The 72,089-nt window shown below is 36.3% G+C and overlaps 1 protein-coding gene, 1 non-coding gene and 2 pseudogenes across 2 annotated transcripts; 2 read left to right on the forward strand and 2 right to left on the reverse strand.

Moving 5' to 3' along the window:
• The first annotated feature begins 14,022 nt into the window (after positions 1-14,022).
• On the forward strand, positions 14,023-14,910 carry LOC113918740 (ferritin light chain-like). The gene has a single exon (XM_035724689.1). The coding sequence runs from the start codon at positions 14,222-14,224 to the stop codon at positions 14,720-14,722; it is 501 nt and encodes a 166-aa protein (XP_035580582.1). The 5' UTR covers positions 14,023-14,221; the 3' UTR covers positions 14,723-14,910.
• Positions 14,911-23,413: 8,503 nt separating this feature from the next.
• Positions 23,414-23,924, reverse strand: LOC113918741 (annotated as a pseudogene).
• Positions 23,925-33,972: 10,048 nt separating this feature from the next.
• Positions 33,973-34,075, forward strand: LOC113919105. Its single transcript, XR_003518835.1, has one exon. It is a non-coding gene; the product is annotated as a small nucleolar RNA SNORA1 (small nucleolar RNA).
• Positions 34,076-46,803: 12,728 nt separating this feature from the next.
• LOC113918742 lies at positions 46,804-49,534 on the reverse strand (annotated as a pseudogene).
• Positions 49,535-72,089: the final 22,555 nt, after the last annotated feature.

Consider the following 72,089-nt stretch of genomic DNA (forward strand, 5'->3'; position numbering starts at 1 on the left):
TTTTAAGATGGTTGGAAAAAACCTTACTATTGTGTCAAGTGACTAATGCTAATCTTTGTGAGAACTTAAACTGAAGTTTTGATGAAAGGGATATTTAAATACTTTTGGGGTGAGTCCTTTATCAGTTTATTGGTAAAAGAACAAAAAGGATTGAGGTATTGTTTAGCTTGCCTAGCTTGCTTATTTTTTTACTCTTCTACCCTCTCTCGCTCTCCCTCCATAATATCCCCACTCTGTTCTTCTCTGGGGCCTTTCAGTGATGTCTTCAGTTCTCATTCATCTTAGGACATCTTGGTCTTCTTTTGGGACTGGGCTAAGGAAAAGTTAGATGTGTACATGGCATTTTGATAGCGCCCTTTCAACCTATGCAACTTCTTTGACAAAAGCAATTTGATGCTAGAAGCTTTCTGACATGCTCTTTGAGGTGAAATTTTGATGCAAGGTGTTTCTGACATGCCTTAAAAAAGGCACTATTAAGCTTTCAGCCTTTATTATTATCAGCCTCACCTTATCCCCGAACTAACCTCATCCCACACTAAGGGTGTGGGATGGGGTGGGCTCTGCACCAAGAGCAGGAGTTGGGGGCTGGACAGAGCTTACACAGAGGGTTAGAGACTCTGGGGTCCAGGCCAAGTCTGGCACAAACTTCCTGCATCTGGGAGTCAATGCTGGTAACCACCTTGTGCACATGACAACATCCATCGATTGTTATGATAAGCACATGCTCATTCTCTCAGGACTCAGCCATATCCATGATTTCTTTATATTAAATTCTCTGATTTTTTTCCCATAAATTTGAAGACCCATGGAAGAATGGTATTTAAAACAGTGGGATCACTTATCATCTCCGAATGGCCTAAGATACCCAGTTTTTCATAACATTTCTAATAACTCTCTCTCAGTATACTTATTATATATAATATTATTAACATTCTGGAAACTCAAAATTGGGGAAACAGAACTGATGAGCGCTGTGAATTGTGTAAGACTGTTGAATAACAGATCTGTACGTCTGAAACAAATAATACATTATATGTTGGAAAAAAAAAAGAAGAAGAAGATAGCAGGAGGGGAAGAATGAAGGGGGAAATCGGAGGGGGAGATGAACCATGAGAGACGATGGACTCTGAGAAACAAACTGAGGGTTCTAGAGGGGAGGGGGTGGGGGGATGGGTTAGCCTGGTGATGGGTATTAAAGAGGGCATATTCTGCGTGGAGCCCTGGGTGTTATACGCAAACAATGGATCATGGAACACTACATCAAAAACTAATGATGTAATGTATGGTGATTAACATAACATAATAATAATAAAAAAGCCAAAACTATATTGCCTACTACAGTATGTTGCGGTAATGCCACATGAGCCCTAATGTTAAAAAAAAAAGAATGAGATCGCAAAAAAAACAAAACAAAACGGATGCTCCCTTAGAAATGAACATATATTGCAATTTGAACATAGATCTGTATTTTGTCTTATTATAAAGGTAACATCTAATCATAGACATCTGTTAATAAGGTATAAAGGAACAGCTCTTGGCAATTCATGAATAAGAAACAAGTTCTTAAATTTAACGCTTTCACAAGGCCATTCTTTCCTACTATATTAAATTGACTGTTATCAGAAGGGTTGTGTCAACATGTGTTGGTTGTTTCAAAATAATCAAGCAAAAAATGATTGCTTTTAAAGAGTCGAGCATTAGAAGAGGTAAATACTACTGAATTTCTTCACCTATCCCATTTTTCTACATCGGCCTTATTAAATCTTGTGCCTATGTCTTCACTGCAGTGTGGGGGCTGGCTGGCTGCGGCTCGTCTTCACGCATCAGCAGCATCGTGGGTCAGGAGAGGGACTGCAAATGCTATGTGCTCAGCACGGCGGTTCTCTGCATAGCAAAGCACTACCACCTTACCTGAGGAGATCCTTGAGAACAAATATCTCTCAACTGGAGGGAGATGGCTATCTTTCTCAATAATTTCCAGCCCCCATCACTTGTATCTGGCTGTGGGAAAGAGGTGAAATAAGAAGTAGTTGAAAAGATTCTGTGGAAAGACATTCAGGCTACATAAAATTTAATGAATTTCTATTTCCCTAAGATGGGCTTGAGGCATTGCCTCCTCCAAGGATCCTGGGGTGCACCATGCTGTCAGTAAAGGCTACGTAGGATATAAAACCCAGAATATTCTCTTCCTCCCTGGCTCCTTGTTTACCCCAGGGTGGCTGTAAGTATAAAAAAACAGTGTATGTCTGTGTGTTGGGGAGAGGGCTGTGGTGGAAAGTCTTGGACAGTAAGAGTTACCTTTTATTTTTAAAATGAGTTGCTGAATAGGTTAGTGACTGTGCGTGATACTTCGGGGATTCTTGATTACAAGTAGTGGCACCTGAACTTATCATTTCTTCTTTGGGGATAGCTAACCTCTTCATGACTTTCCTTTCCTTATTATTTTACTTGATTTTACTTTTCCCTTGTTAGCCAGAGGTTAAAATTTGTGAAAGAAATAGAAAACTATTTTTAACATATTTGCCTTCTGGTATACCTTAATCTGGCAGTATTGTCCCTGAACACATGAAAACACATCCACACATACAAGCCACACACACTCAGACCCACTCCTGCTTCACCCTATGAACTTGACTCATTCTATATTGAAACACAAACTATAAAGATAAAATAGCTAATTTGTGACCGGTTTATTTGTTTGAAAGTAGTTGTATATGGGTCGGATATAATTATGATTTTATAAGTAAATAAAGAAAAAGTCCTAAAACAGAATGAAAGTCTCTAATATGATAAGGTGCCCTTTATATGGCCTGAAACACCAATTTAGCCATCAAAATTGTGTTCAGCTCTGAGGTAAAAATGATATGGAAAAAAAGAGGTAAAGTTAATCTAGGCTGGTGAGTGTCTCGGTGAAAACAATCTAGATACAATAAACATGGTTGTGTTACTGAATAATTAAGTTGTCTTTTTGTCTAGAAATCTGATTTTCAAGTCCTTAGCATTTATATTTATATAAAAGTATAACACCTGTATACAAAGGTCTATTTTGTTTCCTTCCATAGACATAAGGAAGTCAACCTAAAAGGAGGGGTAAGTGGAAAATGCAGGACAGGGGGAGGCCCCTGGCTGAGGTCAGCTATTGTGTTGGCACATACTAAATGAGGGCGAGGGTAGAAGATGCTCTTCTGGGTAAACTGAGTCCTGTGGAGCATAGGAAATCGTCTGGTTAGGAGAGAGACAGCACCTCCTTCCTTCGGTTGAAAAAGTATTAGCACACAATGAATCGTGGATCACTACATCAAAAAACTAATGATGTACTGTATGGTGACTAACGTAACATAATAAAATTAAATTAAATTAAAAAAAAAAAGAAAAGGTATGAGCACAGCCAGAAACAGATTTTGCTAAAAACTACCCCAAAGATGAAGTATAATCTTTTCCTTTATTTATAAATCTAACTGAGGCTAACCGCGGTTCTTAAAATTCATAGTGTGTATGCAAGTATTTCATACTCTTTATCCCTACCTAATCTAAGGCAGATATTCAAGATTTGGTCCAACACTTCCGTCTTTATTACCCAACCATTTACAATTCTAGGGCTAATAATTCCACAAATTTATTTACGACTTTGGTGGCTAAGGGGGATTTTATCATGTCGTTTACAGGAGGTAATACCACCTGAAAGGAAATTTTTGAGAATTTTCACTGACAACATTCTTGTGATGGAGAGTTCCTTTTATTTGTAGATTATTTTATAGTTGCCAAATGTTTCCTTATATGCTTTTTAATTTTCACAACCACCTTGTGAGGGAGGCAAACTGTAGCAGCTCTGAAAACAACTTGGTCAGATAGTGGTTTTCACATACCTTGCTTGGAACAGAGATGATGCAATGCCCCTCTCCTCCCTCAACTCTGGATAAAATCCATACGATTGCAAAGAATCACACCTGATTTCCTTTTAGGTGTAGGTAGTGCTTGTCACAAGTAGAATGAGAGACCTGAAAATGGGCATGAGCCTTCCTCCCTGTTCTCATCTCACTGCCATGATCATGTTCCAAGAGGCAGAGCTGGGAGATATTTGGAGGAGTTTGGGAATCAGAGTAATAGCTGGAAAAGAAGCCTTAGGGATGGTGACCTTGGACTCAAAAGCCCAACACAGTTTTGTTATTGTTCTTAATATTGCTTTTTCTCTCTCCATTTCTCTCTGCACTGCTCCCAGCTTAACTACCCAAGACGGAGGCTGTTGTCCCTCTCTCTTTATGAGGATGACAAGAGAATTGAGCTGCCATTGAATACGTGCCTCAACATTTTTATGTACTTTAATTTGAACACTCACTGTAAAGCCACTCAAAATAGCTTCAGATGCCACAGGTTACTCATCTCGGCAATGCAATTTCGAAAAGCTTACAGTTCAGTTTCTAAAATATTTATGTCACATAGATATGGTTTACAATGCATGCTCCTTTTATGTGCTTTTAGCCTTGTTTATTAGTAACTGTTTAAATTCTTTAAGGAAAATGATTATGTATTTTTATACTTACTGGTTTCATACTTACTGGTTTTCATAAAGGAAACTGGAGTAAAACACTTGAGATTAATGATTACAAACTACTATTTTTTCGGTAAATATATTTTGTATACTTCAAAGTTTTACCACTTTTAAAATATAATGTCATTGTGTAGAACTCGTACGTTTCATAAATGCTAGCTTGTGTCTTAATTCCTTTTAGATCTCTGTGACCATGTTAATATATCTGACTGTGCCATGATACAGTGGTTATTTCTACAGCTGATTGAAAGCTGTAAAATGCTTAGAACCAGAAGCTGTTTTCAGAAAACCCTATTGGGGCGCCTGGGTGGCTCAGTTGGTTAAGCGACTGCCTTCGGCTCAGGTCATGATTCTGGAGTCCCGGGATCGAGTCCTGCATGAGGCTTCCTGCTCGGCAGGGAGTCTGCTTCTCCCTCTGACCCTCTTCCCTCTCGTGCTCTCTATCTCTCATTCTCTCTCTTTCAAATAAATAAATAAAATCTTAAAAAAAAAAAACAGAAAACCCTATTGATCAAACAGGCAAATACAAACTTTTTTCCAAATTTGGTGACCTTATTGTCCCAGATCATTTAAAAAGTCCCTGTTAGGAGGAATAAGTACCTTTAAAAAGTTATAGAAGTAAAATAATAGAAATGTGTTACTAAAAAGAATATATTTATTTCTCATATATTAAACTTCTGTATCCTATTTTTTTCATGATTGGAAAGGGAAGGATATTTGTACCAGTTATGTACATGACCCAAATTGACTATATATTCTTGTAATTTCTAGACTTTCAAAATCAGAACATAATACCTAGAGCTAATTCACTGATTTTCAGTTATCACTTTTACATGCTTCCTCATACCAAAAAAAATATGTGTAAGAGAACATAATAGCTATGCTTTTTGGAGTACCATTATCATTCTCATTTTATACATGGAAGAATCAAGGCTAGGAGAGATTAAGATGGATCTCTAAGTTTCTTTTTAAGCATATATACGTAGAATCACTCAGGATAAAGACTTCATGTGGCAAGGTACTTTCCCCTATATACCTTCTTTCTGTCCTTTAAGCAAACTTATCAATATTATAAATTCTAAAGTAGCTCACTATGATTTTAAGGGAAATTAAAAGTAGTATTTCACCCAAGGTTATTATACAGATTTGTGATATTGTCCCAAAGCATTTTATTTCTATGTATACTTTAAAATATAGCACCATTTTTCTTGTGTGAATGAAAAAAATCTAAAATATTGATCAATCAATTTAAGACAATATAAAATGGAAAATTTTTTTAAATTATAAACCAAAAGTATATAAACTTTTGCTTGCTTTGTACCTTAATAAATTTAATGACATATTTAATAGCCTCCCAAAGGGTTTATAATAGAAATATTAACATAAACCAGACTCTAGTCAAGGTAAATATCATTTCCTCTTTAACTTCCTAGGCTGTAGAAAAACCAAAAAAATAACATGTTTAGGTAGGAGATAGTCAATCTTCAGTGCTTCTCATCACCTCAGTATACTGCCTGGTGATCACATGGCTCCAAATGAATGGCAAAGTCATCCTTACAGGTAAAAAATACAGTAAAGGAAATCATGAAGCCTCAAGGAATAATTGTGGAGATAGTTAGGCTATTCTTCAGGTAGTGGAAGACCGGGGGACAATTGCTTACCCATGAACCTATGGCCTTTTCTACATCCAGCTGGTGAAGCCCTTTCCATCCTTCCCTTTAGGCTCCCTTTTCAGGTCACTGCTGAATTCTGAGGTCTGGCACTGTATGGAGGCATATAATGGAGGCAGTCAGTTAAGGCAGTCAGTTAAGAAGGACAGGGAACACAGATGAGGACTTTGATTCATCTAAGGTGATACATTTCCAGTTAAGCCAGATCATGCATAAAATGTTTATCTTGTTATAGGGGGTTGTGAGAACTAACTGGAAAGAGTAATCAAGACCTATATTCCTTCTCACTGTACCCAGTGTTACAAACTTGTAACCAGCCCAGTAACACAGTAAGAGCAATATGGTGACACTCAGAAACTCATCTGCTCTTGGAGACCCAACATAGTTTTACCACCAAAACACGTGCTCTTGAAGTTTTGTTTTGAATACCCAGACCAAGACTTTCAATTTTAACATCCTCAATCACAGTTACTTCTTCCATGATATCTTCTATATTTGTATTGCTGGTATTTTCCATATTGTTTCATTCTTCTCCTCTGTGTACCTGTGTGACAGTTAATGATCTTCCTTGTAGTCCTTCCATCAAGTGCTGCCAGAAAAATATGCTGACCACATCTATCTGCTCATATTTCTGTCCTCTTCAAAATCCTCAGTTAAATGTACATAGTAATACCTAATATCTGTTCAACAAATGATAGTATCCCCAAGGCTGTAGCAAAGATTCTTAACTCTGGGAGATGGAGAGAAGTGTCTCATCCCCAGGAAATCAGCGGAAGGAGTTGGCAGTACATAACATAAAGAAGCATGTTCAGTACATCTATTATTTTCTTCATACAAACTACTGAAAAAACATAATTTTTTTTTGCCTGGTAGGGAAATGTAGAAGATGGGCAAGCAAAACAAAACAAAACAAAGGAAACTTTTTTTTTCTTTTCTTAATTTTAATTTAATTTTATTGTGATAAAAATATTTAGTGGCATTTACCTTCTTAATAAAATTTTAAGTGTGGGGTGCCTGGGTGGCTCAGTCAGTTAAGCATCTGCCTTCAGCTCAGGTCATGATCTCAGGGTCCTGGGATCGAGCCCCATGTTGGGCTCTCTGCTCAGTGGGGAACCTGCTTTTCCCCCTCCCTCTGCTGCTCCCCCTACTTGTGCTCTCTCTCTCTGTCAAATAAATAAATTAAATCTTTAAAAAAACAAATAAAATAAAATTTTAAGTGTACCATATAGTATTGGTGACTATCTATACAGTATTGTACAGCAGATCTCTAGAATTTAATCATCTTGCTTAACTAAAACTTATGCTGATGGATTAGTAATTCTCTTTCTCTCCCTTCCCTCCCAACCCTTGGCAACCACCATTCTACTTGCTAATTCTATGACTGACTACTTTAGATACCTCATGTAAATGGAATCATGTAGTATATATCTTTGTGTGACTGGCTTATTTCACTTAGCATAATGTCTTCAAGATTCATCCATGATGTTACATATTGCAGAATTTCCTTGGGAGGGCTATGTTAAAAACCAACAAACAGAAGACAACAAGTGTTGGTGAAGATGTGGGAAAATTGGAACACTAAATGTGTACTGTGGGTAGGAATGTAAAATAGTACTACCACTCTTAAAAAGAGTATGGAGGTTCTTCAAAAAATTAAAACATAGGACTACCATATAATCCAGCATCCCCATTTCTGGGTATTTATTCAAAATAATTGAAATCAAGATTTTGAAAAGATACCAGCACTCCCATGTTCATTGCAGCACAATTCACAATAGCTAACATGTGAAAACCATCTAAATATCCTTCTACAGATGAATAGATAAAAGTTTATACAATGAAATATTATTCAGCCTTAAAAAATAGAAAGCAGGGCGCCTGGGTGGCTCAGATGGTTGAGCGTCTGCCTTCGGCTCGGGTCGTGATCCCAGAGTCCTGGGATCGAGTCCCGCATCGGGCTCCCTGCTCCTTGGGAGCCTGCTTCTCCCTCTGCCTCTCTCTCGCTCTCTCTCTCTGTTGTCTCTCATGAATAAATAAATAAAATCTTAAAAAAAAAAAATAGAAAGCATGGTTTTTAAAATGTTAAGATATATCGGCCTTATAGGTAAAAAATCAAAACTTTTTTTTTGCTTTGCATTCAGAGCCTTCAATGTGGCCCCTGTGAATAATACAGGCTCACTCCACCACCCCACCTACATATACTGCTCCTTTTATCCTCTCATAACTGGAAGCACTATGGAGAGAGTCAAGTTTCTTGGAACATACAATGCCTCTAACAATTTCATCATGAAGCTTTTCCTAGCAATTTTAAAAGCACTGTCTTCTGGGGGCACATGGGTGGCTCAGTTGGTTAAGCGTCAGACTCTTGATTTTGGCTCAGGTCATGATCTCAGGGTCATGAGCGCAGGCGGAGCCTGCTTAAAATTTTCTCTCTCCCTCTCCCTCTGCCCGTCCCCTCTGCAGCTCATGGGTGCACCCATGCACTCTCTCTCTAAAACAAAAAACAAAACAAAACAAAAGAGAGCACTGTCTTTTCGTCTCTCCACTTAGCATGGACAAGAATAATCAATGAAGTTATATCCAGAGTATGGTGGGCTCAATATTAATTAAATTTGGACTACATATCATAATCTTAGTTGTGATAATAATTTAAGCATTTTAACACCCCTTTACTCTACACATCAAAATAAGATGTTAGCATTTTTAAAGAAGTAATGAAAGTGACTTTAAATGGTTTGATTAGCTAGACTTTCCATGCCAAATGTTTCAAGTTGTGCTTACTTTGAATACTATTTATAGGAAATACATAATGAAAATAGATATGTGATTAATAGAATATCCTGAAATATTCATAAGTCATTCCCAGCCAGGTGTTTCAGACATTGACAATTTTTTTAGTGAAATTTAATTTAATACTGTTAGGTATTTTGAAAATGTACTGTACTGAAACTGTATTCAGTTTTAAATTAGAATATTACATTAAAATTTTGTCATTCACAGACCTGTACCTCTGAAACAAATAATATGTTAAAAAAAAAAAGAGAGAGAGAGAGAAGATAGTAGGAAGGGAAAAATGAAGGGGGGGAAATCAGAGGGGAAGACGAACCATGAGAGACGATGGACTCTGAGAAACAAACTGAGGGTTCTAGAGGGGAAGGGGGTGGGGGGATGGGTTAGCCTGGTGATGGGTATTAAAGAGGGCACATTCTGCGTGGAGCACTGGGTGTTATATGCAAACAATGAATCATGGACTACAACATAAAAAACTAATGATGTAATGTATGGTGATTAACATAACATAATAAAATTAAATTTAAAAAACTGAATATATTTTTGAGAACATATTTGAGATAAAATGTTAATAAATTTCACATCTTAAATTTACTATTGAAAAATTTTAAATGTATATATGCTCATCTATCACCTCTGCTTTGAATATTAGTTGACTCTTCTCACTTATTAATTTGTCAAACAATATCTTCCTTGGAAGATTGTTCTAACAGCAGTAATTCCTACAAAGAGCTTTGTAGGAATTCTTGAAAATACATGAATGATCAGCTTTGTTCTAGTTAAAATTATGATTTTTTTCAGATTATATAATATGCTCTAAGAGTGAAGTCATCATTTATTTTGTAAATATTGATTTAATCACAAAATATATTGCTGTAATTTATTGCTAAAAATCCCATTTAAATATACAAGCAGAATAAATAGAATATAAAAATTATAGGAAAATAGCACTGTGTGTATGTGTAAATTTTTGTATGACCAGATCTAGTCAAATTTATGAACTGCATGTATTGATCACTTAAAGATTATAAGTATTTTTGAAAACAGAAATGTTTAATATTTATATAAGCATGGTTTTTATCATAGGACTTTTGTGTTTTTTTCTTAGATTAACCTTCTACTCTGTGATTATAAGCACATTTACCAATGTTCTTCCAGTACACTTGTGATTCTTTTTTTTTTTTTTGGATGCATCTGGACTTTATTTGTGGAGATGCCATGTAGTTATGGAATGAACTTTTCCTACTTGTTTATTTGCTTGCTTATAAAATGAATGTCAGTTATGCCCAAACTTCTTATGAAAAAAATTGATCTTTTGTTCCCACTGAATTGATATGATACCTTTATTATATACTAATCTTAGAATTTTTATTCTGTCGAAGAAAAAAAATGATTTTTAAAAAGCAGTTAAAACATCTATAACAACAAAGAGCTTAATTTTGTAAAATCAAAATGCTCTTATTAATTAAGAAAGTGTGCATCCCAGTACAAAGCTAAGTGAATGACATGAACAAGAAATTTTTACAAGTATAAACATCTGTTACCAATACGCATGAAACAAAATCTCTCTTCACTCTTAAGCCAATGAAAATAAATGAAAACAATAGCAAAACAACTTTATTTTTTCCTTTAGAACAGAAAAGCTCAATAAGTTTAATATAACACAGTTTTGGCAAGGGTGTGCAAAAACAAACATTTTTGGTCAGTTGTTGGAGAAGTGAGTTGATAGAGACTCTTGGAAAACAACTTTGATACTATCAGCTCCTTAATTGCCAATTTGATAAAATATGCCATGGTAAATTATATTTTGTAAATTTATCTTAAAATATACCTTACTCCAGAAAATGTACACTAATCTGTAGTACCAGAAAGCAGATCATTAGTTGCCTAGAGAAGGGACTGAGGACCAGGAGGGCAGCATTAAAAGGGGACAGTTTGGAGGGCTGTTGTATATATATTCACTGTCTTGATTGTGGTGGTGGTACAAAAAGTGTATACATATGTTAAAACTTACCAAATTGTACACTTTAGGTGCAACTTACTGCATGTCAATTATGCCTCAATACATCTGTTAGTAAAGAGAGGCACAAATATGAAAAAGTATTTGCTAAAAAATTTTTCCTCTCATGACTACTTGAAATGGGAACAACTTGTATGCAATACTCTACAGGCATTATATCTAAAATAAAAATAACATCAACCAGAAAATACTTATAAATGATCTTTGCTGTAAAAGTAATTTTTAGAAATAATAAAATAAGCGAAACTTTTGTACAGAAAAAATAAGACTGGAAGCAAATGGGTGAGAAATCTTTAGATAATTTTTCCTTTTTTTGAAGTATATATACATTTTCTAATATTGCTTAATAAGTATGCATTTTTATTTAAAAATAAATGAGGAAAAGTGAACATTTTAACAGATAAAAGGTGAACACTATGAACTACTATAGTCACAGAGTAAATCTTACCAAATAATAGCAGCTTCATTGTCACTGAGTAACTATGATGTTAGCCTTTGCTATTCACCATTAAGAAAGTATTTTTTATTTTTGCAAAGTATACAGCAAAATATGATCCCATCTTTGTAGAAAACAAATGCTAGCTCAGTTGGCATTTAGTATGACTGTGGTTTCAATGTCAGTTCAGTTAAACCTGTGCAGTACTATTCCCTCAGTGCAGAGCTATTCACTCAGTGACCCTTATGGGCCAGGGAGGTTTTCTATTACTTCAGTTCTCAAAGACTTAGTTTGCTGACTAGGATCAGAATCATGCATGTACAGCTCTGGAAAAGGAGCCCAGGAATTTTATAAGTAACTTTATGGGTTTGCTTTCTTGAGCCCTCTGATATTTCCCCAGTTCTTTCTGGCTCCCTAGGGCTTCCCTTTTCAGACCTTTTGCCAGAAAGGTTGCCCCACCCTGGTACATACTTCTCTGGCTTTGCCAACATCTGAGGCTAAGAAAAAATTGCAAGGAAAAATTTCGAAGATAATTCAGCCCAGGCTTTTGGGACCACGGTTGTACTGATTGGACGGGGAGAATCTACTCTGATAATTTTGGTTCCTACAGGGTCCCAGTGCAGATGGTACTGCTGCACCTACAGGATTGTTTGGAATCAGGACTAGAGAACCTCTGCTAGAGCTCTCTGTCTGCATCCAGTACCCACTTCCAGGTTTAGAGCTACATGACTTTAGGCTGGGCACACTGGAGAAAAAGAAAAGTGATAGCCTTAACACTGATTCCTTGATATTTCACATTGCCATCTTCTTTACCAATCTACCTGCTACTACTGAATTTTCAGAATCCTCAAATAGCAATTTCATACCTTCTGCGCAGATTTTATAGCTTCATTGAGGGGAAGACATGATGGAGTGTGCTTACTCTGGTACCTGGAACTGAAACTCAAACAAATGCTTTCAATTAATAAACTTGCTCAAGTCCTTGGTATTCATCAGTACAAGAGGGTCTCTTAACTGTTCCTTTAAGTAAAGTACACAACTGAAGTCAATGAAAAATTTATACATTATTAGATTTTCACTTTATGTAAAAATGCATATTAATATTGCACTTTAAAATTAGCCTTATAAATATTAATTTTTCTTAAGCTTTTTCTTGCTTAAGCCCAGAAGTGGTACAGAATTAGTTGCCTCTTTAAGTATGTGTGCTTGCTGTTCATTAATCACAATGTGCAGTTCATATCAGTGACATCAACAAACTTCATTTTTTTATTGACATATAATCAACATATAACATATTAGTTTGAGGAGTTTGATTAGTTTGATTTGCATTTCCTTGATGATTAGTGATGTTGGACATCTTTTCATGGGCCTGTTGGCCATCTTTTATGTCTTCGGAAAAATGTCTATTCAAATCTGCCCGTTTTAAAATCAGATTGCTTGCTTTTTTGTTTGTTTTTTTGGCTATTGAGTTTTAGGAGTTTTATATATATATATATTTATATATATATATTTTATATATATATATATTTAAAAGAGGAATATATATATATATTTAAAAGAGGAAGAGGGAAGGGGCAGAGAGAGAATCTTAGGCAGGCTCCACACCCAGCATGGAACTCATTGCAGGGCTCGATCTCACAAGCCTGAGATCATGACCTGAACCAAAACCAAGAGTCAGAGTCTTAACCGACTGAGCCACCCAGGCACCCCTACATATTTTTGATATTAACCTCTTGGCAAGATTTATTTTAAACTTAAAAATTGGTTTTGCATTTTAGAAACTTTTAGAACAGACACTATTCCTCTAGATGTCAGTCTGTCATTTTCTTTACATATTTGAGTTAGATGCATCTGTACTAAATGTGAAACACAGGCAAAAGAGAGTTCTAAGCATAAAGGATGAACCAGCTGGAAAAGCTTTGAATATGCACATGAATGTTGGAGTATCCCTGGATAAGGGAGATGTCTTACTGATTGATATGCAGATATCAATTTGGCCAGGGTTAATCTATGTTTAGGTACAAGCTTAACAAATTTAGAGACTGTGGAGCACTGACTAGGACCCAACAATCTGTCTTTTTTTTTTTTAAGATTTTATTTATTTATTTATTTGAGAGAGAGAATGAGATAGAGAGAGAGAGCATGAGAGAGGGGAGGGTCAGAGGGAGAAGCAGACTCCCTGCTGAGCAGGGAGCCCGATGCGGGACTCGATCCTGGGACTCCAGGATCATGACCTGAGCCGAAAGCAGTCGCTTAACCAACTGAGCCACCCAGGCGCCCCTCAACAATGTCTTAAAATGAATTTTTAAATTAAAATTCATTTTAAGGCCGAAATATTCCTCTTTATACCTTTATACCTATATCCTTTATTCTCTACACATAATAGACAAATCTACTGGGGCATGATAATTGAACAAAAAGAATTGTTGACAAAAGAAATAACTGTAAGCAGTCCTCAAATGTTTTCTTAAAATCACTGAAGCTTTCTCTAAATAATATACTCCCTGAATATTGAAAATAAATCTCTATTTAAAAATTAAAAAAAAAGAAAGCAGTGCGCCTGGCGGTCCTGCGAATCTGTTTCTTGCTTCAACAGTGTTTGGACGGAACAGACCCAGGGACGCCCCTCCAACCAGCCAACGACCACTCTCCAACCTCTTTTCCAGTCGCAACCTTGGGAGCCATCTTCTTGGCCACCCGCTGCCTCCGGGACCAGCCAACAGCCAATTTCAAGCTTACCTTACCACCAATCAACCATGAGCTCCCAGATTCGTCACAATTATTCCACCGAGGTGGAGGCCGCTGTCAACCACCTGGTCAACATGCATCTGCGGGCCTCCTACACCTACCTCTCTCTGGGCTTCTATTTCGACCGTGACGATGTGGCTCTGGAAGGTGTGGGCCACTTCTTCCGCGACTTGGCTGAGGAGAAGCGCGAGGGCGCCGAGCGTCTCTTGAAGATGCAAAACCAGCGTGGCGGCCGCGCCCTCTTCCAGAACGTCCAGAAGCCGTCCCAAGATGAGTGGGGGAAAACCCTGGACGCCATGGAAGCTGCCCTGGTTCTGGAGAAAAGCCTGAACCAGGCCCTTTTGGATCTGCATGCCCTGGGTTCTGCCCACGCAGACCCCCATCTCTGTGACTTCCTGGAGAACCACTTCCTAGATGAGGAGGTGAAACTCATCAAGATGGGCGACCACCTGACTAACCTCTGCAGGCTGGCCGGCCCCCAGGCTGGACTGAGCGAGTATCTCTTCTAGAGGCTCACTCTCAAGCACGACTAGGAGCCTCTGGAGACCAGCAGCCTTTGAGGGGGCCCCTCTGACAGCCCCCTGGTGCCAGAGCTTGTGCCTCAGCCTCTCCCTGCAGCCACGAGGCAGCTTTTTAACCACCCTGGAGCCCTCTCCCAAGACGTGGACCAAGTGGAAACAATAAAGCTTTTTGCAGCAAAAAAAAAAAGAGCTAAAAGAACATTGCTAAAAGAACATTTAGCTAGAGCTAAAAGAACATTGCTCACGAATAACCGGGGCTAAGGAGATTTTGCTTTTTTTTTCTTTTCTATTATCCAACAGAGATATAGAACTGGACCATTTCTCATCACCTCCACCACTATTTTCCTGGTTTAAGTCAATGGCATCCCTTTATTACCCTATCTTTGCAATAGCCTCCCAGCTAATCTCCCTGCTTTCCACCCCACTCCCCAAAATCCAGTATCTGCAGCAGACAGAATCATCCTTTTAGAACTTAAGTCACATCCAGTTCCTCCTCTGCCCAAAACCCTCTAATGGAATCTCTTCTCCACCAGAATAAAAGCTGAACCCCAAGCTTTACAGTGACCTATAATGTCCTACATGATTTGGAACTAAGATATCTCTAACCCCACCTCCTACTAATATTTTTTCCTACCCTCCTTTTTTCAGCCATATTGTCGTCTCTGTACTTGTTTGAATGTGGTAGGTCCACTTCTGTCCAGGGGCTTTGTACTGGCTGGTCCCTTTATTGGAACTCCTTTGTCCCCTGCACCCACATAGTTCACTTCCTCCTCTCTTAAAGGTCATCTTTCATTGATTGAGGCCTTCCCTGGCCTGTTTGAAATAGCAACTCTCCACCTCCCTGACCTACACTATCACCTTTTCCTGCTTTATTTTTTCCATAGTTCTTATCACTATTGGATAGTGATCACTAGTTCTTATCAACATCTAGTATACTATTTTATTTTTATTTGATATATATATATACACATATATATAAATATATATAAATGTATTATCTGTTTTGCTCTCCTAGAAAGTACACTGAATGATGGCACAAAATAATTGTTTTGTTCACTGCTGCTATATCCCCAGGGTCTATAAAAGTATATTAGCATGTAATAAATAGTTGACAAATATTTATTGAATTAATAGATATATTATTTAAAAGGTGCTTATATGTATAAAGGTGTGATACTTGCTAAACTTGGAAATCAGAGAGCATACCACTGATTTGACAGCTTTCCAATAGTGATAGATTTCTTTTTTTTTAAAGATTTTATTTATTTATTTTAGAGAGAGAGAATGAGAGATAGAGAGCACGAGAGGGAAGAGGGTCAGAGGGAGAAGCAGACTCCCTGCTGAGCAGGGAGCCCAATGTGGGACTCGATCCCGGGACTCTGGGATCATGACCTGAGCCGAAGGTAGTCGCTTAACCAACTGAGCCACCCAGGCACCCAGTGATAGATTTCTAATCAAGAATATTCAACGAAGGTCTTTGGATAAGAAAGTGGAGACCCACCTCTTCCGGAACTTCTTTTGCAACATGAGGGAGTTTGATTGTAACTGCATGGAGTTGTTGCAAGACCACTAGGGTCCATCTTTGGAATATTTCTCATACATATCTTTGTTTTTCTAGTCTTCTAGTAACTGTCCTAGTTTCTCTTAACTGCTTTATTATAGTAACTTCACAATTGGTTTTCCTCTGTGTCTTATCCCCCAGTCTATCATACATGTTACTTTTTAAATAATCTTCGTAAAGAATGGCTGCAGTTTTGTCAGTCCCCTACTGACGTGCTATTTCATAGCATTCATGGCCCTTCCTAATCTATCATTTTTACCTTAGCAAATAGAAATTAGTCCCCATTAAATATCTTTTTCTTTTGTGCAGTTAGAATCTTTTTACTCTCCAAATCTACCTGGGATTTTCTGTCTTCCAAGCTTTTGTTCTATGTTCTTCTTGTATTCCTCAGTTTGCAATCCCACCCAAATAGTTCTTGATCAGAAATGTGTGTATGAAATTGAAATCTGGGTTGATGTCATTCTAGTGAAGTAGCACATCTAGAGCTGCCCTTAAGTTACCTGGGATTGTCTAGCAGGAGTGACCTCAAAAATATGCTCATTCCATTTAAACTGTCCACTCTGGATTGCCTTTCATCTTCAGACCGCAAGGCATTTTTAAGTATCTCCATCCCCAATCCATAAGGAGATGTGAGATGAGAGATGGGGTTCTCCCTCTTCACCAGTTTTCGGAATTAGTATATAGCTGGTGCTAGTCAGAACCAGTTCAAGATTTCCTAACAGCCAAGATCCTAGAAAAATCTACCCAAACAGATTTACAAACTCAAAAGTTTGTAAACTTTGTGACTTCCCTGGCTTGGGGTTGGAGGCTATGAGTATTCCTTTAACAAACTTATGGGTAACTCAAGAGAAAAGAGATTATAAAATAAAAAGTCTGTTGCAAAGATATTTTAGAAATGTGTTTAGTCCACAGGATGGAGTGATTGACTTCATCTGAGAGACTGAGAGAAGGTTTTGTCAAGAGTTTTCTTTCTTTCTTTTTTTCTTCCTTCTTATTTCTCTCTCTTTCTCTCATCCTTTCTTGTGTGTGTTTATCTTACTGAAAAATTGGGAGCAGGGTAGATAAGCAGAGAGTGTGGTCTTAAAAAGTGATAAATCAGCTTGCAAGAAATAATGCATGTGATAAATCAATAGCAAGAAATTCTAGGTCTATGTGTAGAGGACAAAATGTGAAATGAAGAGAGATGAGTTAAAACAGAGGTTGTGATTTAATTAGAAAGCAAATAGTGAGAATTACATTTATCATTGTTATGAAAATGGGAATTTGGAAACAACTTGCAAAGCATTACAGGATAAAATAACCTATATAAGGCACATATAGTCGAATATATATCGTTTGATTATAGGTCATGCTGTGAGTGGCAGGGATAGCCTCTAAAGGCCCACATGGTTAGACTAAGAATGACACAGTTATTTAAAATGATGATGGAAGTAAGGGAAAAAAAGGAAGTGAGGCAAAGTGTGCTATGATGGAAAAATCTCCCGATTTCGGTTTCTGCTGGGTCTCTGTTTTCTCCCTGTGAAAAATAAAAAATAGGGTTCCAAGGTTGTTTCCTGGTTCACAAGGCTGCTGTCAAGATGAAATGAGAAAATACCTGTGAAAAGCATTTTGAAAAACTCATACATTTTCTACAGATTAAGGTATCAGTAGCAACTTTTTAAAAGGCAGGGCACTTGACACATCACAAGGCATTAGAAAGATAAAGTATTCATTCTCAAAATTAAATTTAAGGGCATGTAAAGTTACCCAGTTTTTAGTTTGTTAAAACGATTTCTAAACTTGGAAGAATTTGGGGAAAATCCCTGAAAGGCAAAAATGTAGGGATACTCCTTAACCTCAGGTCTCCTAAAGGTTGCAAATATCCTCTGTGCCTAGATCAGTCTCCAGTAGTGAAGTCAATGGAGAGAGGTTAGCATGATCATGGAACTTTATAATCCAGCCCTGGGCATGTTATTATTAAGGGATGATGTGAGTGGATTGATTATGTATTGTTGCCAGAGCTCCTTTCCATTTCTGATTTTGGATGCTTTGCCCTCTAGGTTTGTTTCCCTATTTATTTGATATATACTTTATTGAGATAATAATGATATAGACTCAGATATATAAAATAAATCAAATCAAATAAAAACTAAATATATAAAATAAAAAGGTAATAAAATAGAACCAAAGTAGCAGCTTTTTTTTTTTTTGGCCTTTCTTTTGTTTTTGTATTTCTTTAATTTTAACTTATTTATCATTTCTTCTTTCCTACTTTCTTTTATTTCTTTTTGTGTATACTTTAAAAAGCATCTTAAGTTTGAGTAGTTCTTTTCTTTAATATGTCTTTAATGTTGTAGACATTTTTTTGAAGGTGTAGTTTGCTATATAATCAATATTTTGATTATTTTATCCTCATTGTTTTCTAGATAATGTGTAATTTCAGTTTTTTACTTTATTCTTTGAACCAATATATTTAAGATTATGTTTCTTAATTTTCAAAGAAGGTGTTTGAGGTTAACATTTACTTTTTATTTCTAAATTTTGGAGTATGCTTGTGAACTGTGGCTTTACATTTTAAATTTTTTGGTAGTTATTTGTGCTAAGTACGTAGTCTTCTTTAAAAATTTGGCATATTTTCATGACGGGGCGCCTGGGTGGCTCAGTCGGCTAAGCGGCTGCCTTCGGCTCAGGTCATGATCCTGGGGTCCTGGGATCAAGCCCCGCGTCAGGCTCCCTGCTCAGCAGAGAGCCTGCTTCTCCCTCTCTGTCTGCCTCTCTACTTACTTGTGCTCTCTATCTCTCTGTCAAATAAATAAAATAAAATCTTAAAAAAAAAATAAAAAATAAAAATTTGGCATATTTTCATGGCAAACCAAAATATATATTCTTTGTTTTATTGATTTACTAAGTAGAGTTTGGTGATTTTATTTATTCAATTCCTCTATATCTGTGCTTGTTTTTAGCTGCTAGTTCTGTCAGATTTTGGAACAGTTATTAAAATGTTCCCACTATTTCATGTTTATCCTGTTCTAACTGCATTTATAATAGTATCTGGATTAATATGTTAATAAGCTGTTGTTTATTTGTTACAGTGTTTATATTCTTCATAAATTAAGCATTTTGCCATCATAGAATATCCCCCTTTGCCATCTTAAATGTTTTTATCTATTCTTGGGCTTTTTTGTTTAAGTCTTATCTCTCTGCCATCACTTGCTTTTTATTTTCGTGAATTTATTTCTCAATTCTGCCTGCAAAATCTTTCCCTTCATGATCTCCACCTCAGATCCTCAGTCTCTCAATTCTATAAATCAGGGCTCAAACATGACCATCTTTTCCTTCAATCCATCTCTAGAATATTTTTTTATCTCTAGAATAAATTCTAAAACAACGTTTTCAATGTTCAGAAAGTTTTTTTTTTTTTTAATACCAATTGAGCCAATGACCTTGTGATTCTTTTTTTTCAGGGCATTAACTGTCTCATCATACAGTTACATTCTAATTGGAGCAGCCCTTATGATTTGTCTGCTAGCTCGCTTTCCTATTTTGGCTTCCTCCCTAGGGTTCATGCTTCACTGCTGAGATACTTCATGCAGGAGGGCATCTTTTAAGTAAAGGCAGCACCAGCATCTCGCCCTGGGGGCAGGCTGCCTACAGACATGCAAATTGCCATTTCTCTGTCATAGATTCAGCTGCAAAAGCTGTCACCCTCAAGCCCTCACAATTCAGGTTGAAGCTGTTGACCTTTTCAGCTCTCTGCGGCTCTCTGATAGCCAGATCACCCCCAAAGATACTCTTGGATATTTAGCTTATTTTCCACTAAGCGCAAGATGGCAACTTATAATCAGTTTTGCAAAGAAAAAAAAAATCCAGGCCAAAGTCCAACTCATGTTCTGCTCCCCGACTGCACATGATAAACAGGCTATGTCCACCTGGAAGAAGGGGTATATAGTTTTCTACACAATCGGCACCATCTGGCTACCAAGCTGTCTGCCCAGAGGACATATTTTATTTCTAATCATCCATCTAAAGTAGGCCTTTTCCTAGTTTCCCAAAGGCAGAGTGTAGGTGAATGGAGGCTTTCCCTCTGGGGCCCACAGATTCTCATGTAAAATTCACTCTCATTCATTGATATTTTCTCTCTCTCTCTCTCTTTCTAAATCTCACACTAATCCTTACGTCAGAATTCTCAATGGCAAGTCTCTTCCCTCATTTCAAGGTCTGGGAATAGGAGGAATGAAAATCCCTTACTAGCTCTTGCCATCCTGGATTCTGGCAGAGCAAAAATTCTCACTTGAACCCTCTACACCCCCCTTTAGACCCAGAGATGGCTTATCTCCATAGAAGTAACTAATTATTAAACTAGAGTTGGAGGGGTATGAGCAGCGTGGACTCATTGTGGTGCAATTTTCCCAGAATCCCATGGAATCCCTCTGGATATTAAATTCTCAGAGGCTATCTGTTTAAGTATCAGATATGGCAGTGTAAACTGAATAGCAAGAATTGCCTAAGGGCCACCCTCCCCCCCCCTCACTTCTCCAGCTCCATCTGGCAGATTTTTTCCACTTGCTTTCTGCCAGGCTGGTCACTTTGACCTTCTTGCAATGCCTCAAATATTCTGTGCTGCTCAGGTTCCGTGGCTCTTGACACATGTGCCCTTGTTCATGTAAATTCCTACTCATGCTGCACATCTTGGACCAGAGACTCCTTCCAGGCAGACTTTCCTAAAGATGTCAGCCAGGTGAGGTCTGATGGAGTAGGCTGTCATCCTCATTGCTGTCATCATAGCACCTGTATGAACATTTATGCCCTGCACTAGATTGTAAGTTCTATGCAGTTGGGCCGGCTCTAGTTCCCCTCGTGTCTGCAGCACCTAGAACACTGCTTAAACAAGTAGGAGCCAATGGTATTTGTTTTATAAATAACACCAGGAGAGAACCCAGACACTGCCTAAGAGTTTTCTTAAGAAATCACAAATCTCAATCATCTGAAGGTAAAATTTGATGATAAATTTTTAAGTAGAGAAATCTCATAATAAATTTTCTCACATTAAAGAGTGGGATTCCCCAAATTTTTCTCAGAAAAATATATAGAAAAGTTATAGGCATTTGATGATGATCATCCACATATTCATCACCTAGATACCATTAACATTTTGCTATGCTTGTTTTGTCACAGATTTGTCTATCCCTTCCTCAATTCATCCATCAATTCACGATATTTTATATACAAAGTAAGTAGCAGACTTAAGTACATTTCCCCTTAAATACTCTCATGTGTATATCAGTATTTAAAGCTTAGTACTTATATGTAGGTAGTTTTCAGTCTTATGAAGTTAAGTTTTACAGACAAATGCATAAATTTTAACTGTATATTTACAAAATTTTTCAAGAATGCATACTCATGTATAACCCAAATCTGTATCAACACATACACATTATCATCATCTCAGAGAGTCCCTTCACACAGCACAGATAGGTCATTTGTAAATATGGTATAATATTACATCGTGTTTTTTCTACAAGCTTTTGTGAAATTTAAATGAGATGATGTAAAATACGAAGGCACTAATACGACTAAGCAACACTATCACTGAACAAAATAATTTCAGTAAACACAAATCTTAAATAAATGGGAAAATAGGCACTTCATAACCTGTATTATGCTTGTTTTTAAAGTTATCTCCTGCTCTATAAGCATCAAAGTTGCCATTATTTTAAAGATTTCACTTTAACAAAAAGAAAGGTATCTGTACTCATTTCCTACATGAATCGGGCTGGTAGTCCCGACTCCATTTCAGAAGGCTTCTGGGTATAAAGAAGAAACAGGTTTGGGTACCTAATCTATTTTATCTGGCAAAATATCTAACTCTTTGATATTTAATTTTACAATTTGTAAAATGCAGAAGGTAAAAATACCCACTTATAGAATTTGGAGAATGAGGAGAGCAGTAACTGTTGATAGTTAAATGAAATAATATGAAGTCTTGGAATCTAGTTCCCTTTTCCCCTCGCTGTCTTTGAGCTTCTTAGATTTGAGTGATGTATATATTAAAAGGTGATAAAAAATTAATTTATAGTAGAGCTATGGCAGAAGGAGACGAAGGAAGATATTTTTAAACTTTTTTCTTTTGTATAAGCACCAAAACCTGTGTTTTTTTCTGCTGTATTCTGAAGCCTTCTGAGGAGGTAAGACTAAAAATCTGATTTATATAGTTTGAGTCTTTCGAGAGCCCCTTAAGTTATACTGCATAAATAGCTCTACCTACAGCTGTATCAAATGTTCCTGAAAATAAGCATTTGAATCTCAGAAAAGTTTAAATTTTTAATTATTTCACAATACCGTGGGAGTAAAAACATGAGTGACTAGAGAGCAAGATGGCCCAGAGATGATTCTTTAGCCAGACTGCCTATGTTCATACGTTGGCTCTGGCCCTTCTAAATGTATAAAGGTGGGCATGTCACTGCCTTCCTGTGCCTCTGTTTCCTCATCTGTGAAATAGAAGCAATAACATTTCCTATCTCATTGGATCGTTGTATAGATTTAATGTGTTTAGGTATGTAAAATTCTTAGAAACCCACCTAGCATATAGTAAATTCTCAATAAAATGAGCTCTCATTATTGGAGTTAGGCAGGTGTAGATTCAAATACTACTATACTGCGTGACCTTGGACAACTTACTTATCCTCTCTGATTTTAGGTTCTATATCAGTAATGTGTGATTAATAAAACATTAAATAATAATATTTAGGGACACCTGGGTGGCTTAGTTGGTTAAGCATCCAGCTCTTGGTTTCAGCTCAGGTCATGATCTCAGGGTCCTGGGATCAAGCCCCATGTTGGGCTCCACGCTCAGCACAGAGTCTGCTTGTCTCTCGTCCTCCCCTCTGCTCCTACCCCCACTCATGCTCTCTCTCTCTCAAATAAATAAATAAATAAAATCTTTAAGAAAATAGTAATATTCATAGGGTAGTGCCTCACATACAGTAAGTGCCTAATAGTTGTTCTTATTGTATTTTTCTTCCTAGAGTCCAGCTATAGAAAGGTATGGCAGATTACATGCATTTTTTAATCAAGGAGGAAAATGCAAAATATATTTCTATTTCAAAGAAAAGGAAATTATTATTTTTTTTTTTTGGTGAAAAAAATTTAATTTAGATTTAGCCAGCTGGACTCAGTTTAGATGATTCCAATTTTGTTGGCAACATCCAAAGCATCATAGTCAGGAGCCAGGCGAACATACGCCTTTTTCTCTCCATCAGGCCTGATCAAAGTGTTGACCTTGGCCACGTCAATGTCGTAGAGCTTCTTCACAGCCTGTTTGATCTGGTGCTTATTGGCCTTGACATCCACAATGAACACAAGTGTGTTGTTGTCTTCTATTTTCTTCATGGCTGACTCAGTGGTCGGGGGAACTTGATGATGGCATAGTGATCAAGCTTGTTTCTCCTGGGGGCGCTCTTTCGAGGATATTTGGGCTGCCTTCGCAGACGCAGTGTCTTGGGTCGTCGGAACGTAGATGACGTGCGGATTTTCTTTTTTTTTTGTGTGACTGTGGACGCCTTTCAGCACCGCTTTCTTGGCCTTCAAAGCCTTTCCTTTGGCTTCGGCTTTGGGAGGGGCAGGGGCTTCCTTCTTAGCCTTCGGCGCCATCTTCGTAAAAGGGCAGAAAAGGAAATTATTTATTAAAAAAAATAGATTCTCCAACATATTGATGCCCACTGTGATTGACTCACCGGCTGCGAGAGACTAGAATTTTGGGAACCTCTGTCCCAGAGAAGCCATAAACACTGGCAAGAGATAATTGAATCAATGGATCTTTGGATCACATTCCATTCTGCTGCATTATCACTAATTTCACTATATCTTTGCGGAAAAAAGTTGGGGATTGAAACTTTGGTATTCAATTATTATTATTGTTTGCCGAGGTCTTAGGAGTGCTTTTTATTTCCCTGCTTATTTTTCACATAATGAATTGCTTTTGAATTCACCTTACATAGCTGGTATGTTTTTTAAAAAATTCTATATCTCTGCATAGTTCTGCTTAAGTTACTATCTTTTCTAAATCATATAAATTCTCCTCAATATCCTGTATGTATTTAATCTCAGTTTTGGTAAAACTTCATAAAATTATTGTATTATATCTTTGTCACTAGGGTCTATTAAGCATAGGTTTTAAAACCAAGATTTTCAAAAAAGGAAGAAGAAAATTGAAAGCATTTTCAATGTTTTGTGTGCACATTTGCACTGTGAAATCACTTGTAACAGACTCACACAACTAATTAGCAGATCTTTATTTTGCTACGTTTCTGGCCAAGTCAATGTGACAGGATATGGGAAGCCATACCAATTAACAGGCCTGAGCAAGCTCCTCATTTGACAAACATTTAATAAGCAATAAAATAGGAACTTGGAAGTTCTGAAACTTACTGATGGAAAAAAGAGAGAGAGGAGCTCTGTTGCTTATCTGGAATAAAGGAAGAACTCAATTAAGCTAACAAGATGCAAGCTGTAAAATAATTTTTTTTTTCAGGGTTGAGCTGAATTTTAGTTTAGCAAGCAACTTTGGGAGGTCACCTCATCCTTCTTTTCTTTCCCAGTCTGTATTAAAGCACAGCTGTGCAGCCCACGGTCTGCTTTCTTTCTGAGTCATCCTCCTGAATGGTGATGGCAATGGTAGAATATTAGAATTCTGTTTAAAATGTTAATCAAGATCTGGTATTTCAAAATCTAGTTGCAAACTTTTGGGAATTTCTAGTGATCATCTTTTAATAATTGCAGGGGCTGATTTATGGCTGTGCCTCTCCCTGCCTCGTGCTGGTAGATCTGTGTGTGTTTGATTCTAATGCTGTTCCAGGCAGCTCACTAAACCTGAAATGCATTCATGCCATCGATGTATTCTCTAGGCACTTCTTCAGGAATGAACCCTTCCCACTGTGCATTATCATCCAATTAAAAGCTTCTATGTTTCTGAAAGTCAATAATGAAAAAACTAATCAGGACCTTATGTCTTGAACATTAATATCTGTATTTATAAGAAAATTTAATGTACATGTTGTCTATATCTCATTTATAGCTCATATGCTTTCAAAAAATTTATCACAGAAAATATGAACTGACAAGATAAATGAAGTAGAAGTTCATTATTCAAATTAAAAATTATTTTCTGTCAACTGAAGGCACATAGCATTTTTATTATGATTTTAGTGCATAATAAATATAATTAAATGTATTTGGAAATAAAATAATCATTAATATTGATATAACTTAATTCAATTGTCTTCATTTTTTAAGTTAACTGAAGTGATATTAATGGTACCGATGAAGCTAAAATTAATCAAAGTGTGACTTTTTAACTGATTCAAAATTCATTTATTCATTCAAACATTTGTTATTATGTATGACCAATTTCATGTGATTTAATTGAAAAAAATAAATTTATTGAACACAGACTCTAAGTTAGGCTTTTTATTAAGCCCTGGAAGCAGAGGTTAGCAGAAGGATATGACCACTGTACTCTTACTGCAAAGAAAGGTGTATAAGAAAATCATTCAGCAGTGGGAAATTTGAGCCCTAAAGTTTAGCCCTAAGTAATGACCTTTGATTTTCTACTGAGTTGGTTTGTGTTCGTCTGCTCTCTGAAAGTCCACTTATAATAAGTAAAGTATGTATTGTATACACATTCTATAGTGTTCAAAGAAAGATCATAATATTGTAATTGGCAACATTATTAACAACAATAACAAAAGACTATGAATGCTTACTTTATACAGTACAACAGATTAACAGTTGACATGTTTTGGTCTTGAGACAGTGGCTCTAGGTACCTTTTATAAGCTACAGAGTATTCTTGTAGTCTTCTTAGTGAAATGCATTTATGCTTTTTATTGATTTTCCAGGTACAAAACTGATCTCAAATTCATTAATATTAATATTAGAGAAACTAGCTTGCTGAACATCAAAACGGTATTACATTTTAAAAGTAGGAAATTGCCTTTACAGTGAATTGGGAATATTCCCAAAGCAAAAGACTCACTCCCGATTAAACATTATTCTTTAGTAGAAAATGTCATTCACTTAGATAAGCTTATGGTAATCTTTAAAACTTCAAGAAAATATCTATTCAGGACAGCACTAGGAGTTTGCAATTAGAAAGTTTAGAAAAGTGAATACATCTTTCACTACTGGAGAAAGCAACACCTGTACTGTGGGTATATAAACTGAGATTCTTTTCACTTATGTTTCTGTGACTGTTTCTACTTGTGATTCTGTTATATGCTAACCTCTAATATGTTTATTCATATGTTCACTAGTGTTAAATATCAAAAAAGTTCCTTGTACATAGGAAGCATTAATAATGTCAGAAAGGAAAAAACAAATACAGGAAGCAAAAAAAAAAAAGAGAAAGAAAGGAGTTCTAAGATCTTTCTGTTTTTCTGTGATGCCGTATTAGGTAAAATGAAAACAAAGGCATGAACATCCCACAATAATCTAAAGTGTTATGCAGATGTGGTGATGAGTTTGCCAGTCTACTGTGGCCAGAATCACTAATGCTGGAGGGGCAGCACGGAGAAAGGCCCCAAGCTATCGAGAACTTTTTCTTTTCTTTTTTATTTTCTTTTGTTATGTTAGTCACCATACAATACATCATTAGTTTTTGATGTGGTGTTCCATGATTCATTGTTTGCGTATAACACCCAGTGCTCCATTCAATATGTGCCCTCTTTAATACCCATCACCAGGCTAGCCCATCCCCCACCCCCTCCCCTCTGAGAACCCTCAGTTCTCAGAGTCCATAGTCTTGAGAGTTTTTTCTTATGGAAGTTCTCACTGTAAATCAAATTTGGGTAGTCAGCCGCCATTTTAACAGTAACAATGCTACAAGATGGCCCCCAGCAGCTGCTTTATCACTGGAATAACTATCTGTAGAGGCAGTCAAGCTTTCACTGGCATCAGTGACTAAGTGCGAACTTCTGCAGAACATGTGATTTATAAACTTTTGGTTGTGGAGAAAAATTACTTTTCACCTGTGTAGAGGACTATATCTGGGCATTCTAGTGTTTTCCATTTTCATCAGTACATTCACTTATTGCAGGAGGTCATAAAAGACATGCTCTGACTGAGATTCAACCTTGGAGAACTGGCTTTTCATTCTAATTGAGATTAAAGAAAATACAAATTCTCATTACGAGAGATGGTTTATGTTATATAAGACACTCCCCAAAATATTATATTCTTACTGTTTATGTGAAGTTTTGCATTTAAGTATTAAATAATACCACTTAAAAGGCATATATGAGCAATAGCTTCAAATTTTTGAACAACAAAAATAAATATTTAGGTAATAGTTTGACCAGTGCATACTTATTATTAACTATGACAGGTCACCTGCATGGGATTCCCAAATATTTTTCAAAGTTATTAATGACAAACACATACTTTAATTCTTCAAATTTGTAAGTGGATAGTCATTTATTTTAAACATATTCTAACTCAAGGTTAAGTTACATGCCCTGGATTTGACATTTAAGTTATGAGTAATCACAGTTACAGATGTGTAGGCAAATTTTACTTAGCATGGATAAGATATTTAACACACACACACACACACACACACACAGAATGAGTAGTTAAAAAAGAGACAACGTAAAAGGTTAAATAACACTATTGAAGTACTGTGTAGCAGAGACAGAAAGGAAGGCAGGAAGTTGAATTTGTGTTCTAAAAAGATTTGCTGAGCTTGTGAGACCTTTGAACAAAGTAAGCAAACATTTTCCAATTGTAGTTAACTTGAAGAGTTTAAAATTTAAACAAAGCTAGAGTTGGAAGACACATATCTCTGCCAAGTCTCATTAAAATACTTTAGGGAGGGGTTTGATTTGAAGTCCTAGGGTGATTTATTTTCGTATATACTTACATGCGATAGCAATATATAATAATAATCACAAAAACAGGAGATTGTGTTATGTTTTCCCTTCCTTCAAAACTCGGTCCTGTACACCAGTCTAATATCTAGTTCCTCCAGGTATCGGTCAATTTGACATGCGGTCAAATTTGCAAAAATAATGCCTAAGATATTGCCCCATAGAGTTTTGAAGATTAAAGGACTTATTTTTTAATCATAAAATTCTTTATAAATATAAGATATAGTTATTTTATATTTATTTTAGTTTATTTTATGCTTAAAATATTTTTTGCCAGTTTACAAAAGATTCTTATTGTGTATTTGCCTAACAATTCCGTGGTGATTAAAAAAATTAAACTCATGAGCAAGTTAAACTTCCAAAACTAACCAGAGATTTTAAAAAGAGTCCTTGAAATATGTCTTCTCTTTCACGTGTAAATTTGATATATAAGCTATATTCGTTGAAAGCTGCAAAATATTATTATTATTCATGGTAGTTCTTGAAAAATTAACTGAAAAACTTCTTAGGGTTTGAAAAACATCTCTTTTAAATATGGAAGAAAAGCTAATTTGTAAGTTTTTGGTTTTTTTGGTAAGGACAACAGTGCTTTTAAGTAAAATATATTTTATTACACAACATAATAAATATATTTAATAAGTAAATATAATATATAAGCAAACATATAACATATAAAATATATAAGTAAAATATATTTTCTTATTAAACAACATAATATTCATGGCATGCTGTGAATAATTATTGTACTTCGGGCACCTGAGGCCTCAGTCGGTTAAGCGTCGGTCTTCGGCTCAGGTCATGATCCCAGGGTCCTGGGATGAAGCCCCTCAATGGGCTCCCTGCTCATCGAAGAGCCTGCTTCTCCCTTTCCCTCTGCTCCTCCCCTGCTCCTTCTTGCTCTCTCACTCACTCACTGTCTCAAATAAATAAATAAAATCTTTAAAAAAAATGTTTTAAAAAATAATAATTATTGTATTTCCTGAGAAACAACCACCAGACAAACCTATGCACATTACTGGTTTGCTAATATTAGTATTAGTTTTTGAGGGCTGCTGTAACAAAGTACCACAAACTGGGTGGCTTAAACAACAGAAATGTATTGTCTTGGTTCCTGAGGCTACAAGTACACAGTCAAGATGTCAGAGGGTTGGTTCCTTCTAAGGCCTCTGAGGGCGAGTTTGTTCCATGCCTCTCCCCCAGCATCTGGTGGTTTACTGGTAATCCTTGATGTCTCTTGGCTATAAAAACGTCACCCTGATCTCTGCTTTCATTTTCCATGGTGTTCTTTCTATGTGTGTATCTGTCCATTTTAAAAGGACACCAGCCATATTAGATTAAAACGCACCCTAATGACATTTTAAATTGATTGCTTCTGTGAAGACCCTGTCTCCAAATAAGGTCACATTCTGAGGTGCAGAGGGTTAAGACTTCAACATGTGAATTCGACGGGGATGTGATTCAACCCACAATAGCAAATTGCCAATTTAAAGATCGGTGTGATACTTTGAAATATAACCAACAATAAAATCACTTAAAAGAAATTGCCAAAATTTATTTTATAAATTTGCAAAAAATAAAAGGTAGGCAAGCACAGAAATTTTAAAAATGCTTTTGTCATTGTTACTTCTGAAAATAATTACCATTTTATTTATTTAAAGGTATTTTTTGAGCACTTGTTTTCTATCTATGAACTGTTTTGGGTACTCATCTTTATCAGTAGCAAATACAAAAAAAAAAAATGTTTATATCCTCATGGTCCTTACAGTAAGGCAGAAAATGTTGTTTTAATTTTGAGATTTTGAAGTTTTGCATGAAATTGAAAAATACATAATAATTTTAATAGCTTTAAGATATTGATGCAGGAGACCAATTACCCATGCTGTTTTACTGCTATCACATAGGGCTTTAGTACACATGCTGTTCACAAAAATTGTATTTAGTAGGATATCAAATAATGAAGAACTTACTCTAATAATTTAGTTTTAGATTTAGCTATATCCTTTTGCTGCTATATTTGTATGTCCCATGTTTTTTGCTTAACAAATTATAATTAGAAAAATAATATGACTTGCCACATTATATCTAAAGCCATTGCCTGATAATGTTTTGTTGAAACTTAGCATCAGAACAGACTTTCAGTCACTTACTCTTAAACCTAAAAAGCAAATATGGAATGTGTTTTTAACTCTCTGGTGACATTTTTATAATATTTCTATTCCTAGCCTCTATGAAGCCTTCAAAGATGTATTTCACTTTTCAGGCAATGATGGAACTCTTAATATTTCCCTCTAATGTTAACGCTGGGGCAAGATGAGGTGCAGTAAGCTGGGCTGCCTGGGGAAATAGCATCACAAAACATGGAGGCTTGACTCATGTTCTAGTCCGTTGTATTTTGAAAGACTCTTATTATAGCACAACAGAGGTGTACTTAACAAATATTGAAATTCATAGACGCAAAGGCAAGAATGTAGGAACCAGGCAACTGGGGTATAAGGATGCTTTTCACTTTCTATCTCAGCTTTACCCATATTTAAGTATCATCTTTTTTTTCTTTCTTAATCCTCACACAAATGTTTTGAATGACAGAACAATTAGAAAGAAACCAGATTGCAGTATCTATATCTGTCACTATCACTGCGCCCTGGCAGACATAAATTCCCGGCTGATTTGGCTGCAGTGTATTATCTGAGAGGTAAGCTAAATCTTCACCTAATTTTTGTCAGTGTAGCAGTGCATTGGAAGAAATGCTTTCTTCATCCTACTCTGAAAGTTGCATTTTTCCCTGTGGTATGATAGCTATTTTTTTGGATAAAATCTACTTTGTCACAGAAAGTTGCTATTAAAAACAACAACAACAACCAAAAAAAAAAAAAAAAAAAAAACCAAGGTGGGATGGCTGACACAGGCATCTACATGCTGCACAGTGGACTGTGTGAAATTGACTGGGAGTATCCAGATAATTTCAGATAAAATGAAGACCAGTTCTATAGGACCATGAAAATACCAGTGCTCTCCCTGGATCACTAGCCTTGTTCCAATTTCCAAAGGCAGTTGCTCCTTCGGCTGTTGTTGCTTCAGTGATGCCAGAGTATATTTTTATCAGCTTACATAATATCCTGACAGCATTGTATCCTGAGTTAAATAAAATATTTTTGTGCAAATATACATAACTCCAAATTCATTGGAACCAAAATTAGGCATTTTTGTATGAACTACATATAATTAGTAGATAAAAATTCAGAGACTTGTAGCTTCAGGAAATAGCACAAGATGACCTTTTTTGTGATTTAGCTGATTTGAATTTGTCACAGGTTTTAAGAAAAAATTTTCTCATTTACTAGCAACATGCTCCTTTCCCATTTCTCATCATAATGTAAATTAATGCTGGTTGGCTTTTGTTATTGAAAGCCTAAAGGTGAGTACTTTTAGACAGGGCAAGAGCTATGGGTATGAAGACTGTTCATCAGACATCAGTGTACACGGTGAACAATTTCGACCCTGGCAGTTGGATGCCCACAGCTAAAAAGCATTTCCCAATCATCCAATTAGGAAGGTAGCAACTGTTCGTAATTACGCATAGCCGATGCACAACGAACCCCTTTATTCTTTAGTTGAAAATATTTGTTGTCTTAATGTCTCTCTATTGTTCTGAATTGCATGAGGTCTTATGTTATAGCCTTGATCAATATTTCCTACCCCTTTCCACAAAATGGCAAATAGAATTTCCAGGCACTTTATCGTGCTGCAGAGGTCTCAACCATCAGCTGCAGCAAGAACATTAGTGTTCAGTTAATTGGTACAGATGGCCACAGCACTGATTCTACCATTTCATCAACAGATATCTGGATACTGGGGCTGGAACGCAGATGTCAGACCAGGGGCTTTGTTGGAATGTTCTGGTGTTGCTTTCAAATGCCATGCGCCTCTCTCTCCCTCCCTCCCTCCCTCTCTCCCTCCCTCCTTTTTGTTTCTCATATATCTTTCATAAATTTAAAACAAAAATATAGGGCACCTGGGTGGCTCAGTCAATTAGGTGTCTGCCTTCGGCTCAGGTCATGATTCCAGGGTCCTGGAATCGAGCCCCATGTTGAGGTTTCTGCTCAGCAGGGAGCCTGCTTCTCCCTCTCCATCTGCCTGCTGCTCTGCCTGCTTGCATGTGCATGCTCTCTCTCTCTCTCTCTCTGTGTCAAATAAATAAATAAAAATCTTTTAAAAAATTAAAATAAAACATAAATATATGGTTCATATAATCATTGTTTTTTAAATATGCATTGATTTCTATATCTCTGCTTTTGTTTCAGAATATTCTAGATACAATAATAAGAAATCAAGTTCTTATAACTTGAAAAACACTGTGAGGAGAGGTTAAAGAATCCAAGTTATAGGAGAAATAGCCCCTAATTATAGGAGAGAGATGCAGTAATTTGTATATTAGGGGTGGATATTGTAAAAGTGGGGAAATATTCCAAAATATTACTTAACATTTGGAATCCTTAATGCAAAAAAAAAAATGAGACAAATATGATACATAGCAGGATATCATCAATGAAAAGTATTAAAAAAAAGAAGAGGAGAGATGTACTCCATCCTTGAGTGAAATACAATGATTCGACAGAAAGGGAAGATTTTGAATCAAGGATGGAGGGCAGAGGGTAGGCTTTCATTCAGGAGCAGGAATAAGATGACAAACCCTCTAGATTTGTGAGGATGATGAGTATGGAAACAACTTGTCAGGATTTGGTTGTTTAGGACATAGGAGATACAACTGGGATAATTTGTTTAGTGTTAGATTTAGGAGTTTTGAAGTTCTGGCCTAGAATTTAAATGTTTTCCTAAAGTCATTAGTGAGTCATTGAAGGCTTAGAAGAAATTCAAACAGAGAGAGAGAGAAAGAGGGAGAGAGAGAGAGAGATAGGTAGAAACAGTAGGGGGACAGAGATTATAGTAATTATGATACGTGATATATTTTGTTTGGGATAATTTTTTTTTTGGTTCAGTCATCTACCCTGGATGTTGGAAAAACTTTCCTATAAAGGGCCAGGCAGTTAATCTTTTGGGGTCTATAGCCCATATCATTTCTGTCACAACTACTCAACTCTTGTTGGGGCATGTGAGCAACCGTAGATATACCGTAGAGTATAGTTGTATTCAGTGAAACTCTTATTTATGGGCACCAAAATTTGCATTCCCTAAAATGTTCATGTGTTGTAAGATATTGTCTTCTGTTGATTATTTTAACCGTTTTGAAATTTCAAAACTCTTCCATGGGCTCTTATGTAAAAACAGGCAATGGCCATAGATTGCTAATCCCAATCTAAACAAATGAAATGCTTCTCTTCTATTATATCTTCCATGATGCTTACTCTTTTTAAGAAAATATAGGCTCTTTCATTTTATAACAAAACATAATTTAAAATAAAACATTTTTTTAAAGATGTATTTATTTACTTTAGAGGGAGTGCAAGCAAATGCAAGTTGGGGGAGGGGCAGAGGAAGAGGGAGAGAAATCCTCAAGCAGATTCCTGGCTGAGTGTGGAGCCTGATGTGGGGCTCGATCCCAGGACCCTGAGATCATGACCTGAGCCAAAACCAAGAATCAGATGCTTAACCAATTGAGCCATCCAGGCACCCCAAAAACATGATTTGTAATAAACATTTGGCAGACTTATGAGAAATTTTCTTTCAAGTCTTCAATTTCATTTAAATAATTTTGGATAATCTTGATATAATTAATTATTAATTTATTTTATTAAAGTTCTGTTTTCTATGCTGCATATAGCCTATATATAAAACTAACTGAATGTGGCTGTATTGAGACACAGGTTATGCTTCCAACACAGCAAGCTTGTTACAATGATGACAATGAGGCCTGTAACATTTTCTGCTAGACTTATGGAGTAGAGTGGAAGTAACAAGACTTTCTTTTTTTTTTTTAAGATTTTATTTATTTATTAGAGAGAGAGAGAGAGAGAGAGCACGAGCAGGCGGGGCTGACTGAGAGGGAGAAGCAGGCTCCTGCTAAGCATGAAGCCCGATGTGGGGCTCAATCTCATGACCCTGAGATCATAACCTGAGCCGAAGCAGACACTCAACCAACTGAGCCACCCGGGCCCCCAAGACTTTTCAGTATTAGAAACAATGAAGGAATAATAATTTTAGATCACTTGCCAAAATAGCAATCAATATACTTCCTACAGTTTGAATTCTTGGGCCCTAAAATAAAGAAATTGGATCCCAAAGATTACAGGTGGGGGATTTTTGAATTTGGCTATGTCCACATCCAAGGGGAGAAGCCCAACTGAAAGAACTCTGGACTGACAGTGATAACTGTGGATTGAACAAAAGTTCTTTTGAAGATTTTGATTCTGACTTTGAAAGAACTGTGGTGATTGGTAGTGGAAGGAATCAAATGCAAAATTCCTTAAATAAGAATTTGTTAACTTAAAGAAATAACTATAATAAATGCATGATTCACTAAGGAAAAATCATTTGGAATATATGTGCCTTAATGGTGATTCTTTACTTCCAAGAGAGCTAACGAAGTCAGCTGTTGCTGGGTTTTTATGCATTAGGAAAAGCCTGGAATTGGTGGTTGCAACCTACCTGCAGCAGTGATTTCCTCATGAGTAGGCAGGGGTAGAGGGGACAATTTAAGATCACTGAAGAATTCAGGTTTTGTTAGAATGTGTTGTGTTTCTTTCCATGCTGTCATTTTCCTAGGTCTGTGGGCTGCGCAGTCATGTTATTCTAGAAATGTAAGTTTGTATCCTATTATATGTGTGTGATAACCATTCAAAATAGGTCTCCTAAACTAATCTGTTACAGTGCATTGTTGTAGTGTAATAGGTATCCCTTCTGGATCTCCACTGTTAATTCCCAAACAACACATAGTTCTCATTAAAGACGGAAGCTTTGTTGTGAAAAAGGACTTGGAAATTCATATAGGCTAAAGGTCAACAAGAGAAGAGAAGGTCAGATTCCTTTTGATTCTCCCATTTTCCTACAGAGAAATATGTTGAAGTTGGGGTTTGTTGGGGTTCCTATGTGAATCTACATTCCAGTGCAATGCAATGCAAGGACCTTTTTCCCACTATGGTAGGTGAAAAAAAAGAAAAGACAAAAGTAGTCCTTCAAAAGATATCCAGGTTAAATCCTTAGAACTCACAAATGTTACCTTATTTGGAAAAAAAAAAAAAAAAAAGAGGATCTTTTCTGTTGTGATTAAGTTAAGGATCTTGAGATTCGATAATCCTGGATTATAAGGGTGGACCCTAAATTCAATGTCAAGTATCCTTTGTAATAGAAAAAGTAGAGGGAAATTTGAGACAAACGGAAGAGGGCACACAGGCAGACGAGGGGAAAGCAATGTTGGAGACCATGGCAGAGACTGGAGTGATGTGGCCACAAGCCAAAGAAGCCAAGGAATTCCAGCAGCACCAAAAGCTTGGAAGAGTTCCCTCTGGAAGGAAAGATTCTCCCCTAGAGCCTTCTGAGAAAGTACAGCTCTGCCAAGACCTTGATTTCACACTTCTGACTTCTATGAACAGTGGGAGAGTAAATTTCTTTTATTTCAAGCTACCCAGTCTGTGGTACTTTATTACAGCAGACTCAGGAACCTAATATACTCCCATCTTTCTTATTCTGACACAGCAAACATGAAAGCAAACTTGCGTGTGTGTTTGTGTGAAGTGGGTAGCAGGATGAATTTAGAACCTTCTTGGTGCCAAGCCAACTAACTGGTTTGGTATGCCAGATATTTATAGCCTTTGTCTGGGAATGTCTGATGTCCATGCCTAGAGATCATGACTAAGTCCTTCCTGACAGAGGAAACTGAATTTGGATATAGCCTGTCCTCCTGCAAAGGGAGAGCTAAAGGGATATCAAGACAGAAGGGAAGGATCATTACTGTTTTAATCAGTTCTCCTTATTTTGTCCTTCTGAAAACCTATTCATTCCATTGAAGCACAATTTTGGAGTAGGGAGTAGTGTTCATAGGATAATAGATCAAGTACTAGGGAAATTTGTGATGGAGGGCAGGCATTTTATCAGTGCTATTTTGGTAAACATACCTTTCCTTCTGGAAATGCCTATTATCATCTGAGAAAAGGCCATCCTAGAGATCAGCTCATACCTGCTGATCATTTGCCTCTCTGCTTACAAATTCATTCCCACCTCCACCCTGATCTTTTTATCACAAAACACTGAGTGCTTCACACCATTGTTCCCAGGCTGGTTTTTGGCAAGTGCCAGTGAGGTCCATGGCAGAACGCTGGAAGGTGGGAAGAAGGAAAAAGCCAGGACATTTTTCTCTGTCGTGATTTGGATGAATTTCTCACAGTAGCTCCTTAGTTTCACCTCCTGCCAACCAGTTCTGCTCTCTTGATTTCCTTTTCTTCGACTTCCTTTGTGACCAGATGCTCATAGTAACTGCCTCTATTAACTGATTGGATCTTAACTAATAGGAAATCAAAGAGAAAATGTCACATTGGCTTACCATCAGTTTGAATTTGAGGACAAATCAATCAGTCCTGACTCGTCATTGAAGTGTTCCTGGTTAAGATACCAAACAATACGGATGATGATTTACATTTTCCAAGTAAATTTCATTTGTGCATTCATTCTCCCAGGAGAGAGAGGTAAAACTCAGAGATACCTGATGATATGGGCAGTCAATAAAGGCCATATCCAGGCACAAATCCAAGACTTCTGTCCCTCAACCCTATGATCTTTGCCTTAATGCATTAGGAAGATATGCCATCCTTTCTTTTGTCTGGAAGGTATAACAAGATGATGGTATTTTGATATTTTGAAGGCAGGTGAACTTCAGATCAAGTTCCTGATTTCTGATGCAGAAAGAATTATTCTCTGATAGTAAATATTCAAATGGGTAGCCCTGAATTATTATTAAGACAGATATATAATGTATATTCTTACATGAATTGAAATCCTTGGTTTATTGAGATGAAATGATTCAAAACAAAGAAGCATTCTGGAGTGTGGTAAATCCACAGAAAAGGAATATTTCCAGGGTCTAAGGAGAATACAAAATATGCAATGTCAAGTTAATATTAAGGTTAATATTAAATTGCAAATGTATATTTATTATTACTATTTCTAAAAATGTTTTCAATAGAGTTTATATTATTTCCCTCAGAGGTTTTTATTTCATGTAATTATAGTTTGTTATGTACTTCACAAATATTTCATTGTTTAACACAACATATTTTATTCAATATGTTTAGAGTTTCTGGGGCAATGCTAATCATTGAAATATTTACATTATGTTTGTTATTTATCCTCAAATAATAAATATACATCCAAGGGACTATTATAAAGTACAACTAAAAACTTGATTTATTAGTCACAGCCTTATAGTCGTATTAAAAAAAATACTATTACTTCAAAATATGATATATAAAAATAATAAATAATAGCTATAAAATTAATAGGCATGTATTTGAAACCTTAAAACAATGAATTTCTAGACAATTAAGAGAGCAAGAATTTACAGAAAAATGCTAATTTCCAATGGTTTAATATCTTCATAGGAGACATTAGGAAGTCAACATTCTTTCTAGAAAATAGAGACTTACTCAGGCATAGAGGATTATTATTTTTTTTTAAGATTTTATTTATTTATTTGACAGAGAGAGACACAGCGAGAGAGGGAACATAAGCAGGGGGAGTGGGAGAGGGAGAAGCAGGCTTCCCGCCGAGCAGGGAGCCCGATGCAGGGCTCGATCCCAGGACCCTGGGATCATGACCTGAGCCGAAGGCAGATGCTTAACAACTAAGCCACCCAGGTGCCCCAGGCATAGAGGATTTTTAAAAAAATAGTTTTAAAGCACTCATATATATTGTCTTTAGTTTTTAAAATTTCCTTTAGAGTGCCTTTAACTTGAAGAATTTCAAGGAGTTAAAGAATAATTTTCTTTAGGTATAGTATTAATAATATAGTATATAAATTGTATTCTTTCATTAATAAGGAATGGAACAGTACATTGATTACCACTTTTGAAAACATTGACTTTTACAAATTATTTTATAATAATTCTGTTTTTATTTACATAAACTTCTGAGAATATTAAAGATTATTATATGTGAATATTTTATATACATAAGTGGATATGTTACTTGCTATGCAACATATTCTCTGTGACTGAGATTTGTATGGGTGAATAAATGTGTGAAATAGCAACAGGGGTAAATTGAAGGAAAGATTTCCAGAATGTCTTCTCTCATGTTTCTAGTCCACACAAGTTTAAAACTAGAATAAAAAAGCAATCCACAGATTTGGTGCAATTCTTATCAAAATACCAACAACATTTTTCACGGGACTAGAAGAAATAAAAATAAAATTTGTGTAGAACCCAGGACCCCAAGTATCCAAAGCAATGTTGAAAGAGAAGAACAAAGCTGGAGGTATCATAATTCCAGATTTCAAGATATACTACAAAACTATGGTAATCAGAACAGTGTGGTACGGGCATAAAAATAGACACATTGGTAGAGCAGAATAGAGAACCCAGAAATAAACCCAGTCAATTAATCTATGACAAATGAGGAAGAATATGTAAAGGAGAAAAGACAGTCTCTTCAACAAATGGTCCCAGGAAAACTGGACAGCAACATGCAAAAGAATGAAACTGGATCACTTTCTTATGCCATGTACAAAAATAAACTCAAAATGGATTAAAGATTTAAATGTGAGACCTGAGACCATGAAACTCCTAGAAGAAAACATAGGCAGTAATTTCTTTGACATTGGCTGCAGAAATGTTTTTCTAGAAATGTCTCCTCAGGCAAGGGAAACAAAAACCAAACTGTTCAGACTATACCAAAATAAAAGGCTTCTGCACAGCAAAGGAAATCATCAACAAAACAAAAAGACAAAACACTTAATAGAAGATATTTTAAATGATATACCAGATAAGGGGCTAATATCCAAATTATATAAAGAACTTATATAACTCAAGAGCAAACAACAACAACAAATAATAATAATAATAATCCAACTAAAAATGGGCAGAGGACCTGAATAGACATTCTTTGAAATGGCCAACAGACACATAAAAAGTTTCTCAACATCACTAATCATCAGAGAAATGTAAATTAAAACTATAATGAGATATCACCTTACACCTGTCAGAATGGCTAAGATCAAAAAGACAAGAAATAACAGGTGTTGGTGAGGATGTGGAAAGAAAGGAAACTCATGCACTGTTGGTGGGAATGCACACTGGTGCAGCCACTCTGGAGACAGTATGAAAGTTCCTCAAAAAGTTAAAAATTGAATTACCAGATGATCCAATAATTCTGCTACTGGGTATTTACCCAAGGAAAACAAAAACACTAGTTTGAAAAGATATATGCACCCCTATGTTTATTGCATCATTATTTACAATAGCCAAGATATGGAAGCAGCCCAAGTGTCCATCCATAGATCAAAGAGTGCTGTATATACACACACACAAACACATCACAAACACACCACACACACTGGAATATTAATCACAAAAAGGAGATCTTGCCATTAGCAACAATATGGATGGACCTAGAGGGTATAATGCTAAGAAATAGCGAAAGACAAATACTATATGATTTCACTCATATGGTGAATTTAAGAAACAAAACAAATGAATAAACAACAAAAAAGAGGCAAAAAACAATCTTAAACACAGAGAGCAAACGTCAGGAATGCGTAGAATTGTTGAATCATTATATTGTAAAAGCTTGCACTTGATTTAGAATGTAAGTGATTCAGTTCCATTCATCTTTATGATGGGGGAAAAAATCTAAATTGAAATACCTATTGGTGATAGATTAACATTTTTATGTCTATGTATGAAAAAAAGCAGTTTAAGAGGAATAAACACTCTCTATAGCCCAAGTGTAAAGTTATAAATACCAGTGCATAAATAACAAAGTATCTATCAATAGAGTGACTGCAAAGAAACTGTCATAAGTAGAGATTTATGCCATCACTCACCCCAGCACATACAGAAATGGGCAAAAAGATGCAAAATAGTAGAGATAACATCATATGTTTTGAAACTAAGAAAGAGTTCCAATATGCACCACAAATAACAGATGCTCACAGAAACACATGGCTTATATTGCATGCAAAGGGAATTTGGTGAGCATATAAAGAAGGTATGGGGTGCCTGGGTGGCTCAGTTGGTTAAGCGGCTGCCTTCAGCTCAGATCATGATCCCAGGGTCCTGGGATCGAGCCCCGCATCGGGCTCTCTGTTCAGTGGGGAGTCTGTTTCTCCTCTCCCTCTGCCTGCTGCTCCCCCTGCTTGTGCTTTCTCTCTCTCTGTCAAATAAATAAATAAAATCTTAAAAAAAAAAAAAGGTATGAGCACATTGCAGTGCAACAAGAAACGAGGTAACTGATGGCTCCGTTCATTTTTGCCAGCAGAGTGGTGAGAATTGATCATATTTCAAGAAGGACAACAAATACTCTATTTCCATCCCACCACTGATAATTGACAACATTATAGGCTGGAGAAAATGCCGTCTGTTAAGCAGAAGTTGGAGCAAAGCTGATTGGGCACGCAGAACTGTTGTGTTGCCTTTTCTCATAAAACGGACTTCTAGAACAGTTGGAGAGTAGCAACCAAAAAGGCTTGGAAGGACATGACAGCCCTGACTGTATAGTAAGTAGCCCAGCACTTACCAGCAGGCTTCATGTGATGCAGACAACATGCTGAATAAAGGGAGACTGGCTTGAAGGAACACTGGCCCTTCCTTATTGTTCTGAGTCAGAGGTGAGGTTGTACTTGGGGAAATTGAACCACAATCTACAAAATTGCTGATAAGCCCCCTACTAGTGACCACATTTACTCTTTCCACACCTTTATCAATATGAGCAAATAATAAACCCCATCCTACCCTTATTTCTATTTCTATGATTATTGTTAGGTATGATGGAAATCAGTTAGCTGATACTTTCTTTAGGATTTCTACTTTTGTGATTCCAAACAAAGTAGGCCTGTGATTTATTTTCTTTGTACTTTCCCAATCCACTTTGCTAATCAAGGTGGCAATGGTTTTGTGAAATAAATTAGGTAATGTTTGTTCTTTTACTATTTGCTGTAACAACTCCTGTAAGAAAGAAATTACATACGCCTTTACACTTTTCAGGAAAATTTTATATCTATAGAATTAAGTCTGGGCCTCTTTGGTGTGTGAGATAGTCTTTGCTTACCATTTCAATTTATTATTTATTAATCTATTTAGCTGTTCTTATTCTTTTTTATACTTTTTTATATTTAAAATTTTTTGCATTTTGTATTTTTTCCATTTAATACTGGTTTTCTAACATTTTAATTTTGATTTTTTATACTAATGCTCGGGTATAATTTAAATAAAATAAATGCATCCATTTCAAGTGTATAGTTTGATGAGTTAGCGCGCACACACACACACACACACACACACACACACACACTGTACTACCTTATCCATAATCAAGATTCACTCAAACCAAATCCATTCTTTCCTGCCGGCCCTAGTCTGCCTTGTCAAACCCTCCCAGCTCCCACCCCAGCCCAGCCCAGGCCCCAGGCCACCACTGAACTGTTACCTGTCACTACCAAATCCATTTGTCTCTTCTAGAATTTCATATTTTTGCATACAGCATGTATTGTTTTGTATTTGGCTTCTTCCTCTCAGCATAGTGATTTTGAAATTTATCCACATTGTTATAACGTACCTTCTTTTATGTTATGACTAAGTATTCCACTAAATGGATATAGCACAATTTATTTGTCCTCTCTCTTGATGATGGACATTTAAGGTTCAAACTGGGGCTATTAGGAATAAAGCTGCTATGTGCATTACTATATAAAGATTTGCATGTGTCTTAAAATAAAATACCATAGACCCGGGGTGCCTTAAACAACAGAAAAGATTTCTCATAGTTGTGTAGGCTGGGAAGCCCAAGATCAAGGTGCTGACAGATTTGGTTCTAGGTGAGGGCCCTTTTCCTGGCTTGTAGAAGCCACTACCTGGGTGCTTACATGTCCTTTCGTCGCTGCAAGTGTGTGGAGTGAGAGGAAGCTCTGGTGTGTCTTCTACTTCTTGTAAGTGCACTCACCGGACCACGGGAATGCTGCCCTCCGCGCCCCATTTCTAAATTTCATCTAAACTTCGTCATCTCCCAAAGGCCTCAACTCCAAATACCAGCACTTAACATATCAATTTTCAGGGGACACATTTGGTTCATAACAGTGTTGGGTATACATTTTTTATTTATGTTGGGGTGAATTTCTCAGAGTGGAACTGCTGGGTTGTGTGTTCTAAGTGTGTATTTAACCTCTTAAGAAACTGCTAGATTGTTTTCCGAGTGGATGTACCATTTTATATCCCCCACCCTCAACAGTGTATAAAAATTTTAGTCTCTTTGCATTATAAACAATAGTTGCCAGCTTTTAAAGTTTTCAATTCTGATGGTGTGTATTGTTATTTTATTATTATTTGAATTTGCATTTCCCAATGGCTAAAGATGTCGAATATTTTTTATGTGTTTAGTGATCGCTCTATCTTCTTTGGTGTAGTGTTTATTCAAATATTTTGCCCTTTTTTGTTAGGTTGCTCATCCTCTAATTATTGAATTGTAAAAATTCCTGATGTATTTTGTATATAAGTCTATGTCAGAAAGATGTGGTACAATTATTTTCTTCAAGCGCTTTGATTACCTTTTCATTTTCTTCTTCAATATACAAAATTAGTTGTATTATTTGAAAAGTTTTTAATCTTCATGAATTCCAATTTATCTGCTTTTCTTTATAATTCATGCATTTTGTATCCTAAGAAATTCTTGCTTATCACAAAGTTTTCAGGATTTTCCCTAGAATACTTTCAAGTTTTGGCTCATATGTTTAATTCTATGATCCATATTTAGACAATTTTTGTGCATGATGTTATAAAAGACTTGAAATTTATTTTCTATTACATATGGATATTCAGTTGTTTCGGCACCAGTAGGTGCACAGAATATTTTTTCTCCCTTGAATTGCATAGACACTTTTGTCAAAAATCAGTCTATTGTGTTAGATTATTTTAAGACTCTGTTTTCTGTTTCATTGATCTTCATATCTATAGATATGCCATAGTGTAGCTTTATACTAAGTCCTCCAAATTTGACTTTTTTTTTAAATTATTTTGGTAGTCTAGGTCATTCGCATTATTATATGTTTCAGTTTTTCATCAATTTCTACTAAAAAAAGTTTGCATGAATTTTAATTAGGTTTGCATTGAACATATAGATTATTCTGGGAATAATTGGGTCAGAAAAATATTCAGTATTGCGGCCCATAAATATGGCCCAGCTCTTCCTTTACTAACTCTTCAGTTTCTCTCAAAAATATTTTGTGATTTTCAGTGTATAGGTATTGCACTTACTTTGTTAAACTTTAATTATTTCATGCTTTTGATACTCCTTTAAATAATATAAAAATACTTTTATGCATCCAATAATTTATTACAGGGATAACACATCACGATTTATATATATTGACTTTGTGGCAATGATTTTGCTAAACACACATATTTATTCTAGTAGATTTTTGATCCTTAGGATTTTCTGTGTACGTAATTGTGTCATATAGGAATAAAGACAATTTTCTTTCTTCCTTTGCATATGTTTTTAATATATTTTTCTGTTACTACATTGGCTAAGACATCCAGTAAAAGTTTAAAAAGAAGTAGTGAGAGTAGACATCTTTTCCTTGTTTCTCATTAAATATGAAGTGAGCTGTAGTTTTTTGCAGATGTCCTTTATCAGATTGATAGAATTTCCTTCTATTTTTAATGTGCTGAAACTTTTAATCAGGAATTGCTGTTGAATTTTGTCAAATGCCTTTTTCTAAATCAATGGCAATGATTACAGGGTTTTTCTCTCCCCTATTTTCTTAATATACAGAAATGTATTGATTGATTTCTTAAAATGTTGAAATAACCTTGCATTCTTAGAATAAATTCTTCCTTGTCATGATATGTTATTCTTTTTATATATTGCTATATTGGACATATCAATATTTTTTTAAAGAATGTTGCTTCTGTGTTCATGAGAGGAACTGATTTGGGTTTCTTTTGTTTATATAATCTTTGATTGGTTTTGGTACAGGAAAATGCAAGCCTCATAAAATTAGTTGGCGAGTACTCCCTCTTTTTATCTAAAGAGTTTGTATAGAATTGGTATTGTTTTCATTCTTAAATGATTGGTAGAATTCACTAATAAAAGTACTTGAGCCTGGAGTTAGCTTTCTAGGGAGATTTTTAACTGCAGATTGAGTTTATTTAATAGATATATGGCCATTCAGGATATCTATTTGTTCTTAAGCAAACGAGGTATTTTGTTTCTTTCAAAGAATTTATCCATTTGTCCATTTGATTTAGGTTGTCAATTTATTGCCATAAACTGGTTTATATTACTTTTTATGCTTATCATGTTTCTAAGATATATAATGGTGTCTATCTTTTTCTTCCTCATGATTTTGGTGATTTGTGTACTTCTTTTTCTTGATCACACTGAGTAGAGGTTTACCAACGTCACTGATCTTTTCAATGCTCTTTTGATTTCCTTGATTTATTGTTGTTTCATTTTCTGTTTAATTGATTTTTGCTCTTTATTATCTTCCTCATTTTCCTTACTTGGCTTTAATTGGATTTATTTTTTAGCTTGAAAAATTAGATTATTAACTTCAAAATTTTTATTTTTATAATTTAAGCAATAAAATATTCAAACTTCCTTCTAAACACTTTTAGCTATAGCCCAACAATTTTTATATACTGTATTTTTATTTTCCCTTATTCCCATATACTATCTAATTTCTATCCGACTCCCCCTCCTCCCACTGGTGAATGCTACCAAACTGTTTTTTTTTCCCCTATCAAAGCATAGTTGATACACAATGTTACTCAGTTTCAAGTGTACACCGTTCAGGTGACTGGACAGCTCTATACATTATACTGTGCTTGCCACATAGGTAGCTATTGTCTGTCACCACACAACACTATCGTAATACCCTTGACTATATACATAGTATCTGTAGATTATTTGAAAATTGTGGAATTTCCAACTGTATGGGGTATTTCTAGATATTTTTTACTTTACTTTTTGATGTCTAACTTAATTCCAGTATGTTCAGAGTACATACTCTGTATGATGTGAACTTTTAAAATTTTTTAGGCTTGTGTTATGGCCTAGCATATAATCTATCTTGCTGAATATTTTATGTGTATCCTGCCGTTATTAGGTAGAGTGTTCTATAAATATCAATTAGGCCAAGGAGGTTGATGGTGTTATTCAAGTCCTCTATAGCCTTACAAATTTAATGCTTGCTTGTTCCTTTAATTACTAATAGAGGAGTGTTAAGCTTTTCAACTATTATTATGGTGATTGGTACATTGTTGTCCTTTTTTTAATAGATTGTTTGGTTTTATTTTGTCAAACGGCCAAGTTATGGAATCAGTTTGATCCCTTCAGGGGTCATCGACCTCTGAAGAGACCCTATCTTAAAGATTTATTGGGGTGAACTTGAGTAGCCTTCACTCCAGGGTTAATTCAAATACAGTCTTATTACTAAGGTATCACTTCTCATGGGTCTCTAATGAATGTCTCAGGCGATTGCTGAGGATTCCTAGTTCTGACTGGTAACTCAAAGGTCTACCAACATGTTTGAACCCTTGAAATTACTAAACCGAGAGCATGATCTCTGTGTTTTGCTTGGCCTCACAGAGTTTTTACCTTGTAGATAGGTGACCTTGTACTGAGTAACGTTTCAAGGAGCCGTCTAGGCAGATACCAGAGACTCTTTTTCTTCAAGGCACCCTCCCTCTCTGAAACTCTGCAACTCTCATCCTCTGCAGCCTCCAGAACTCCAATCTTCAGCTCTTTAATGCATTAATATCACTGAGTTTACACTCTCTGTCTTTTTTAACCAACCCTGCACTAACAGTCTAGAAATTGCTGAAAAGTCAGAGTGATGATATGGGTCACTCACTTGCTTTCTACCTTCCCATTTTCATAGATTTGCATGCCTGTTTTCAAGTGCTTGAAAGAAAAACTTTATTTATTTTGTCTAGAGTTTTCTTTGGTCATAGTGGAACAATGGGTCTGGAGTAATTCTTACTCCATCATGGCTGGAAGCAGAAATTCATACTTTTAACATAATTTTAGTAGTTTTAAATCTTATTTTTATCTGTAGATATTTCTCCTTTTTATTTCAGAATAAATTTATTTACATTTGTCTTTTCTTTTTATCAGTGCTCTAGATGTTTGATTATCTTTTTAAATAACTAGTTTTTAATTTTTTTAGATTTTCACTATCATGAGTATGTGTTATTTTACTAACATCTCTCTCTCTCTCTCTCTTTTTTTTTTTTTTTTTAGCTAGGTACAGTGTACTTTATTGATGGTACATGACAAGGTAGTGCTCCACAAGCCCCTCCCCTTCTGTAGGGGGTCTGGGATGGAAACTGTGTAGATGTTGGGAGATTCTCAGTGTGTTGGGGGATGAGTTGGGGCAAGGACTCTCCAGCAGCTGAGGGCCTCTCCTTTCCTTTTGCTCTCACTGGGACTGATGGTCCAGGGGGCTCTTACTCCTTGAGGGCCAGGTGGACCATTAGGTCCACCACCTGTTTGCTGTAGCCAAATTCATTGTCATACCAGAAATGAGCTTGACAAAGTGGTCATTGAGAGCAATGCCAACCCCAGCAATGAATGTGGAAGAGTGGGTGTCACTGTTAAAGTCGCAGGAGACAACCTGGTCAGTATAGCCTGGGATGCCCTTGAGGGGGCCCTCTAATGCCTGCTTTATCACCTTCTTGATGTCATCATATTTGGCAGCTTTCTCCAGGGAGCAGTTTGGTTCCATGACTGACACATTGGGGGTGGGGACACAGAAGGCCATGCCAGTGAGCTTCCCATTCAGCTCAGGGATGACTTTGCCTGCAGCCTTGGCAGCACCTATAGAAGCAGGGATGATGTTCTGGGCAGCCCCTCAGCCATCACACCACAGCTTCCCAGAGGTGTTGTCCATGGTTTTCTGGATGGCAGCGATGGTATGGACTGTGGTCATGGATCCCTTCATGATGCCAAAGTTGTTGTGGATGACTTTGGCTGGAGAGGCCAAGCAGTTGGTCGTACAGGAGGCATCGCTGATAATCTTGAGGGAGTTGTCATACTTCTCCTGGTTCATGCCCATCACAAACATGGGGCCATCAGCAGAAGACGCAGAGATGATGACCCGTTGGTCCCACCCTTCAAGTGAGCCTCAGCCCCTTCATGGTAGTGAAGACCCCATGGACTCCATAACATACTCAGCACCAGCATCACCCCATTTAATGTTGGTGGGATCTCACCCCTGGAAGATGGAGATGGGCTTTCCATAGATGACAAGTCTCCCATTCTCAGCCTTGACTGTTCTGTTGAATTTTCCCTGGGTGGAATCATACTGGAACATGTAGATCATGTAGTTGAGGTCAATGAAGGGGTCATAGTCATTGATGGCAACAATATTCACTTTGCCAGAGTTAAAGGCAGCCCTGGTGACCAGGTGCCCAGTAGGGCCAAATCTATGTACTCTAACCTTTACAATTATGTCTCAGAGACACAGCTGGCCCTGTACCAGAAGATGAGGTTGTCTACAGAACTGAGGGGAGCAGAAAGCCTCTTCTTACATTTATAATTTGGGAACTTCTTTCTTTGAATTTGCTGTTGCACTCTACTTATAATTATGTCGAAAGCCACATTTTTTAGTTTCTGATCTTGCTTATTCTTGATAAATATATTAAGAGCTATAACATTTCCCAAGAGTAGAATTTTAGCAATGCCTTGCAAATTTTGACATGTAGAGGGGTTTTTTTATTCGTATTAATTTTTAATTGGTAGTTTTTAATTTCATTGGTATTAATGTTCTATCCAGATGCTATAGGGGAAAATTGGCTCCTTGGCTTTTCCAGTTTCTGGTGGCAGCTAACATTCTTTGGCTTGTGGACTGATTACTACATCTCTGCCTCCCATTGCCTTTCCTCTTCACTGTTTCAAGTCTCCCTCTGCTTCCCTTTACAGGGACACTTTTACCGGACTTAGGGCTCAGCTAGATAATTCATAACTCAAGATCTTTAACCAAATCACATCTTCAAAGTCTTTTTTTATTTTTGTTTTTTTTCCATAGAGGGTAATGTCTCCAGGCATGGGAATGTGGAATTAGGGATTCAGATGCAGATATCTTTGGGGGGACATTTCAATCTACCTCAAGCTTCCCTCTGGTCTCCAAAGATTCATATCCATCCCACGTACAAAATACATTTATTCCATCCCAGTGTCTTCTAGAGTATCAACCTGTTACAGCATCAACACAAGTCCAAAATGTACCTAAATATCACCAACTCAAAAATTTTTAAATCGCATTATTTAAATCAGCAAGATCAGCATAATTTAGATTCTGCCTATGTTCCATCCTGGGGAAAGTTTCATCTTCATTTGTATTCCAAAGGGATAACATATAAGGAGGAAAAAAATCAGTGTTCTCAAATAACTGAAATCTAACATGTAAAATCCCATTATGTTTTATGGGTTAGAAATAATTCCATGTGTTTGTAGGTTCTGCCCTCTGGGCCCATGGCTCTGATCTGTTTCCTAGGCTTGGGCATCTTCCTTTGGCCCTACACAGCTCCATTCTTTGGGACCATGGCTCTGCCATCAATGTATCATCACTTCTTCTTGAAGGCTACTACATATTTCAGATGAGAAGTTTTATCAGTATATTTTCTACTTACAGAATTTGGGAACTCTGGCAGTCTTCCTTCATTTTGTCCTGTCTCTGTCTCTTTCATTCCAACCTGGGAGTGTTTCTGTAGGTATAACATTTTCAAAAACCTATTGGGTCCTCTGCTAATCTCATGAGGATTCAGAACATTAGCAAGAGAGTCCTCCACAGATCTTTCCTAGATAATCCCATTTCCACTCCTGGCTTGTGCTGAGATGATTGAGTGAATCCATGAGTCACAAAACTAGTATCTTCAGCAAAATTTTTCTAGCCACACACTGGGCCTTGTTTGCATAGCACAACTTCCTAACAGCTGGTCTCTGAATTTTCGCATCTTTTGCTATCTGAACAGGCTTAGAATTTCCCAAATCATTAAGTGCTGGTTCCCTTTTTCTTAACAATTCTTTCCTCAATTTCTCACTTTCCGCATGTGTTTTTCTATAAGCAGCAAGAAGAAACAAGGTTGTACCTTCAACACTTTGCTTAGAAATCTCCTCACTCAAAAATCCAAATTCCTTGCTTATGAATCCTGCTTTCCACACAGCTATAGGACACATTCAGGCAAATTTTCTGCCAGTAAATAACAAGGATTACCTATCACCATCTTCTAATAACACATTTCTCATTTTCTTCTGAGCTTTCATCAGAGTCACCGTTCACATTCATACTTCTACTGTTCATATCCTGGTCAAGGCAGTCGAGGCTTTTTCTATCCTCTACCTCAAATTTTTTTCCAAGTCTGTGCCCACTGTCCGATTACAAAGCTACTCCACATTTTTAGGTATTTGTAACAGCAGCATCTCACCTTCCCCTACCAAAATCTGTCTTAATTCCCTAAGGCTGCCATTACAAATTACCATGAACTGGTTGACTTAAGAGAATAGAAATTTTTTCCTTCATAGTTCTGGAGGCCAGAAGTTCAACATCAATTTCACTGAGCTGAAATCAAGATATTAACAGGGCCACGTTTCCTCCAGAGACTCTAGGACAGATGGATTCCCTGTCTTGCTTCTAGCTTCTGGTGACATTCCTTTGCTTATGGGTAAATCACTCCAAGCTTTGACTACATGTCCATATTGCCTTCTCCATTATGTATATATAATGTCCCTCAGCCTCTTACAAAGACACTATGATTGGATTTAGGACCCACCTGGATAATCCAGTATCATCTCCCCATATCAAGATTCTTAAAAGGAAGATGCTTCTTCCTTATAAGCTAACAGGGCTAAATAGGACCTGGTATCTTTTGATGGCCATTTTCCCTCTTACTAGAGATGGCTAATTCCATTGGGGCCAAGTAACTGGATGTATGGGGTTCTCTTTAATTAAATGCAGACTATCACAGAAGGGGCAGGTTTGTCCTCAGAATTTTTGGAATGTACATCCTTAGCATTGTGTTTAGCATAATAAATTCTCAAAAATTATAGCTCATTTTTAATTGATGTTATATTTACCATTAGGCATCTCTTAATAAAATCTATAAGTGTCCCCTAAAATACATTTAACTTCTCAGATTGTTATGGATATATTTATTTCAATCCTTCTGGGAATACTGCTTTTAATTTGTATGTAGTATTGTTTTATGATTCTTAAGACTTAGGCAGTAGAAATTCATATTTCTCCAAAACTTCAGAGGCTTTTTGAAAGACAGTGTGATAATTGTGGTTTATTTATTCATATTAAAAAATATGAACAATTGCTTGTTGAAAAAGAAAGAAAACACCCTTAGATAATTTCCAGCAGTTTAAGGTTGAGATTTCTTTCACTTAACATTTGCTTTATAGTAATGTGGAAAGAAGCATAAAATTTTGTCCCAGAAATCTCTAAAATCAGTTTAACATCAATGCTTTTGAATGTTTTAACTCTCCATTATAACTGTGAACAGACATAATATGTTTATCTCATTTTTTCAAATCCTGTCACTGTCACCTAACAATGAAGTGCTAAAAGGATTAAGAGGCTGCTTGTCTACAGTGTAATCATGCTTAATTAATTAATTTGTTTAGCTTTTGCTCCTTGGAATATTGGCTATAAATACTGTATAAAATGCATTCTTACTCTTTAGACCATCAAAATAAATATAATCAGATAAATAAAAAATATATGATATTTGTGGTATACATTTTCTATCATGTTATTTTATTTTTTTATTATTTTTTTAAAGATTTTATTTATTCATTTCAGACACAGAGATACAGAGAGAGAGAGAGAGAGAGCATGAGCAGGGGGAGAGGCAGAGGGAGAGGGAGAAGCAGGCTCCACGCTGAGCCAGGAGCCTGATGTGGGGCTCGATCCCAGGACCCTGGGATCATGACCTGAGCTGAAGGCAGACGCTTAAGCGACTGAGCCACCCAGGCGCCCCTGTCATGTTATTTTAAATATATATGTTAGTCAAAAATTTACATTTATCAGTTTGATAAACTGCGTTGTAGAACTGTTCTAGCTAGTGGGGATATAGTAGCAAATCAAACAGAATATAACCGCTACCCTCCTGGAGTTTATATTTTAGAGGAAGAGAAACATCAACAAACAAAATCAATAATATAAAAATAGACTATTTTAGATGGTGGTAAGTGTCTGAGGAAGAGTAAAATAGAGAACAGGGGTGAGTGGTGACCAGAGATGATGTAATGTTACCAGATTAGATGCTACTGAGGAGTGGACACTGAAGAAAAGACTTAAAGGAGCTGAGGGCAGAGTCCTGTGCAGATCTGTGGAAACACATTTAACCAGGGGAAGCATTAAGTGCTGTGTCTGAGAAGGGGTGATAACGCTGGTGTGTCTGGATGGAGTTGAAAAGAGTCAAGGGCGTGGTAGAAGATAAGGTTAAAAAACAGGTCAGCTCTGGGGGTCATGTAGGCCACTGTCAAGATTTTGGATTTCACTGTGAATGAGCAAGATTTCTTCCAAGGTTTTGAGCAAAAGCGTAACCGTATCTGACAATATTTTAAAAGGATTATGCCCTGTAAAGTTTGAACTAGTTGGGCTCGGGGGCGGGTGGGAGGGGGTGGACTGATAGGGTAGATGTGCAGGAAGTAATTTACGTTATTTAGAAAAAAATTAATCAAATCAGGCTGCTGAAGATGCCTGTGATGAGTAAAATCTATGATGAGTAAAATTAATTTCAAAACAAATACAGAGAATACAGAATTACAATTTATATTTTTATGAAACAATACTGACAAACTTTCTAGGTAATTACTAGATGAGACAACTGTGAAATTTTTTATATGCTTTTGGGCCTGAGTCAAGAGAAGTTCACTTAAGCTTTAAAGAACAGTAAGTAGAAGTAGCTTCATCAGAAGATGCTTGATTTTTACCTCGTAAGGGGGTGTGTTTTACCCCATCCAAAGTTATTTCCCCCAAAGAAGTCCTGGAGGCATGCCACTCTGATCCTGAAAAGCTCTTAAAGGCTACTATTATATGACTCTTTATAATATCTGTCAGAAAGATGGTATTCTGTCAAGACTTTTATTACTGTGTTTTCCTTTGCATTTCCTTGTCTCTGCCCGGACTGTCGAATGTAGTAGACGCTAGCCACATATAGTTGTTGAACTGTGGCTGATCTGAATTGAGATCTGCTTTAAGTGTAAACTACATGCTAGATCTCAAACATTTAATAAGAAAAAATAACATATGATATCTCATTAGCTATCATTTTCACATTTGATTATATGTTTCAATGTAATTGCCTGTGAAAAAGCTTTAGATATATTGAGTTAAATAAAATATATAAATAAAATTAATGTCTCTAACTTCTTTTTACCTTTTATTTTTTAAATAAGGCTATTGGAAAATGTAAGGTTATAGATGTGCCTCACATTATATTTCTCTTTGACAGTGCTGATGTACATGCTAGATGAACTCTAAAGCAGTTTTCAAAAGTGTAATACTAAAGTAAGAATAATAAGTGGAATAAGATACGATAAAAAATAGACATTATATTTGGGGATTATGTATATGGTAATGATAGCAGAATAAATAATTGGAAAAATATATAAATTGCTCAATTAGTGCTATGGTGACAATTGGATAGCTATATTGTAAAAAAAAAATCTGGATCTCTTATCTATGATAATCAGAGTTAATGGCATATCATTGTTTAGAGGAAAAAGAATTTAAGAATAAAATGTCCCAAGAAAAGGAACTTGATAACCTGGCAAATTTTGAACCAAGAAAAATGTCAGTATAACCTATGGCTGCAACAAATTGCTCCAGTCATTTTATCATGATTTCTTTGGCATAAACCTCTGTTTTTATTTTTAATGCGTCACCATTTTTAGAAGTTACATCAATTCTTTCAAAAAGGAACTATATTGGGTGCCTGGGTGGCTCAGATGGTTAAGCGTCTGCCTTCGGCTCAGGTCATGATCCCAGGGTCCTGGGATCGAGTCCCGCATCGGGCTCCCTGCTCCTTGGGAGCCTGCTTCTCCCTCTGCCTCTCTCTCTCTCTCTCTCTCTCTCTGTCTTTCATGAATAAAGAAATAAAATCTTTAAAAAAAAAAACAAAAAGGAACTATCTTATTTGAAAATTTATTTTTAAATAAATTCAACATTATGGCCTGAATGGATCAAAATGTTCTATTGCTTTACTTCTGTTTCATTTAATAAAACGTTCCTTAAAAAAATAACCTGAATGATATTTTAAAACCTAGGACTCTGTTTTCTATTTGTGCACACAGACCACTTTGGGGTATAGTTATGGGAGAGGGAGAATTGAAAGAAAGTAGTAAACAAATACCATGAGTACAATATTTTGTTTTAATACCAACATACTACAAATTAGCTTTAAGACTTTTTTTACTCTGTCCCTTTAACCCTCCTTCTCATGGTCTTTTCACAGCTGTCATTGGTTTGAATTGACAGAGGCATAAATCCATACGACAGATTAATAGGGAAAATTGATATTGGCTCAAAAAGGTTATACTTCTTTCTAAATGGATAAATCAGTGGTAGACCTGCATTTACTGTGTAAGAATATTGGAGAGACTGAGTTGGGACCTGAATGCCAAATTCTGTCCAGAACCTTTTCTTGTCTTACATCAAACTTGTCAAATTGTTCTCACCATCTCACTATCCCTGCTGTAAGTATCCAACAAAGATTTCCTCCTGCTGGACACTTGGCTCTTAGAAAATCCTGAGGCCCTGTCTCCTGAAAACTTTCTCTTGATTTTTTTGCTGTGCTTCTGGAGGCTCTGATTTTGGGCTTTCCTGCTTGATAAGAACTGGCCACTCTTCTAGTGTCTGTCCTTGCCCAAGATACAGACGTCATGGTGTCTTTGTGCTTTACAGCTGAATGCCAATTTCGCTGGCTTCAAAGTCCAGCCTCAGTTCTTGAGAATTCATTCTGTGACGTGGGGCCTCTGGCAATATAATTCCTTCCAGGAGAGATGTGATTAGGAAGGCTTGGATGAGGAGAGCTCAGATTAGCGTTCATTAGTAGGGATTCATTGTGTTTAGATAGTATTTTATCACAGAATTCTGTCACGTATTTTGTCTTACTTGCACATATGTTTTCCCTAAGTGTGTGGTCCGAGCAGTAAGTGTTTTAATCTTCTCATCATGGAGAATAGGACAGTGCAGTCTCAGAGTGGTTAAGCCCAAGGTCAGAACGGTACTTAGTGATGTGCCCCTGAACTTGAAGCATCCTCTGCACGCCCTTAGTTTAGTACTGTTTTCACCATTTATGTCTTTACCAGAGACTGGATTTCAAAATTTTGTTGTTATAAAATATTTGAAAGTTACTGTATACAATATAGTCCCTCAGTTGATTACCCGCTTACAGAGTCTCACATATCTGTTATTAATACCCATATATTAATTGAAAAGAAAGATTTTTAGTTAAGTAGAATAGCATGCAGGTGAGGGGGGGATTTTTTCCTTATCTAGACACAGCTGTTAGCCAGATCATTTGTAGCCAAGATAAAGCGAAGAAAAACGTTTCCAAAGAGGGTGAAGGGGAGTATAATACTAACAGTCAAATAATACTTTCCCTCACAAAATGAGGAAAAATAACTTTCAAGTGAAAGCATCAAAGAAGTCACATCATTTTTTTCTGCAGGATTTTGTTCAGAAACAAATCTCCTTTGGGTTATGTTACCTGTTTGAATACAATAGAGCTAAGTGGGGAACAAGTTTTTATACAGAAATGACTGACAAAGGGATATTAGTCACAACTAAAGCATCAAAAGTAAGCACTAAAGAAGTGGAAATGTGGGCTACAGGTTGGTCACCTGTGGAGTTTTATAATCCTACTGGTAAGCTTTTTTGATACTGTCTATGTGGATCATTCCACCCAAGGGTGCCATCAAAGATGACACCTACTAGGAGTATGCTATGTGTTCTATTTCCAACCAGAGAACAAATCCAGTGATTAACAATGATGAAATCCTATCAATTTGTACAATGTTCCATCTCATTGTAGGTGTGGCTCCTGCATGAGTAAAAGGACAAATCCTGGCCTAGAGGGTTTCTTCAGTGTGTATGAGGCAGACAGATGAGATAATCGTGAACACTTATTCTAAGCACTTTATGTCCACAGGTCTAGGCTACAGGATTGAAACTAAGTGAGAGATAGAAAAATGCTGCTAGCACAGGAAGCCTTCCTTAAAACCACACAGAATATTTCATATTCTTCAAATACGATCTGTAAGATTATTGAACTTTTGAACTTAACAGTTTTATCACTTTTGTATCGAAAATAAAGTGATCAAAATACAGGTGCCAAATGAATTGAATTTCTTCATTCCAAATTTGATGTAATACGTTAAGATGACTCCACAGAAAATGAAGGACATATTTTATAACAAAAACCCATATATATGATGTCTGTTCCCAAGCTGTGTTTAAAAATCACACACACAAACACATTTCCTGTGTTTTTGAAATTTGTAATAATAAACACTTGTTGCCTTATAACTGGATAAAGCTCGTTACATTTACCTCAATATTTGAATGTCAGCAATTATTTGAAAAAAGCAATTAGAACATATGGGTCCCTGGAACCATATTCCAACAGGGCTGCAGTCGGCTGGAACTAAGTTGTGGCAGCCCCTTTTGACAGGACCTGTGCCCCCTTATCATCATAGTCCCTCTCCATCTTCATTGTTCTTACTTGTGTTCACGGTAGTATTTCATTTTCCTACTTGTCCCATAACTATTTAAGTTTTTATTGCCTCATCCAGGAATTCTGTAAGGACTTTCTCATCTTCCAGTATGTTTGATTCATGAAACTTCTGCTTAAGACACTGAAAGCTACAATTTTATGCCTTTTTTTTCCCGATAGCTAAAATGTTTTGAAATTAAAAACAAATTAACCCCATGAAATACTTGTAGTATTAAATGCATGATTTTAAAAGCTAACTATTAGCTCTTAAAATGAATTAAACAAAGGAGAAAAAATAAGGACATACTGGTTATTAATTTAGATACTGCTTTTTTTTAAAAAAAGATTTTATTTATATTTTGTCAGAGAGAGAGAGAGAGAGACAGCAAGAGAGGGAACACAAGCAGGGGGATTGGGAGAGGGAGAAGCTCCATGCGGGGCTCGATGCGGGGCTCAATCCCAGGACCCTGGGATCATGACCTGAGCAGAAGGCAGATGCTTAATAACTGAACCACCCAGGTGCCCCTAATTCGGATACTGTTAATGTGATGTATTTTATTTCAAAGATTTAAAAGACTAGGAGATTAAGTTTACCTAGTAAATAGATTTTGTCAAGCAAATGTCGGTTTTATCCGTGTATAAAAATAGTCTGCCATTTATAAAAAATAGAAGGAAACAATATAACTATCTTTAATTGAACTCAGTTTATTTGCTTGACACTATTAAATGTACATTCTAGATTATTACCATGGCCTTGTCTCCTGGCCCTCAGATGTATTATCTCTGCCTTTCTTTTCCTGTCCTGTGCTCAGGAGACTAACACCTGAAATATGTTGTAAGTTGGCTTTCCACTTATTTTACTATTTTTTTTTGGTGGAGTTATTAAAGATAAGTAGAGCATCATATTAAATGTTGTCATTTTTCCCTATCAACCCTACCTAGGGCAGGCAAATTAATCTTGAAATCTGAGAGATTAGTTATAACAGGAATTTATTTTGGTTATTATTTTGTAATGCCCCAAAATAAAAGCAAGCAGTTGGAATGACAAATTATTTAACAATGCTTATGAATTAAATAAATGATTACAAATGGCTATTAACTAAGGAAGTCAAATCTAGATCATAAATTTCATCAGAAATATGCAACGCTGTGTACACTTGAGTCCATAAAAGATTATTGTTATTACCAAATATTTGGATTCAGTGATGATCTCAAAAATTGGATATTTAGTGAAAAATTATTTGGAGTCAATTTTATGTCTTGATTTTTGTCTTGGAATTGCATCATACATTTCTATACATTATTATTAAACTTTGGTTCGATACGTTAATTTTATTGATTTATTAGTTGAAAAAACTCATGATTTTGTTTTTAAATGTAAAATGATAAAATATGTGGAGTATTTATAAAGAAAATAATATATCACTTGTAAATGTATTCTTCTGAAGATTTGACTAATACTGGCACACTCCCCTATTTGTCTGATGTATTTTAAAAAAAAGTTTACAGATACAAATAAAAGTCTACCCTACTCCATAGCCCATCTACTTTCCTTTCCTTTACTCAACAAATGATATATATGCTTCTTGTGAAAATTTTTCATACTATTTATAATATATGTGTATTTGGTTTAGGGAGTGCTTACAATTTACATAAAGAATGTCATATGATTTGTAGTGTTTGTAACTACCTTTTTTCCCTTACTGTCATAGGTTTAAAAATATTCATCCATATTGATACATACAGTGATATACTTAGATTTATTTCTAGCATTTTTGTTTGTTTTCCCTATTTTTTTTTAAAGATTTTACTTATTTATTTATCAGAGAGAGACACAGCGAGAGAGGGAACACAAGCAGGGGGAGTGGGAGAGGGAGAAGCAGGCTTCCTACTGAGCAGGGAGCCCGATGTGGGGCTCTAACCCAGGACCCTGGGATCACGACCTGAGCCGAAGGCAGATGCTTAATGACTGAGTCACCCAGGCGCCCCTTCTTTTCCCTATTTAATATGCATTTGTTGGATGTTTCCTTCTTTTCTTTTTCTCATATGGTTCAAGTTTTATTAATTTTTAGTTTTTATTTTGCTTGCAGAAGTTATATATTCTGTACTTTTAGTGGTTACTCTTAAATTTCTGACATGAAAACTTCACAATGAGAAGGTTAATATTTATTACTCTATCTTCCACCTGAACAATAAAAAAGCACTGGAAGAATTTAACAACTTTTGCCACTTTCTAAATCTACATGTTATTTTTACCTAGTAATTATATTCCATTATGATTATTGTTTAATTCCAAGAATTAGCCATTGCTATGCTGCTATTATTGCTGTTGTTTTATATTTTATTTGGTCAATATTATTTGGAACAGTTATATTATTTAGAATAAATAATTGACAGTTATATTATTTAGAACAGAATCCATATGAAGGTTGAAGTCAGGGAAAATGATTCCCTTAAAAACAAGAGGTTTTTGTTTCTTTATTTGTTAGAACATTTTCATTACTATTCCTTGGAAAATCTTGTTTTTGTACACCCAGTATTTCTATTTCCTGGTTTAAAGGATTTGGTTAAACTTGTCTGTGACTTTATAGGACATTAATCTGTAGCATTGTGTATTTTTTTTTTTTTCTTACAGCAATTGCTGAACATCCCAAGCTTAGGTACAAAATACTGAATGATGAAATGATGCAGAACTAGATTCTCTTGGGTAGCTGGGTCAGAAAGATACCAAAGAGCAATGGTTAACATTAAAAAGGAATGGATTGAAATAACATACCATGATATTGATGAGGCTAGAGTGGATGCAGGAAGGTTCTGAGAGATTGAGATGGTACAGGGAAAATAAAATCTGGGGCCTTTGTGAGGTTGAAGAAAAAGTCTTTTGGGTGACTATAAGAGAGACCTAAAGGGAGATAGGAGACAGTTTTCAGAAAGTGGTATTTTTTATTCTTATTTAAATTTCAGAAATGGAGCAGTTTAGAGTTTGCAAAAGTGCTTTAGTGAAGCCATGAGATTAGGTGGCTAAAGGGGAATAGAGGAAGTAATAGGAACAGAAAATGAGAAATTTAAGAAGCTAAAACTATTGTTCAGGTTATCTCTGATTGAATAGTAGAACTGTGGTAGAGAGGAGCACCAAGAGCCAGGGCTAAATTTTTTTTCTCTGAAAGAGATGGAATAATCAGGAGGTTGGTAGTGACAGTAACGAGGTAAAGTTCAGGCTGTCCTCAGTGTCATTGGAGGAAGATTTTAATATGAGCATTATATGGAAAGAGCCTGGCAGAAGCACTCAGGAAGAGTAGGAAGCTACCTTTCCTTTGATATTTGAGTCATGTGACATGAAAAGCTTCCACTAGGGGAAGCTCTGGGAAAATCAGTGGTGGCTCTAGGTAGGGACTGAGATCCAGTTATGTCAAGAAGGTGGAGGGGGGATTCTCAGTAAAGTAGTCAATGAAGGGTTTTTTGTTTTGCTTTTTTTTTTTAAATCAATTTTTGTTGATGTGTTTGTTCTTAATGTTTCCTATAATGGAACGAATGATTTAGGGAGCATGGTAAAAGGTTTAGAAGGAGCGAGATTGAGTTTAGGGAGAAGAAAGTACAGATTAGTTTCAGGAAAATACAAGTAACTAGGGAGGTTTATTTTTTGGATCATAAACAAAACCCGATAGATTTAGTAACTGGGTAAATGACTAATTAAGGATTAATCTCAAAAATACTCTGATTGGTAGTATGTGGTGGTAGCCTGGTCTCCAGGTGCTCCGGGCACAAAGGGTGAGGTCACTCTTGTTGCTGACTGTTCTCTGTGATCTGGGGATACCTCCTGGGACCCTCTTGGTCTTGGCTTCAGTAGTAGAATTAATGGGAAGCCTGATTCAGCTTCCTATTATAGACAGTAAGGTGGACCAAGCAGAGTCCAGAGGGTACAGCTTCTCCTTTGTCAGTAAAGAAATATGTTTGTCAATGAATGTCATGTGTCTCTAGACTGGCTGTAAGCATTGCTGGAGATACTTCTAGAAAAACGGACACCAAAGGCTTCTCATCTAAAGAACACCTAAAGTGCTCATCCTCTTCATGAGGAGGTCTTATAAAAGCCAAGACACAGGTACCTTTAAAGAGTAATTTATTCTCACATGTTTGTGCCCAGAACTAAACAAAACAAAACAAAAAACTAATATTAAAATGAAATTATATATACAATGAAATTAAATATAAAAAAATTGAGAAGAGTTATAAATAAACTAAAAAATTCTTTATGAAAATAAAAACCAAAAAGCTAAAGTGTAAAATTTTTGTTTTTCTCTGTAATTTAAAATGTATGCAATACTTTATACTAAGTATTCAGAGCTTGATGGTCAGAGAATGAGAAACATGAAAACATTTACTTGGCTTACCTTCCTCACAAAGGTTAAGACCTCAGTGTACTGACCTATATAAGTTGAGTGTACATAGTCACATATATCTAAGGCTTACTCTGGCTCTAAAATGGATGATTCTCTTGTGGAAGAAAGTCAAACACAGAACTATTAGCATAAATCATTATTTGAAAATACCAGGCATGAGAGAGCTCCAAAGGAGCCAGGAATCTAACTTGGCATGGCTGACTCTTTCAGGCTAGTTTTGACACTCGTTGGTCAGAGATTACACTCAGAAGAGGAAGGAATTATTTTTGCAGATTAGCAACTATTGTTTGGGCTATTTGGGTTTTATCAAAGGTGAGAGAGAGGGAGAGTTCAACGCTAAGGTCATGTGTGCTGATGAGGCAGGGAAGGTAAACAACAGCTATAGGGGACAAAGATGTGCAAGGACCACAGTGGGTATTTCTCAGTCCTCAGTGGATATCTCTCATTCTCTTCAACTCATATTTAAATAAATAAATAAATAAATAAATAAATAAATAAATAAATAAATAAAATAATAAATAATTCAGCTTGTAGTCTCAGGAATATTATGAGCCAAATGTGAAATTTTGGGTTGGAGGCCAAGTCAGAGTTTTGGCTTCTTCATATTCTGGAAATAACCTTTTTCCCTTTTGACTAAATTATCAGGTTAGTTTTGAATCTATGTATAGTATAGGTTTAATGCCTGAGTCAATCATTCTTTCATTTATTCTTTCATTCCCAAAAATATTTATTGGAGACCTTCTATGTGTCAGGTTGTTCCAGGCACGCAATAAACAACAGAATATGAGAGTATGAAAGAGAGAGAGAGAGAGAGAGGGAGGGGAGCCTTCCCTTAAAGAACTTGTGTTTTTAAGCTATTAGTTATATTATCTTGTCAAGCACAGTGACCTGATAGTAAATTAATATCTCAAGCTATAATAAGTAGACAAGCTTAACAATTGCTGAATTTAAATATATAAATTTTAAGTTACTTTTTTGATAAATTAAATTAAAAGCAAAAGGGGACCTTCAAATATGTATATCTGCCTCATGCAGCTTATATTTGTGGAGTCCCTCCTTACTCTAAGAAGAGATTTCAAAATTATGGAGAAAATGAGGTCAGTCCATATACTTAGCACCAAAAAATTACTTAGTTGCCACATGAGTACTTGAAACATAAAATTTGTAACAAATAAGTTTGTTGTTTAGCTTGAGGTGTCCTTAGTTTTCCAAATGATCCAGAGTGTTTTAAAATTTCCTTTAATAACAGTTTTGGTAGAAATGCACACAGAAGCTAGAAAGCTGAACGAGACATTCTAATGGACTCCAAAACCCTCTGTAAAGGTCTTTATTCTTCTTAGGAAGAAGGGAAAAATCTTGTAAAAGATTGAAAAGGCTGAGGGAACTTTAACTTACATGACCAATACTTACTGACCTTGGCTGTTTTAAAGGGGTCACATTTTATTTTTGTACAGATAAACTGCTGAACAGTATCTGCAATACACTGGAAGAAAAAGTGTTTTTCTGCATTTATCATGCACTATAACCACTCCTTCCACTCCCTGTTCACTGATGTGTTCATTTCTTTTTTCAGCTTAGAGCTGACAGAAGTTCAATGAAAAAATTCATCTCATACTTCTTACCATGACTCAGAGATATAATACAATACAATTTCCCTAGCTGGAAATCTTAACCCATTCTTAAACCTAAGGGAAAAAGCCTTCACAAGACTTTAGCTCATCATTTACACATTTTATATTTAACCGCTTCTGGTGAAAATGGAAGTTATCCTGAATATTAAGTTATCTGTATTTAATTAATACTGCAAGATTCCACAGTGGAGTTTTCCTTTGTTTAGTGTGGTGCTTTTTTCTCCTAACCCCCACTCCTATTTAAATATTTGTATATAGTGATTTTTTTTTCCTACTGTGTCTTTGGTTCCAAATTTTAGTTTCCTAATAGTGTTCAAGCAGTGTTCGCCAGTAACCAAGGAGATTTTCACTTGGGAGGACACAAATTTGATCACCCTCTGAAAGCATTTTTTAGGAGCTGAAGGATAAAAATAAAGGAATCCAATCACATTAAAGTGTGCATGGTAGTCTCTGGATTCTTCAAATCTTAATAAATGAAGGAAGTAGCTAAAAAATTTATGCTTTATTATAATTTTGGTGGTAAAAAGTTTGGCTCCATTATGTTTGCAAAGACCAAAATTAGCAATGCCAGGAAACTGCCAAAATAATTGCATAATTGTGAAACAAAATTCGGCTTGTGATATACAATGATATTGAATTCTTTGTTACTCTTTATGATAATTCTTAGAGTCAGATGAACTTTGGCTTTAATTTATTTCCCTTGTAGATTCACATAATGACTTTTTAGTCTTTGACATTTCTTGGATTTTCAGTTATATGGTAGGGTTGGGGAGGAAAAAACTTCCTAAGTCCTTCAGAGTTTCTTCTAGCTGGTCTAAGAATTAAATTGGCAAGAGACAGATTATCAGGAGAAAATCAAATTTAATTTTATATGTATGAGAACTCCATATGTAAGAGATTCAAAGACTGAAAGATAAAATGAGGTATATATGCTATTCTGAGCTAAGGAATGGGATTGTGGTCTGGCGCTTCAAAGGTGAGGAGGGCAATTCACAAGCAATTCTTTCTTCAGTAATAAAAGGAGCAGATGTTTAGGAATTAGATGTTTACCCTGTCACACAGACAGGTCACTCAGATAAAATTTATCTCTGGTAATAACTCATTCTGGGAATGACACCCACTTGAGATTCTTTGAGAGAGTTAAGGGAGGGGCGAAGATTTCCCTTGAGGCTGCCAGTTCTTATAATAACATTTTATAAACCAAAGCTTATTAACTGGCATTTAAAAGGCTACAAAGATTGATAAAAGACAGACTGGGTTTTTGTTTATTTCAGCTTATATTCACCTCTTTTTTCTTGATCTTTTTTTAAGTTAATTTCTTTGTAGTGAGTTTACCAATTCTGTTATTATATTGACTGTATGAAATTGAAGTGATTTTCCTCTAAAACTAAGATAAAACTTAAATACACACTTCTTTAAGAATATGTGATTTATGGTACCTCAATTTTCATTTCTGGTGTCTTTATTACTATCCTACAAACAGTTTTACTTAACACACATCCATTCTTCTATTCCTCTAAACTAGCATGAGAATGAGAGAAATGAAATGAGTGGTGACTTGTTTTTCAACATCTTAGAATTAAAGAACTATTGACTCCTCTTGTTTATACTGCCATTTTTAACATTGCATTTCACTATTATATTCTACTAACTTGTCAGTTGACCATCATAAACATTTATTGAACATACACTAAGTGCCCAGTCACTGTGTCATGAGGAACAGCAAGTTCAGAAGTTCAAGATCTATCCAATAATACTCAAAAGTATTCCAGTCCAGAGGATTAATTATATGGTCAATCTAGTTAGAATACTTCTCCTTGGGAGGCTATTCGTGATTTCTTTACATTTATCTGTGGATCATTTATTTTTAAAGTGCCTGTAGCTAGTTTTCTATATAATACCATGCAAGTTGGGATCTATATGAATAGACAGATTTCTGAAGTTCTTGCTGTTAGTTTGGTTCCAACTCGTTTGATGCACTTACTGAAAATGCTTGATTTCAAAGCACACATTGGCTCCTAGGCAGTTTCTCAGCATAATAATTAGTCAAATTTGGACAATAAATGTCCTCATTAGTTACTCCTTCAAGCATTTGCAATACAAATACCTCTTTGTAGAGTAGATTTCTCTCTGCTGCTAATAAATTTGTTGTTGATAAAAGAGAAAGCTGTATTTTTGTTAACAATTAGCATTTGCTGCCCTTAGATAAATAAACTGAAGTGTTGGTGGCCTGAGGCTGAATGGCAACTGCCATCAATATCATATGGATTACAAAGAAGTAGTATAGTGCAGTCACCTCTCCCCCCATGCAACTTCCTAGTGTAGGTGGAGGAATTCTTTTGTTATGCAAATGCCCCATTTAAAGATAACATGTGTACAAAGGAAAGTAATGGAAGGTCATTTCTAAGACTGGACAGATGGATGAAAAATTCCACAGAGTACTTTGCCAAGCACCTGGCATTATATGAATGACAGCTGATGATTAGAATCACAAAGAAGAATTTGTATTATCACAGGTGACAGTGTGACTAATTGAAGAGGTTGCCTATTATGGAATTGGTCAGTTTCCGTTCAGCTACACTCAGGATCCAAGGGCTGCAGAAAATGAATACACAGCACACAGTTTTCTTAGGGGAACCAAACGAAGGTGGGAGGAAGAGGGGAGGAAGTCTTGCTGAGGGTGTAAAGACTCACAGCAGGTTTGAGTTCTGTGCTGCTAAGACGCTCACAGCACAGTCTCAAAGTTGCAGAGGAAATAAGAGATAACAGACCTTTAAGATAGATTTTTATGTCATTTTCTAACAACACTAGACCACAGCTTCTTTTGGAAGTATAAAAATCCAATAGATTTGGGCCTCATCATGATATATATCACTGTTTTCTAGATAATGGCATGCCATTAGGCATGTTGGCTGAATATTTTAAGAAAACAGTGCGGATTGTAACTATCTGTGCCTTGATCAGAATATTCCGCCAAGATCTCACATCTTTCAAAGGGGGTTTGCCAAAGGCTTTCCCATGCTGCACGCACTGCTGCTTTGCCTCTCCTTTGTGCCTTATTGAATCTATTAGAAGACGAGCATATCTCTCAGTCATCAGACTTCTTGCTGACAACACCTGTCAGTCTGTCATTCCACTTCAGAGAGAGGGATTTTGTAGGGTGTCATTTGGCAGAATTAAAAAGAAAATGGGAGGAAACAAATCCGAGATAATTATTCTCATAAAAGGAATGATACAACTATTATGATAATGAAAATAAGTATCAAGGAACTACTTAGGAAGTAAAGATTAGAATGATTTTTGCCATAAATACCTATCAATGGTATTAGAAATCATGTTAAAATTTCAAATACAGTCAAGAAACCTAAAAAACTTCAAGAGTTTGGATCGATACCTGAATATATACCCTTTCTCAAAATCCATTTATATTGAAAGGCAAACATTCTCACATAATTTTTTTTTTTGTAGGGCTAGAATGTTAAATATTTGAGTGTGAAACAAGTTTTAGAAAACTAATTGACTTCAGGAAAGCTTTGAGAATCAATCTTACATAGCAATGTAAAGCTTGCTAAGTAATAGATGTATCTAAGAGTGATGATTTTTAACATACTGTTTTTAGAGATTCCTATTATTGGTTCTTTTTTTATTGGTTTATCTTTTATTCATTCAGTAAGCAATAACAGCAATCTTGATATATCTTATTTTATAATATTGCCTATAAGTAAGAAAGAAATTACTTTTTTTTTAAGATTTTATTTATTTGTTCATGAGAGACAGAGGAGGAGAGAGAGAGGGAGAGAGAGAGAGAGAAACAGAGGGAGAAGCAGGCTCCCAAGGAGCAGGGAGCCCGATGCGGGACTCAATCCCAGGACCCTGGGATCATGACCCGAGCCGAAGGCAGACGCTTAACCATCTGAGCCACCCAGGTGCCCCAAAAGAAATTACTTCCTGTATGCTGTGGAGTTTCTCTTTATTGTTCTTTCAGTTACTTCCCTTAAAACCAAACTATCACGTAATCAGACAGTTTTAATGCCAAGAAACATACACACCCTCACACAGGTATTTCAAGTTATTGTGTTTAATTCTTTTTTGTTTGTTTGTTTTATTGGTATAATTCATTTACTTTACATGAATATGTTTTACATAGGAGAAATCAATTAGGGAATATTAATTTTTTTCATACATGACAAAGCAGTTCCTCCTCTGTGAGTCATGGAAGAGTGAGTCAAGTACAGTGGGATTCTCCCCTTCAACCTGTAATGAGATTTTTTTTTTTAAATTTTCTAGTTTATTTGTCCTGTTTTCCTTAAAGATAAAAGGTCAACCATGACTTCCACAAGGAAACATTTAATTAGTGAAAATGAAACCAAAACAATGTGTGAAATGTGTGTTTTTTAAATGACTCTGTCTTTCTCATAGAAGTATTTCTATTAGCTATGGTCTTATTATTAATCTTATACTTCAAAATGGATGCTATATCTCTGTTAGATATGTAGTCGTCCTGAAAAAAATCATTCCCATACTTTTTATTATTTACAAGAGCAGAAAATAATGCCTGGGTGTATTAAATTATTTATGCCTTGTTGACTACAAATGACTGTTGATTTTATCTAGTTTACACAAGGCTATGTTTCTGTAGTTTGTTGTGCTTTTACGTGTATGTCTATGCGTCTGTGTCTCTAGCTCTTTTCAATCTGTTTATTTTTGTTGTTGAGGAACATTTTACAAGATGATAATTATAATAATGACAATAAGTAGTTTTTAAATTCGTGTAGAGCATGAGGTTTCCTAATGTTGCTCTATGTTTTATCTCCACTAAAACAGTATTTGTCTCCTTATTTTCTGGGGAAAATGTTTCTAAATCCAGAGTTGCCCACCTATGCTCAAAGTAAAGCTTTGATGTTATTCTTAAAAATCAAACCTACTATCGCATTACCTTATTTAAAATACCTTTTAATACCCATCACCTCCCCCTCCGATTTACTCCCCTTCATTCTTCCCCTCCTGCTATCTTCTTCTTTTTTTTTTTCTTAACATATATTGCATTATTTGTTTCAGAGGTACAGATCTGTGATTCAACAGTCTTGCACAATTCACAGCACTCACCATAGCACATACCCTCCCCAATGTCTATCACCCAGCCACCCCATCCCTCCCACACCCCCACCACTCCAGCAACCCTCAGTTTGTTTCCTGAGATTAAGAATTCCTCATATCAGTGAGGTCATATGATATATGTCTTTCTCTGATTGACTTATTTCACTCAGCATAACACCCTCCAGTTCCATCCACATCGTTGCAAATGGCAAGATGTCATTCCTTTTGATGGCTGCATAACATTCCATTGTGTATATATACCACATCTTCTTTATCCATTCATCTGTCGATGGACATCTTGGCTCTTTCCACAGTTTGGCTATTGCGGACATTGCTGCTATAAACATTGGGGTGCACATACCCCTTCGGATCCCTACATTTGTATCTTTGGGGTAAATACCCAGTAGTGCAATTGCTGGATCATATGGTAGCTCTATTTTCAACTGTTTTAGGAACCTCCATACTGTTTTCCAGAGTGGTTGCACCACCTTGCATTCCCACCAACAGTGTAGGAGGGTTCCCCTTTCTCCGCATCCCCGCCAACATCTGTCGTTTCCTGACTTGTTAATTTTAGCCTTTCTGACTGGTTTGAGGTGGTATCTCGTTGAGGTTTTGATTTGGATTTCCCTGATGCCGAGCGATGTTGAGCACTTTTTCATGTGTCTGCTGGCCATTTGGATGTCTTCGTTGGAAAAATGTCTGTTCATGTCTTCTGCCCATTTCTTGATTGGATTATTTGTTCTTTGGGTGTTGAGTTTGATAAGTTCTTTATAGATTTTGGATACTAGCCCTTTATCTGATATATCATTTGCAAATATTTTCTCCCATTCTGTCAGTTGTCTTTTGGTTTTGTGGACTGTTTCTTTTGCTGTGCAAAAGCTTTTTATCTTGATGAAATCCCAATAGTTCATTTTTGCCCTGGCTTCCCTTGCCTTTGGCGATGTTTCTAGGAAGAAGTTGCTGTGGCTGAGGTGGAAGAGGTTGCTACCTGTGTTCTCCTTTAGGATTTTGATGGACTCCTGTCTCACGTTTAGGTCTTTCAACCATTTGGAGTCTATTTTTGTGTGTGGTGTAAGAAAATGGTCCAGTTTCATTCTTCTGCATGTGGCTGTCCAATTTTCCCAACACCATTTATTGAAGAGACTGTCTTTTTTCCATTAGACATACTTTCTTGCTTTGTCAAAGATTAGTTGACCATAGAGTTGGGTCTGGGCTCTCTATTCGGTTCCATTGATCTATGTGTCTGTTTATGTGCTAGTACCATACTGTCTTGATGATTACAGCTTTGTAATAGAACCTGAAGTCCAGAATTGTGAGGCCGCCAGCTTTGCTTTTCTTTTTCAACATTCCTCTGGCTATTCGGGGCCTTTTCTGGTCCCATACAAATTTTAGGATTATTTGTTCCATTTCTTTGAAAAAATTGGATGGTATTTTGATGTGGATTGCATCGAATGTGTAGATTGCTCTAGGTAGCATTGACATGTTCACAATATTTGTTCTTCCAATCCATGAGCATGGAACGTTTTTCCATTTCTTTGTGTCTTCCTCAATTTCTTTCATGAGTCTTTTATAGTTTTCTGAGTACAGATTCTTTGCCTCTTTGGTTGGATTTATTCCTAGGTATCTTATGGTTTTGGGTGCAATTGTAAATGGGATCAACTCCTTAATTTCTCTTTCTTCTGTCTTGTTGTTGGTGTATAGGAATGCCACTGATTTTTGTGCATTGATATTATATCCTGCCACTTTACTCAATTCCTGTATGAGTTCTAGTAGTTTTGGGGTGGAGTCTATTGGGTTTTCCACCTAAAGTATCGTATCATCTGCAAAGAGTGAGAGTTTGACTTCTTCTTTACCAATTTGGATTCCCTTTATTTCTTTTTGTTGTCTGATTGCTGTGGCTAGGACTTCTAATACGATGTTGAATAACAGTGGGGATAGTGGACATCCCTGCCACATTCCTGACCTTAGGGGGAAAGATCTCAGTTTTTCCCCATTGAGAATGATATTCGCTGTAGGTTTTTCATAGATGGCTTTTATGATATTGAGGTATGCACCCTCCATCCCTATACTCTGAAGACTTTTGATCAAGAAAGACTGCTGTACTTTGTCAAATGCTTTTCCTGCATCTATTGAGAGGTTCATATGGTTCTTGTTCTTTCTTTTATTAATGTATTGTATCACACTGATTGATTTGCAGATGTTGAACCAACCTTGCAGCCCAGGGATAAATCCCAGCTGGTCGTGGTGAATAATCCTTTTAATGTACTGTTGGATCCTATTGGCTAGTATTTTGGTGAGAATTTTTGCATCCATGTTCATCAAGGATACTGGTCTGTAATTCTCCTTTTTGATGGGGTCTTTGTCTGGTTTTGGCATCAAGGTAATGGTGGCCTCATAAAACATGTTTGGAAGTTTTCCTTCCATTTCTATTTTATGGAACAGTTTCAGAAGAATAGGTATTAATTCTTCTTTAAATGTTTGGTAGAATTCCCCTGGGAAGCCATCTGGCCCTGGGCTTTTGTTTGTTGGGAGATTTTTGATGATGGCTTCAATTTCCTTGGTGGTTTGTTCAGGTCTGTTCAGGTTTTCTATTTCTTCCTGGTTCAGTTTTGGTAGTTGATATATCTCTAGGAATGCATCCATTTCTTCCAGATTATCTAATTTGCTGGCACATAGTTGTTCATAATATGTTCTTGTAATTGTTTGTATTTCTTTGGTTTGGTTGTGATCTCTTTTTTCATTCATGATTTTGTTTATTTGGTTCCTTTCTCTTTTCTTTTTGGTAAGTCTGGCTAGGGGTGTATCAATCTTGTTAATTCTTTCAAAGAACAAGCTCCTAGTTTTGTTGATCAGTTCTACTGTTCTTTTGGTTTCTGTATCATTGATTTCTGCTCTGATCTTTATTATGTCTCTTCTCCTGCTGGGTTTAGGCTTTATTTGCTGTTCTTTCTCCAGCTCCTTTAGGTGCAGGGTTAGGTTGTGTATTTGAGAACTTTCTTGTTTCTTGAGAAAGGCTTGTATTGCTATATACATTCCACTTGGGACTGCCTTTACTGCATCCCGAAGATTTTGAATGGTTGTGTTTTCATTTTCATTGGTTTCCATGAATTTTTTTAATTCTTTTTTAATTTCCCGGTTGACCCATTCATTCTTTAGTAGGATGCTCTTTAGCCTCCATGTATTTGAGTTCTTTGTGACTTTCCTCTTGTGATTGAGTTCTAGTTTCAAAGCACTGTGGCCTGAAAATATGAAGGGAATGATCCCAATCTTTTGGTACCAGTTGAGACCTGATACTCTTTAGCCTCCATGTATTTGAGTTCTTTCTGACTTTCTTCTTGTGACTGAGTTCTAGTTCAAAACATTGTGGTCTGAAAATATGCAGGGAATGATCCTAATCTTTTGGTACTGGTTGAGACCTGATTTGTGACCGAAGCTGTGATCTATTCTGAAGAATGTTCCATGGGCACTAGAGAAGAATGTGTAGTCTTTTGCTTTGGGATGGAATGTTCTGAATATGTCTGTGAAGTCCATTTGGTCCAGTGTGTTATTTAAGTCTTTATTTCCTTGTTGATCTTTTGCTTAGATGATCTGTCCATTTCAGTGAGGGGGGTGTAAAGTCCCCCACTATTACTGTATTGTTGTCAATGTGTTTCTTTACTTTTGTTATTAATTGGTTTATATAATTGGCTGCTCCATGCTAGGGGCATAGATATTTACAATTGTTAGATCTTCTTGTTGGATAGACCCTTTAAGTATGATATAGTGTCCTTCCTCATCTCTTATTATAGTCTTTGGTTTAAAATCTAATTTGTCTGATATAAGGATTGCCACCTCAGCTTTCTTTTGGTGTCCATTAGCATGGTAAATGGTTTTCCACCCCATCACTTTCAATCTGGGGGTGTCTTTGGGTCTAAAATGAGTCTCTTGCTGTTAGCATATCAATGGGTCTTGTTTTTTTTATCCAATCTGATACACTGTGTCTTTTGATTGGGGCATTTAGCCATTTACAATTAGAGTAACTATTGAAAGATATGAATTTAGTGCCATTGTATTGCCTGTAAGGTGACTGTTACTGTATATTGTCTGTGTTCCTTTCTGGTCTATGTTACTTTTAGGCTCTCTCTTTGCTTAGAGGACCCTTTTCAGTATTTCTTGGAGGGTTGGTTTCGTGTTTGCAAATTCCTTTAGTTTTTGTTTGTCCTGGAAGCTTTTTATCTCTCCTTCTATTTTCAATGACAGGCTAGCTGGCTATAGTATTCTTGGCTGCATATTTTTCTCATTTAGTGCTCTGAATATATCATGCCAGTCCTTTCTGGTCTGCCAGGTCTCTGTGTTTAGGTCTGTTGCCAATATAATGTTTCTACCATTGTAGGTTATCTCTTGTCCCAAGCTGCTTTCAGGATTTTCTCTTTGTCTCTGAGACTCATAAGTTTTACTCTTAGATGTTGGGGTATTGACCTATTTTTATTGGTTTTAAGAGGGGTTCTCTGTGCCTCCTGGATTTTGATGCCTGTTTCCTTCCCCTAATTAGGGAAGTTTTCTGCTATAATTTGCTCCAATATACCTTCTGCCCCTCTCTCCTTCTTCTTCTTCTGGGATCCCAATTATTCTAATGTTGTTTCGTCTTATGGTATCACTTATCTCTCGAATTCTGCCCTCGTGATCCAGTAGTTGTTTATCTCTCTTTTTCTCAACTTCTTTATTTTCCATCATTTGGTGTTCTATATCACTAATTCTCTCTTCTGCCTCATTTATCCTAGCATTTAGAGCCTCCATTTTTGATTGCACCTCATTAATAGCCCTTTTGATTTCAACTTGGTTAGATTTTAGTTCTTTTATTTCTGCACAAAGGGTTTCTCTAATAACTTCCACGCTTTTTTCA

Source organism: Zalophus californianus, chromosome 1 (genome assembly GCF_009762305.2).
Source record: "Zalophus californianus isolate mZalCal1 chromosome 1, mZalCal1.pri.v2, whole genome shotgun sequence".
Classification (NCBI taxonomy): Eukaryota; Metazoa; Chordata; class Mammalia; order Carnivora; family Otariidae; genus Zalophus; species Zalophus californianus.

What these genes read in the sequence shown, in the direction of transcription:
- LOC113918740 (XM_035724689.1), top strand. Translation starts at nt 14,222, where the DNA reads ATGAGCTCCCAGATTCGTCACAATTATTCCACCGAGGTGGAGGCCGCT.